This window comes from Myodes glareolus, chromosome 2, assembly GCF_982192425.1.
Source record: "Myodes glareolus chromosome 2, mMyoGla1.1, whole genome shotgun sequence".
Lineage (NCBI taxonomy): Eukaryota > Metazoa > Chordata > Mammalia > Rodentia > Cricetidae > Myodes > Myodes glareolus.
This window is the reverse complement of record NC_142027.1, coordinates 99,754,076-99,823,138: the sequence shown is the minus strand read 5'-3', so window position 1 is coordinate 99,823,138 and position 69,063 is coordinate 99,754,076. Positions and strand designations below refer to the sequence as shown.

General features: G+C 45.6%; 4 protein-coding genes across 13 annotated transcripts in view; 2 read left to right on the top strand and 2 right to left on the bottom strand.

The window, feature by feature from the left end:
• Znf394 (zinc finger protein 394) overlaps positions 1-7,225 on the top strand; it is a 7,345-nt gene extending 120 nt beyond the window's left edge. Inside the window, exons 1-5 of one of the 2 annotated variants that reach the window (XM_048436742.3) lie at positions 1-148; positions 554-1,244; positions 3,038-3,106; positions 3,333-3,456; positions 6,006-7,225. The exon at positions 1-148 is cut by the window's left edge and continues 120 nt beyond it. In XM_048436742.3, the coding sequence (XP_048292699.3) occupies positions 849-1,244; positions 3,038-3,106; positions 3,333-3,456; positions 6,006-7,030 (1,614 nt within the window). In that variant the 5' untranslated portion in view covers positions 1-148; positions 554-848 and the 3' untranslated portion in view covers positions 7,031-7,225. The remainder of the gene's footprint in view (positions 149-553; positions 1,245-3,037; positions 3,107-3,332; positions 3,457-6,005) is intronic. The other variant, XM_048436743.3, reaches the window with a different exon arrangement.
• Positions 7,226-14,944: 7,719 nt separating this feature from the next.
• Positions 14,945-52,872, top strand: LOC125402169 (ATP synthase F(0) complex subunit f, mitochondrial). 4 transcript variants are annotated; one of them, XM_087903277.1, is made up of 10 exons: positions 14,945-15,085; positions 19,889-19,996; positions 41,189-41,697; positions 42,944-43,084; positions 44,121-44,339; positions 45,076-45,177; positions 45,898-46,602; positions 48,351-48,467; positions 49,235-49,417; positions 51,542-52,872. In XM_087903277.1, exons 1-10 carry the CDS (start codon positions 15,073-15,075, stop codon positions 51,722-51,724), a joined length of 2,280 nt encoding a protein of 759 aa, XP_087759403.1. In that variant the 5' UTR covers positions 14,945-15,072; the 3' UTR covers positions 51,725-52,872. The 4 variants fall into 4 exon arrangements, with proteins under 4 accessions (XP_087759403.1, XP_087759402.1, XP_087759400.1 ...); XM_087903274.1 differs by lacking the exons at positions 14,945-15,085; positions 19,889-19,996 and adding an exon at positions 38,525-38,864; XM_087903275.1 differs by lacking the exons at positions 14,945-15,085; positions 19,889-19,996; positions 48,351-48,467 and adding an exon at positions 38,525-38,864.
• Cpsf4 (cleavage and polyadenylation specific factor 4) lies at positions 24,131-38,419 on the bottom strand. Of its 6 annotated transcripts, none has more exons than XM_087903285.1 (8): positions 38,198-38,417; positions 35,752-35,802; positions 32,787-32,939; positions 30,712-30,807; positions 30,113-30,206; positions 29,334-29,406; positions 27,689-27,859; positions 24,131-25,026 (listed from the first exon to the last, which is right to left on the bottom strand). In XM_087903285.1, the coding sequence occupies exons 1-8, from the start codon at positions 38,298-38,300 to the stop codon at positions 24,958-24,960; spliced, it is 810 nt and encodes a 269-aa protein (XP_087759411.1). In that variant the 5' UTR covers positions 38,301-38,417; the 3' UTR covers positions 24,131-24,957. The 6 variants fall into 6 exon arrangements, with proteins under 6 accessions (XP_087759411.1, XP_087759414.1, XP_087759415.1 ...); XM_087903288.1 differs by having other exon boundaries at positions 27,689-27,784; positions 38,198-38,415; XM_087903289.1 differs by having other exon boundaries at positions 27,689-27,781; positions 38,198-38,415.
• LOC148123090 (protein BUD31 homolog) lies at positions 52,010-58,666 on the bottom strand. Its single transcript, XM_087903292.1, has 5 exons — positions 58,541-58,666; positions 58,319-58,435; positions 55,744-55,854; positions 53,700-53,866; positions 52,010-52,240 (listed from the first exon to the last, which is right to left on the bottom strand). The coding sequence occupies exons 2-5, from the start codon at positions 58,410-58,412 to the stop codon at positions 52,190-52,192; spliced, it is 423 nt and encodes a 140-aa protein (XP_087759418.1). The 5' UTR covers positions 58,413-58,435; positions 58,541-58,666; the 3' UTR covers positions 52,010-52,189.
• Positions 58,667-69,063: the final 10,397 nt, after the last annotated feature.

The following is a 69,063-nucleotide window of genomic DNA, read 5'->3' as shown; positions in this document are numbered from 1 at the left end:
TCACTCCATCCCACCCCACCTGCCACCCCCATAGTGAGATACTCTCACTATGTGACTCTGGCTGTCTTGGAACTCACCATGTACACTAGGCTGAACTTGAATCCACAGAGATCCGCCTGCCTCTGCCTCCGGAGTTCTGGGATTACAGGTTTGTACCACTGCCGCCTGGTAGCAACTATTAAGTCTCTGCACCATGTTGTGGGTTCAGAGATTTGAGCCCAGATCTTCTCTGAACCATCTCTCTAGCCCCCTTTTATTTGTTTGTTTGTTTTGAGACAGGATTTTTCTGTGTAGCCCCCGTTTTACTTTTTTGTTTTTGTTTTGTTTTGTTCTGCTTTTTTGATTTTGTTTGTTTTGAGATGGGGTTTCTCTGTGTAGCTCTGTCTGTCCTGGAGTGCTCTCTGTAGACCAGGATGGCCTCGGCCTCGAGCTCGTAGATTCTCCTGCCTCCAAGTGCTACGGGCATGCGCCGCCACTACCACCTGGCTCCGCCTGCCGCCCGCCACTCTCCAATTTTTCACCTTTTTTTTTTTTTTTTTTTTTTTGGACTTAGCCTCTGGCAGCTCCAGTGCAATGAGGAAGGCGAACCACCGAGATGCCTCTTAGTCCTCCACGGTGCTTAGAGAGACCTTGGGAATACAAGTCCTGTCCGCGGGGGATAATGACGCACTTCCGGCTGGGTTTGTTTTTCTCACTTTCATCAGCTAAAGTGAGACTTAATGGCCATGGTTGCGGGTGTGTTGTGTCGGTAGGGGCCATTTCGGGGCCTCGTTTGTGAAAGAGAGTGGAAGTACGCCCCGTTTTGCCCTTCTAGAAACAAGTTCGAGCTGAACGGTCCAGAGATTCCAATGGCTGCGGGTGTCGGGGTCGCCGCGCCACCGCTCGGTGCCGGGCTTTGTACGGTGAAAGTGGAGGAGGACTCACCCGGAAATCAGAAGCCCTCGGGACCCGAGGATTGGCAGAACCCCGAAACTTCTCGACAACAGTTCAGGCAGTTGCGCTACCAGGAAGTGGCGGGCCCCGAAGAAGCGCTGAGCCGACTCTGGGAGCTCTGTCGGCGGTGGCTGAGGCCAGAGCTGCGCTCCAAGGAGCAGATCCTGGAGCTGCTGGTGCTGGAGCAGTTCCTCACCATCCTGCCGCAGGAGCTCCAGGCCTGCGTGCGGGACCTCTGCCCTGAGAGCGGGGAGGAGGCTGCGGCTTTGGTGCGGACTATACAAAGAGTTCTGGACCGGGCCTCCCCACAGGTGAGATGCGGGTGAGCTCTGGGTGACGCCAGAGAGATGGTTTCAGCGTTTAAGATCCTCTGGGGCTCTTCCAGAGGATGAGTTCAGTTCCCAGCACCCACGTAGGGAGGCTCACCGTCACCTGCAACTCTAGTTTCAGTGGTTCTAAATGCCTTCTGGGCATTTTTAATCGCATGTGTGCGTGACTTCTATAGGCTCATATATCAGAATATGTTAAGTCCGTGGGAAGACACCTTGGAAAAGTAGAGACACTACTGATTGTGAAAATTTTTCTTATTTTTTTAAATTAATTTATTTATTATGTATGCAATGTTCTGTATGCCTGCAGGCCAAAAGAGGAACCAGATCTCATAGATGGTTGTGAGCCACCCCTAGCTCGTTGAAACTAAGCTTGCTCATGCCTTTTGGGATACAATCCACTATCATGGTCGGTGTGAAAAGACTTTTTTATTTTTCGTTTTTTGTGTGAATGTGTACCACGTGTATGGGAGTGCCGAAGAAACACAGAAAAAGGCATTAGGTCCCAGGAACCAGAGTCACAGGCTATTGTGAGCTGCTCAGTGTAGGTCCTGGCAGCTGAACGTAGGTCAGTCGCCCTGGGAGAACAGGAAGCACCCTTCTGATACATCCTGAAAATTTAACCCAATCCCTCCAAAGTTAATACTGAAACATTTTCCAGGTTCTCGCCGCAAAATGTCATTTCATAAGTTAGCCATTTCAGAGGTAGCTTTTCCTCCTTGGCACTAGAGACATTTGGGCTCATATTTCCTTGTGGGTGACAAACACTCAAGCACTTCAGATTTTTGGGACCTCAGATTAGGAAAATGCTGAATCACTGATTTCATCCCTGGCTAAACTGAGATATCTGACAATGTGGATGGTTTTGCTCACAAGCAGTTTGGATACATGGAACTCAGCCTATATAAGCATACATGTGTTAGCCATGTACATGTATACATAGTGTGTTTAGTTTGTCACTATGATAGATACCTAAAACAACTTAAGGAACACAAGATCCATTGGGATTTAATAGTTCAGAAGTTAAAAGTCTGTGGTTGGTTGAATTCATGGTTTCTGGGCTTGGGGTATGGCAGAACACCATCACAGAAGAGTATGCTGGAGCAGGTATGTTTGCTTCCTGGCAGCGAGGAAGCAGAGTAGGGATGCAGAAAAGGGTCAGGATTAAGGAGCTAGAGCTCCCAGGGACATGCCCCTGCATCCACATCCTCCACCTAAGATGTCTCTTCTCTCCCCACCTGAAAATTGAGACATAATCTCATGTAGCCCAGGCTGGCCTGAACAACTCCCTGTGTAGAGAAAAGATGACCCTAACATTTCTGATCCTCCTGCCTCCACCTACGGAGTTCTGGGATTACAAGTGTTTGCAGCCACACCTGGCTTCTGTGGTGTTGGGGCTGGACTCAGCTCTGTGCATGCCAGCCCAGTGCTCTTGAACTGAGCCACATCCCAGCCCCAGTGTCGGTTTTGATAAGTCACAGTGATAGAATTAAAATATTTTGCTTGTGTCTTCCCCAAATTGTCATAGATGATCCACAGAAAATCTTTTTGTGATTATAGAAGGATGTGACCTCTAGTGAGAATGGTGACTCTTCTCACTGCTGTGACAGGATCAGCTTGAGGGGAGGGCTTATTTGGGGGTCAAGGTTTAAGAAGATCACAGTCTGTGAAGTCAGGAAGGTGTAGCAGAGGGTGTAACTGGTAACCAGGCTTCACAGTTAGCAGGCAGAAGGAGGTGAGTGCTGATTTCCCTCGCCACCTTTCTCTTCATTCAGTTCAGTGCGTCAGCTTCTCGAGGGTTGGCCTTCCCTCCACAGTCAAACCTGTCTGGAAATGCTGCACAGGTAAGTCCAGAAGCTTAGTTTTGGGTGATTCTAAAGTCCAGTCAGACTGACAATGAAGGTGACTTCATTGTCACCTTCAGTAGCAGGTCCCTTTGGTACTCCGCATCTGTGGCTGTCCCTTGACTCTCACACTAGCTCCTTACTCCCTAAAGACTGGCTTTTCCTTAGAGTAGTGAAGTGTTCGCAGTGACAGCAAGTGCTGAACGGAGATCTTGTGCTGTTCTAGGGCCTTGTGACTTTCAAGGATGTGGCCGACTCCCTGACCTGGGAAGAGTGGGAGCAGCTGGCCGCAGCTCGGAAGAGTTTCTGCAGAGAGAGCATGAAGGACCCTGATGGCACAGTTCTGCCCGGTACGTGCTGTTCTCTGACCAGTTGTAATCTGTGTGGCTTGTAGGGTGGCTGCTCTAGTTTCCTACCAGTTACTGTGAGAAAATATTCTGACCAAAAGGGTTTATTTGACTTTCAAGACCAGGTCACAGTTCATCACTGAGACATGCCAAGGCAGGAATCTGAAAGCAGACCCCCTTGCTAGTCCCCACAGCCTTCCTCTGACTGAGGAACTCATTTCACAGCCAGTGAAGAACAGCGAGAATGGGGAAGGATGCTGTTTGTAGCTGGCTTAGCCTCAGCTAGCATTCTTTTTTGTTGTTTTTGTTTGTTTGCTTGTTTTTTGTTTTTGTTTTTTGAGACAGGGGTTTGTCTGTAGCATTGGAACCTGTTCTGGAATTCACAGAGATCCACCTATCTCTGCCTGCCAAGTACTGAGTTTAAAGGTGTGCACCATCACTGCCCAGCCATTCCTTCCTTCCTTCCTTTCCTCCCTCCCTCCTTCTCTTCCTTCCTCCTTTTTTTCTTTTTTTTTTTTAGCAGCAGTTAAGTTTTCTTTTAAATCTTTTATTTATGTGTCGTTTGTGTGTGTGTGTGTGTGTGTGTGTGTGTGTGTGTGTGTGTGTGTAGATCAAAAAACAACTTGTCGGAGCAAGTTTTCTCCTTCCACCATGTGTATACTGAGGATCATCAAACTTCAGCTGTCAGGTGCTTCTACCCACTGAGTTGTCTCATCATCCCCATCAAATAGCTTTTTTACACAGTTCAAAACCATCTTGCTTAGGAATGGTACCTCCCACAATGGGTTGGCCCTCTTACATCAATTAAGAATCAAGGTAGTTCCCCACAGAGAGCCCACAGGCCAATCTGATCTGCCTGGTTCCTCAATTGAGGCTTTTCTTTCATAGGCTGTTGTCAGGCTAATAGTTTTTGCTAACCAGGATTAACAGCTGAGTTTTCTATGATCTATGAGTTAGTTTGCCATTCACAAACATGGGTTAACAGCCTTAGGATTTCTTTTGTTACCTACACAAGGTCTGTTTGTATTTTATTTTGTGTGCATATGTTTGTTTTTAATATTTTGTTGTTGTTGGATTTTTGAGTCAGAGTCTCACTATGTAGCTCTGGTTGGCTTGGAACTCACTATGTAGACTAGACTAGTTGAACTCACAGAGATCTGCCTGCTTTGCCTTCCGAGTGCTAGAATTAAGAATGTGTGCCACTCCACCTGGCCTCTAATAATTTTTTTACTTGTTCTTTGATAATTTCATACATACATATAATGTACTTTGATCAGAATCGACTTCCATTCCTGTCTTACCCTTTCCCACTCGCTCTGAAGCCCTTTTTCCCAGAATGCCCCTGTTCCTATCCTTCTACTCTCTCTGGAGCCCTTGTTTTTCCCAGCATGCTTTATTACATTCCTCTCTTCTTCCCACTCTCTTTTTAAATCTTCCCAAAGTGCCCCCTCCTACATTCAAGTTTGTGGTGTTTATTTTAATTTGGGTTTTCATGTGCATGAGTGTGGGTTTATTTATTAGAGCATTGTCAACTTAACAATGCTACATTCTTGCCTGGCAGTGGTGACGCTCGCCTTTAATCCCAGCACTTGGGAGGCATAAGCAGGTGGATCTCTGTGAGTTTGAGGCCAGCCTGGTCTACAAGAGCTAGTTCCAGGACAGGCTCCAAAGCTACACAGAGAAACCCTGTCTCGAAAAGCCACAAACAAACAAACAAAAAACCCAAAACAAAACAAAAAATAATGGCTACATTCTTGAAGAAAAATCGCTCTGGCTTCCCCTAGCAGTGATTAGTTACCAGTAGCTCTTCAGCTAAGGTGAGATCTGATGATCTGATGTGCCCTCCCCATTTTTATGGGTTTGTGAGAGTGAACATCCGTTTAGTATGGGTGTATGTGTAGAGGCCAGAAGACAGGGGTTTTTGTTTTGTTTTGTTTTTTGTTTTTGTTATTGTTTTTGTTTTTTGAGACAGATCTTCTCTGTGGCTTTGGAGCCTGTCCTGAAAACTAGCTCTGTAGATCAGGCTGGCCTCGAACTCACAGAGATCTGCCTGCCTCTGCCTCCCGAGTGCTGGGATTAAAGGTCTGCGCCACTACTACCTGGCCAGAGGACAATTTTTATAGACCTTCAACCAATCCTAGATTGCCTTCCCACTGAGACCTTGCCTTCAAGAGTTGGGAATTACCACCTATGTTCATTATAGCTCACCATGGAGAGCCTTTCTTGTGTTAATCCATCTCACGTTCATGGAATAAAGGCTATACAGTCTGCCCTGACATTTTTTTTTTTCAGTTCGACCTCTCTTAGTATGCAGTCTGTAGCAATGCAATGGGACCAGGGAAGAATGGCTTGGTAGCTGTAGGCGCAAGTACAAAAGGAAGGCTATTTTCCTGTTCAGCCAAAGTGGATGACCCTGATGGGCTCATTCAGTTTCACCCAAGGAGTTGGGGGAAGAACACTTAGAAGTGGGCTAGAGGTACTTCCTTTACCAGCATTTCTATTTCCCTGTTACACAGGCGAGAGATAACAGCAGCTATGTTTTCATGTTTCAGGCTTGGAAACCAGAGCTTCAAGCGCAGACTGGATTCCAAAGCAAGAAACTTTAAAGGAAGCAGAATCCCAGGCATGGGTACAAGAAGTGTCCCAGGGAAAGGTCCCACTATTTACCAAGTGTGATGATACTGTTGAGGACTGGGAAGAAAAGCTGCCAAAAGACACTGTATTGTTGCAGCTCCAGCGTTCTCCTGAAGAGCAAGGATGCGCTGCCATCCCTCATCTAATCGGTGTGTCCAAGGAAGGAGTTTCTGAGAGTAATGAATTTGGGAACAGTGCCAGCTTTGGCCTTGGTCAGCACATCCAGACAGCAAAGAATCTCAGTGCCACTGGTGCATATGGGAATGACCACAAACAAGGTTTCCATGTGAAATGCCATACAGCGAAACCTCACAACTCTGTTGACAGTAGTTTGGGGCTCCATGAGGACAAACCCTACAAATGTGACAGCTGTGAGAAGAGGTTCAGACAGCGCTCAGACCTCTTTAAACACCAGAGGACCCACACAGGTGAGAAGCCCTATCAGTGCCAAGCATGTGGGAAAAGCTTCAGCCAGAGTGCTGCCCTTGTTAAACACCAGCGGACACACACAGGTGAGAGGCCGTATGCGTGCCCAGAGTGTGGGGAATGCTTCAGGCAGAGCTCGCACCTCAGTCGGCATCAGAGGACCCATGCCAGCGAGAAGTACTGTAAATGTGAGGAGTGCGGGGAGGTCTTTCATATCTCTAGCCTTTGTAGACATCAGAGACTCCATAAAGGGGAGAGACCATACAAATGTCAGGACTGCCAGAAGAGCTTCAAACAGCGCTCAGACCTCTTTAAACATCAGAGAATCCACACGGGAGAGAAGCCCTATGTGTGTTTTGTCTGTGGGAAAAGCTTCAGTCAGAGTGCAACCCTCATTAAACACCAGAGAACTCACACAGGAGAAAAACCTTATACATGTCTTCAGTGTGGTGAAAGATTTAGACAGAGTACACACCTTGTCCGACACCAGAGAATCCACCGAACCATAGTCTCCTAGCTTTCATGTGTTCCTGTGTGACTTGTGGGTGTTTTTGCTGTTGCTGCTATTTTTGAGAAAAGGTCTCACTGTGCAGCCCTGACTGACCTGGAAGAAGCTATATAAAGCAGGCTGGCCTCAAATGTGGAGCCCAACCTGCCTCCGCCTTCATCTCCTGAGTGCTGAGATTAAAGGTGTGTACCACCATGCCCAGCATGACTTGTGTTTTGATTCTTCAGTTGTTTCTTTGTCCAGAAACTACATTCTTTGTCATTTGGAACATTTTAGTCACTCATAGATTTCCTTAGGCCTCTCACACAATAGACATTGGGTCTGATTTGAACAATTTTGTCCGTTGTTGTTTTTTTTTTTAAATATTTATTTATTTATTATGTATACAATATTCTGTCTGTGTGTGTATGCCTTCATACCAGAAGAGGGCACCAGACCTCATTACAGATGGTTGTGAGCCACCATGTGGTTGCTGGGAATTGAACTCAGGACCTTTGGAAGAGCAGGCATTGCTCTTAACCTCTGAGCCATCTCTCCAGCCCCCTTTTGTCCGTTTTTTGAGATAGGATTTCATTGTGTAGCTCTGGCCGTCCAGGAACACACTATGTAGACCTGGCTGGCCTAGAACTCAAAGATTCTCCTCCCTCTGCCTTCCAGCTGCTGGGATTAAAGACATGTACCACCAAGCTTGGCTTGATTTGAACCTTAATACATGCTTTTACAGACAAAAAATAAACAGAGAAACATCATAAACTGGGTGGTGGTGGCACACGCCTTTAATCCAGCACTCAGGAGGCAGAGGCAGGTTGATATCTGATTTCGAGGCCAGCCTGGTTTACAGAGTGAGTGCCAGGGCAGGCTCTAAAGCTACGTAGAAAAACCCTGTCTCAAAAAACTAAAATAAATAAATAAATAAATAAATAACATTATAAATCAAACCTAACAATATCTACAGAACATTCCGCTCAAATACTAAAGAATAAACTTTGTTTTATAAAGAATTTCATGGGCTGGGTGGTGGTGATGCACACCTTTAATCCCAGCACTGGGTAGAGGGAAAGAGGCAGGTAGATCTCTGAGTTTGAGGCTAGCCTACTCTACAGAGGGAGTTCTGGGACAACCAAAGCTACACAGAGAAACCCTGTCTCAAAAAATAAAAAAATTTCATGGAGTTAGGCATTGTGGCACAGGCTTTCATCACCACTCTGGAGGCAGAGGCAAGCAGATCTTTGAGTTTGAGGACAGCCTGGTCTACAGAGGGAGTTCTAGGACAGCCAGGGCTACACAGAGAAGCCCTGTTATTTGTTTTTATTTTTATTTATTTTGGTTTGGTTTTTCAAGACAGGGTTTCTTCGTGTCCTAGACCAGGTTGGTAGACCAGGTTGGTCTCGAAATCACAGAGATCTGCCTGCCTCTGTCTTCTTAATGCTGGGATTAAAGGCGTGTGCTACCATTGCCCAACAAGAGAAGCCCTGTTTTGAAAAGAAAATAAAGGAATTTCATGAGCCAGCAAGATGGCACAACAGGTAAAGGTACTTTCTGTGCAAACCTGGCAACCCGAGTTTGATCTCTGGAACCAAGTAAAGGTGTAAAGAAACTGTCTCCACAAAGTTGTTCTCTGGCCACTACACATGTACAGTTACATACACTTCAAGCACATACACACTAATACATTTTTTTTACATTTATTTATTCAATAGACACAATACAGTGTGTATATGGAAGTCATAGGGCAACTTGCAGGAATCGGGTCTCCCAACCTGTAGATTCCAAGGGTGATCTCAGGTCATCAGGCTTGGCAGCAAGTGTCATTACCCACTGACACATCTCACAGGCCCAATAATTTTTTTTGAATTTTATAAAAAATATTGCAGGGGAGAGGAATGTAAGGGAACTTTCCAAAAGATGAAATGGTACCATGTTTGAGAGGTTTAATGATAAGAATAAGGGCTAAAGGCAGGAACAATGGCTCAGTAGTTAGGATGACAGATATCACTCTTACAGAGGACCTAGATGCGATTCCCAGCACATCATCTGCACCTAAAACTAGAATCTTTTTTCTGTGGTTTCTCATGAAACACAAGGAAGTGGTCCAGGAGGACATCCTTAGGATCTTCAAAAAGAGAAGGCTGAGGACAGAAGCTTTGACTCCTATGGCCTCAGGGTTAACGAGATGGTTCTGCAAGTAAAGGTGCTTGCCACCAAGCCAGGTGAGACCAACATGGTGGAAGGAAAGAACTAGAACCCAAAGATGTGTCTGGCCTCACACATACTGTGCCAAAAATATGCCTCACCCACACACTAATTTTTTAAAAAAATGCCCCAGGGCCTGGGACATGATTCTACATTGCCTTGAAGTTGCTCCCCTACCCCCATTTTAAACAAGTTCATTTAAATAAGATGAAGGGAAAACTAGAATCATTTTGCTCAAGAGTAAATTTACCCCTATTTAAAGACAGAGAGTTTTCTACATGTAACAACTACATACAAAAAGTTAAAAGATTGGGAGCTGGAGAGATGGCTCAGTAGTTAAGAGCATTGCCTGCTCTTCCAAAGGTCCTGAGTTCAATTCCCAGCAACCACATGGTGGCTCACAACCATCTGTAATGAGGTCTGGTGCCCTCTTCTGGCCTGCAGACATACACACAGACAGAATATTGTATGCATAATAAATAAATAATTTAATTAAAAAAAAAGTTAAAAGATTAAGCCAGGCAGTGGTGGTGCACATCTTTAATCTCAGCACTCGGGAGACAGAGGCAGGAGGATCTCTGTGAGTTCAAGGCCAGCTCCGTCTACAAGAGCTAGTTCCAGAGCAGACAACAAAGCAACACAGAAAAACCCTGTCTTGGGCTGGAGAGATGGCTCAAAGGTTAAGAGCATTGCCTGCTCTTCCAAAGGTCCTGAGTTCAATTCTCAGCAACCACATGGTGGCTCACAACCATCTGTAATGGGGTCTGGTGCCCTCTTCTGGCCTGTAGGCATACACACAGACAGAATATTGTATACATAATAAATAAATAAATATAAAAAAACCCCTGTCTCAAACAACAACAACAAAAAACCAAAACCAAAAAAAAGTTAAAAAATTGTCCTTGGTTTTACAATGATAAAAACATTAAAATTCTCCAGTCAAACAAGGTATGCAAGAATTTTATGTTTTAGGGGTCTTTCATTAAAACAAAGGAAAACAACTTACTGGATTGTAAAGAACTGATGAGCATGCCACTAATGGAGAAGGGGATATTTTCACAGAACTAGTACTTTCCCCTAGACCATCTTCATCTGATGGCAACCAAAACAGAACATTGGTCCTTTAGTCTAAAAAAGAACAAAATGCAATATGTTTGTGCACATACACCAGTTACTTTATGTACAATAAAGAAATGGGGGACAGGGAAATGAAAGACTAGAGAAACTATAGTAGTCAGGATATGGTGGAACCAAACTGCGGCTTTCTAATTGAGAGTATATTCTTGGCCTATAACAACATTCTGGAGTAGGGTAGCAGGTTCTCTTTTGTAGACACCTATCTGCTGCTGGAACACATCAATCGCATCTCCATCCTCCATTTACAGCTAGCTGTGCAGCTGTGTCTGTTTCACTGATTTTCTTTTTTCTCTTTTTTTATATTGATTTTTATTGAGCTGTTTTTCTCTGCTACCCTCCCTGCCTCTCCCCTCCCCCTTTCAACTCTCCCCCAACGTCCCCATGCCCTCAATTTACTAAGATCTTGTCTTTTTCTACTTCCCATGTAGATTATATCTATGTAAGTGTCTCTTAGTGCCCTCACTGTTGTCTAAGTTCTCGGGATTGTGGTTTATAGGCTGGTTTTCTTTGCTTTATGTTTAAAAAAACCACCTATGAGTGAGTACACGTGATAATTGTCTTTCTGTGTCTGGGTCACCTCACTCAAAATAATGTTTTCTAGCTCCATCCATTTACCTGCAATGAACATAGTTGAGCACATGTCCTTGTGGCACGATTGAGCATCCTTTGGATATATACCCAAAAGTGGTCTTGAGGAAGGTTGTTTCTGAGAAATTGCCACACTGACTTCCAAAGAAGTTGTACCAGCTTGCATTCCCACCAGCAATGCAGAAGTGTTCCCTTTTCCCCACAACCTCTCCAGCATAAGTTGTCATCAGTGTTTTTGATCTTGGCCATTCTTTCAGGTGTAAGATGGAATCTCAGAATTGTTTTGATTTGCATTTCTCTGATGACTAAGGATGTTGAACATTTCCTTAAGTGTCTTATAGCCATTTTAGATTCTTCTTTTGAGAGTTCTCTGTTTAGGTCTGTACTCCATTTTTTATTTTTTTTATTTATTATTTTTTAAAGTTTTTTTTAAACTTTATTTATTTACTTATTATGTATATAATATTCTGTCTGCAGACCAGAAGAGGGCACCAGACCTCATTACAGATGGTTGTGAGCCACCATGTGGTTGCTGGGAATTGAACTCAGGACCTTTGGAAGAGCAGGCAATGCTCTTAACCGCTGAGCCATCTCTCCAGCCCCTGTACTCCATTTTTTAAAAATTGGATTATGTGTTCTTTTGGTGACCAATTTCTTGAGTTCTTTGTATATTTTGGAGATCAGCCCTCTGTCTGATGTGGGGTTAGTGAAGATCTTTTCCCATTCTGTGGGCTGTTGTTTTTGTCTTGTTGACTGTGTTCTTTGCTTTACAGAGCTTTTCAATTTCAGGAGCTCCCATTTATTGTTTCTCTCAGTGTCTGTGCTGCTGGGGTTATATTTAGGAAGTGGTCTCCTGTTCCAATGCCTTCAAGTGTACTTCCCACTTTCTCTTTTATGAGATTCAGTGTGGCTGGCTTTATGTTGAGGTCTTTGATCCATATGGACTTGAGTTTTGTGCATGGTGATAGATATGGGTCTATTTTCATTCTTCTGCATGTTGATATCCAGTTATGCCAGCACCACTTGTTAAATATGCTTTCTTTTTTCCATTTGATATTTTTTGCTTTTTTTTGTCAAAAATCAGGTCTTCGAAGATGTGTGTATTTATATTTGGGTCTTCTATTCAGTTCCATTGGTCCTCCTGTCTGTTCTTATGCCAATACCAGGCTGTTTTCAGTATTGTAGCTCTGTAGTAGAGTTTGAAGTCAGGGATTGTGATGCCTCCAGAAGTTCTTTTATTGTTTTGGTTATCCTGTTTTTTTTTTTTTTTTTTTTTTTTTTTACTTTTCCATATGAAGTTGAGTACCATTCTTTTGAGGTCTGTGAAAAATTTTGCTGGGATTTTGATGGGCATTGCGTTGAATCTGTAGATTGCTTTTCACTGGTTTTCAAACTGCAATGTGATCTGCCTCATTGACAAAACTTTGTCAGTCACAATAGGCTTTTGTTAGTTCACTAAGTCATGTCTGCCTCTTAATCTTAAACCATGCTGCCTTGCCACCTTCAAATTAGTATGATTGCTGTTCCCAGTCTTGACTCCTTCTTTGGATTTCTCCAAGCGCCAGATCTCCTCAGCTGCTACCTCACAAAAGAGGCACCAGGTCCCCACTGAAGGCTTACACAAGCAGTACCAGGAGTGGCAGAAGGAGGAGGCCGCTTTGAAGCTTTATTGTTAGAGTAATCACACCCCTCGCCCCCAGGCATCTCAACAAAACAAAAAGAAATGTCATGTAATTTTTCTTTTCTTTCAGGCAAGATCTCTCCCGCTCCTTAGCCCAGGCTGATTTCTAACTCACTTTGTAGCCCAGGTTAGTTTCAGACTCACAATGACCCTCCTGTTTAAGGCTCTCAAATCCTGGGATTATTGCAGTGCGTCACTATATAGTCATAAACAAAGCAGTAGATAAATTGGGCCCTTGAAGATGGCTCCTCTCTTGCTTTTTGCTTGTTTGTGTTTTTCTTTAGAGACAATTTATCTGTGTAGCCCTGCCCTAGAACTCATTCTGTAGACCAGGCTGGCCTTGAACTCAGAGATCCCTCTGCCTCTGCCTCCAAGTGCTAGGATTAAAAGCGTGCCACTGCCGACAGCTTTCTCTTGCTCCTTAAGATTCTGAAAAGTCAAAAAACATTCAAAGTTGAACCCCTGTTACTGGTGCTACACTCTAAATACAGGCAGACTCAAAAGTTTGATAGTACATACCTGTAATGCCAGCACTTGGGAAAGTTGACACAAGAGGTGTTGGGTTGGTGCCTATCTTTGGCCCAAGATGAAGTCACTTAAGACACCAAGATGGATGATCAGTGTGGGATCCAGCCTCTTCAGGGAGATGGTAACTGAACAGTCTATACTTTTCAGAAGTCTGCTGACTCCTTGTCTCAGTAGGAACAGCCTCGTGCTATCCTAACAACCCCCATTAAATCTTGCTTAGTGCAGTACATTTTGCCTGAAACAGTTCTTTTTTCCCTAATGGTTTCCCCACTAAACTCCAAAAGGTAGTCCAAATATCCAGAAATGAACTCAACCTGGACAATAGAATTTTTGGCAGTTAGATAAACCAACATTCCTAAGGAACTTGTGAAGCCGGTTTCCCTCTGCTAAAAGGAGTCAATTCCCTTGTCTCTGGCAAAAGAGAAGTCTGGTCACCTATGATGTCTATCAACACACCAAAGTGCATGCTGGCCTCCAGGCTCCCTCAGTATCACAAGTACTTGTTACACATTTCAAAGTCTGTGCTATAGTATCCTGACTCTTTTCACCTTCTCTATACTAAACTCCCTTCAGTTCTCTGGCTTCCCTTCCCCCAGCTATTTATTCATTGTTTATAACCCCACTCTTCTCCATGTTTTCTCTCTAGCCTCTGTTCCTGTTTTTCTCTCTTTTTGAAACTGGGTTTCTCTGTGTTAGCCCTGGCTGTTCTCACTCTGTAGATCAGGCTGGCCTCAGACTCAGAGATCCGCCTCTGCCTCTTGAGGAATTAAAAGAGTGTACTACTATTTTCTCTAGTTTCTATCCCCCACCTTTCCCCCCTCTCTCACAAAGAGCCCTGGTCATGTTCAGTCTATTTCTCTCTCCACTCTAGACTCTTCAGATGCCTCTGGCTGTTCCCTCTTTCTCATATCTACAATAAAAGCCTTCCCTCTATAGGGGCTGGGAAGATGGCTCAGTGGTTAAGAGCCCTTGCTGCTCTTCCAGAGGACCCAGGTATGCTTCCGATTCCCACCACCTACAAAAGAGCTCACAATTCCAGCTCCACGGGATCCAATGCCTTCTTTTGACCTCAATAGCCCTGCATGCATGTGGTATACAGAATACATGCAATACCCATACACATAAAAAATAATTTAAAAAAATCTTCACTTTAATCATACCATGGAGCAGTCATGTCAGTTTATACAGGCAGTGTACACCTGTAATCCTGACACTTGAGATGCTGAGGAACTGTATGGAAAAAAGTTCGAGGCCAGCCTAGAACACAGAACTGATTTCCAGGCCAGACGGACTGTTATTTCATACAGTTTTGCTGTAGCCAAGGCTGTTAAAGAGAATGTCCAGAGTTGGGAATTATTGGTAAGATAATTGCCTGTGGGTATATGGTAGACTGACCTCAGCCCCAACACTTGAACCTGTTGGTCAGATAAACTACCTTTAGGAGCTCTAAAAGGTCAGTCTCTGCAATCCTCATGGCAACCCTTTAACCATCTTGAGTAGAACTGCAGAGGAGTTTGGGGTCCGAGACCAGTGAATAGCGGGTAAAAAGAATTAGGTAGGGCAAGAAATGTACCTGCCTTCAAGACTTCTCTGCTTTTCTTTTTTCATTTTGGCGTGGAATGAAACCAGGGCCTTGCACTCGGGATTGAGCCACAGTTCTAACCTTTATACCACTCATTTCTCATAATAGCTCCAAAAGCAGAGGACAAAAAGCCAGAATGTCCCCTTTCCCTTTTGTCCTTTTTTTCTTCCGTTTGATCGCAAGATGCGGGGTCCGCGGGGACTTTACTCTCCAAGAGCTGCCCTCCCTTTCCAAGTACCCTCGGGTTCTACGCTCTACCCAAGGAGCGACCTACTTCCGGTGAGCCTGTACTCCCAGCAGCCCTCGCGAACGGCTGGGCTTTGCGGACACCGGGACTGCAAGATGGCGTCGCTCGGTGAGTGAGTCCTCTGACTCTTGCCAGGCCGCGGGATTGGAAGCCTGAGTTGGGCTCAGGATCCAGGGCCACAGTGGGGTGAGAAGGAACTGCGGGGCCATTTGCCCTGCTCCCGGGGACTTCTCCGAGGCTTCCCCTGGGGCGCGCTGGACATTAGCTCTGAGGTCCTGCGTTGCCGGCCCTCCTCCGTGCACTCTGTGGCGGATTACGGCCGTGCACCGCCTGGCGTGGCGGTGGAAGACCGAGGCAGCCCGGAGATGCTTCTCCGGGCCTGCACAGGCGCTGCCGGGAATCATTTGTTTGGCTCCCGGCTGAGGACTAAGCTACTGCTTTTTTCTCCCGCGACACAGACGGACCGGGGGTACTTGAACTTTTACGCACCGCAGCGCCGGGCCTTCCCAGAGCTGAGGTTCAAATTAAGGTTCAGCACTAGCAGTTGCCTGGGATGGTTCCCGACACCGCAGTTCCTTCCACACCTTCCACACCTTCCACACGCGTCGATTGAACACACCTACTGAAGTCAAAGTGACCTGTTCAAGGTCATAAATCCTGAGAGCCCAGTTGGGATTCAGACCTAGGTTGGCGGGGCCTCTTGGTAAATGAGATTAATTCCCAAAGATGTCCTTGTGACAGGCAAGCGGTCGTTCCCTTAACACGCGCGTGTAAACCTTTACACTCATTGTGCACTGATGGGATTACATATCACGTATACGATATCTGCCTAGGTATGGTCAAGGGAGTGATGGAGCTTGCGTGCATGACAGAGGACAGCTTTGAGGAGTGGCATCTTCCTGGGATGAAACTCCAGGTAGTCAGCTAGCCATTTCACGGTAGTCTACCCACTTCGTTTTGAGACCGGGCTTCTCCGTGAGCCCAGGTTGGTCCTGATCCTGCAGCCTCTGTGTCTGAGAGCTAGCATTACAGGCCTCTGCCTCCATACTCGGCTTGTTTCTGTGTTCTTTATCTTAGCCTGGGAAAATGAAGTAATGGGGTGTCTGAAATGGAGTGTGAAGAAGCTGGGCTTTTTTTTTTTTAATTTTTTTGTTTTGTTTTGTTTTTGGGCTTTTCAAGACAGGGTTTCTTTGTATAGGCCTGGCTATCATGGAACTTCCTATGTAGACCAGGCTGACCTCGATCTCAGAGATCTACCTGCTTCTGCCTCCCAAGCCCTGGGATCAACGGCGTGCGCCACCACCACCTGAGGCTTTAGAGGGCATTTTATCTGTAGAATGCCAGGAGAGACGATTAGTGCACAGTTTTCAGAAGAGACAGTGTGAAGAGCATCGGCGACACTTTTCAAGAGCTGGAAGAAGGATGAGTCACCAAGTTAAGGCCAGCCTGGGCTACATAAGTAGACACCCCTCAAAAAACAGTTGAAAAAAAAAGGCTTTTTTTTTTTTTTAAAGGACAAGTTCTCTTTAGCCCTGTTTGTCTTGAAACTCACTGTGTAGACCACCAGGCTGGCCTTGAACTCACAGAAATTTCCCTGTTTGCGTGTGCCACCATGCCCATCTTGAAGTTTTCAATCTTATTTAAGTAGACAGTGTGAAGAGCCCTTTGGACTAAGGACTAAGCAGTTGGGTACACTTAGCTAGCTGGAATGTATATGGTAATGTATGTTATGCCAGCTCTTTGGAAGCTGAAGCAGGGGGATTGCTGAGTTCAAGGCCAGCCAGTACTACATAGCAATACCCTGTTTCAATGCCCCCCCCCCGCAAAAAAATTAATTCAAGAAAGATATTTGGGGTGGGTAGTAGAGGTTAGCTGGTAAAGTGCCTGCCCATCGTGCACAGAGACCTGGGTTCTACCCCCAGCACCACATAAAACCTGTAATTCCAGCACTTGGAAGGTGGCAGGATCATGTCTCTGACAATATTCGTGGCCCTGCAGCCAGTTTAGTTCTAGCCTGGGCTACATAAGACCCTGTTTCAAAAAAGAACAGAAGGAAAGAAGGAAAGAAAAATAATTAAAATCAGGGCCTGTGGCACATGAATGTGTGTGTGAGCGCGCATGAACACACAAGCCCACACACAGAAGAACCATAAGGATACTACAAGGGTCAGAAAACAACTTTGCAGGTTTGTACAACTGCTCACATCCTCAGGCAGGTCTCTGAGTTCAAGGTCAGTCTAATCTGCACATCAAGTTCCTGGACTGCCTTGGCTGTGGCGAGACCCTGTTTCTAGAAACAAAGATTAGTGGAACAAAATGACTAGCCTACAATCCGGGACTATGTTGGTGTGCCCTGGACATCTGGTTTTCCTCTGGGGCATTTGAATAAGATCAGTTCACATAACCTAACCTATTCACTGTACTCTGGTGAAGGAATTAGAGTTTGTGACTCCTAAGTATTGATTTTTTAAAAAAGTGTATCAGTACCACATAAGATTTGGGAGTGGAGGTGTTTGGGCTGGAAGGATGTCTCCATGGTTAAGAGTGCTTGTTGCTCTTAAAGATGACCAGAGTCCCACATGGTGGTTTATCTCTAACTCCAGTTCCAGGGCATCTGATGCCTTCTTACCTGTTTGAATAGCAGGCATGAGTATGGTATACATACATGCATGCAGGCAAAATACTCATGCACATATTATAAAAATAAGTATTTGGTGCCTGGAGGTGGTAGTGCATGCCTTTAATCTCAGCACTTGGGAGGCAGGCAGGTGGATCACTGTCAGTTTGAGGTTAACCTGGTCTACAGAGTGAGTTCTGGGACAGCCAAGGCTGTTACACAGAGAAATCCTATCTCGAAAAACAAAAAACAAAAAACAAACAAAAAGGTATTCTGTAAAATCCCCTTGAATGGAGTTACAGACAGTTGTGAGCTGCCTTGTGGGTGCTGGGAATTGAACCTCCTGTACCCTCTGGAAGAGCAGCCAGTATCCTTAACCACTTAGGCTTCTCTCCAACTTCATAAAAATAAATCTTATTTTTATTTATTTTTGAGACAGGGTTCTGTATATAGCCCTGTCTGTCCTGGAACTCACTAGGTAGACCAGTCTGACCTTGAACTCACAAAGATCTCTGCCTGCCTGTCTCCAGAGTGCTAGGATGATACAAGGCATGCACTATCATGCTCAGCTTTTTTTTTTTTTTTTTTTTTTTTGGTTTTTTTTTGAGACAGGGTTTCTCTGTAGCTTTGTAACCTGTCCTGGAACTAGCTCTTGTAGACCAGGCTGGCCGCGAACTCACTGAGATCCACCTGCCTCTGCCCATGCTCAGCTTTTTGAAATTAATTTTGTTGATGGGCGGTGGTGGCACACAACTTTAATCCCGGTACTTGAAAGGCAGAGAGAGTTCAGGACAGGCTCCAAAGCTACAGGGAAACTCTGTCTCCCAAAACTTAAAAAAAACCAAAAAACAACTATTATTGGCCAGGCGGTGGTGGCGCATGCCTTTTATCCCAGCACTTGGGAGGCGGAGACAGGTGGATCTCTGTGAGTTCGAGGCCAGCCTAGTCTATAGAGCATGTTCAAGGACAGACTCCAAACTACAGACAAACCCTATCTCACACCCCACCTCCCCCAAATAATTATTTTTGTTAACAATATTTTGTGTGTGCAAGCATATGTATGCCAGAGCATGCATGTGGAAGTCAGAACAACTGTGGGAGTTGGTTTTCCTTACACACACCCTAAGGCGTTCTCATGCACAGATCCCAAGGGGTTGGATAGACCTCTCCTGAGATTGGCTTCCAGAGCATGGAGACAGGTTGTGAGGTTTGATTTGCTTCCTACTGGTGTATAGATTCCTCTCACAGTGGGGTAATTGTTAACTCTGTGTGATGACTAAATAAGGTAAAGTGGGATTGGCAGGCTGGTGGTAAAGAGCACTTGATACTCTTATAGAGGACCCACATCACGTGGCTCACAAACCACCTGTGACTCCAGCTCCATGGGATCTGACACATTTCTTGAGGCACTGGTACTTATGTGTACATACCTACTCACAGACACATTATTAAAAATAAATCTTTAAATGAATAAAGCAAATGTTAGGAATTTTTTTTTAAGATTTGCTTGTTATGTATACTGTATTTTGTCTGCATGTATGCCTACCCACCAGAAGAGGGCACCAGATCTTATTATAGATGGTTGTGAGCTACTATGTGGTTGCTGGGAATTCAGGACCTGGAAAAGTATTCTTATTAACCTCTGAGCCATCTCTCCAGCGGGATTTTTATTTTTTGAGATAGTTTTGTTTGTAGTTCATGCCTCTTGTCCACACTTCCTGAGAACTGTGGGAATTCTTGGGATTACAGGTGTGTGCTACTGTGCTTGACTTACATGTTAGCTTTATAGTGCTCTAAGCTGTTCTCCATTTTATTCTTTCTTGTGGCCTTTAGCTCTCTTCCTTACAGTCATTCTCAGTAAGCTGTCAGGCATATTGTTGGTTGATAAAGCTTTTTTAATTTTACTTTTTGTGTGTAGGGGTGCTTTTGTCTGTGTGCATGTTTGTACCCCACATATTTGCTTGGTACCAGGGGGGACCAGAAGGCAATTGGATTACAGACTGTTATGGGCTGTCATGCAGATGTTGGGAATTGAATCCAGGTTCTCAGAGTTCTTGTCTGCTAAGCCATCTCTCCAGCCTTGGTGTTTAAAGCTTTTGCTTTTGCTAAATAGCCCTATTACATAGGCTTAGGCCTACCTTAGTAGTTTTGTTGTGATACATTTATTCAGAAAATGACTCGTGCAGCATCTGTATACTTGGTATACCTGCATGAACAGTTGAAATGGTACATAGAAGAGTGCTATCTGTGTTGCTGAAGGATTACTGAGTGTTTTTGTTTTGTTTTTCTTTCAGTGCCACTGAAGGAGAAGAAGCTTATGGAGGTTAAACTTGGAGAACTGCCAAGCTGGATACTGATGCGGAATTTCACCCCCAGTGGCATTGTGGGAGCCTTTCAGAGAGGTCAGTATCTTAATGGGTGTGAAGACAAAAGCAATACTCTTGTCTGCTGGTTTGTTTTTGTACGTGAGTTAATCTGGGTGATAAAGGCTTTGGTGTCTTGAAATTTATTGGTTTTGTAGAGGGGGTGATGATGGTGGTTAACTCCTGAATTTCTGTATTTGTATGAGCCTTTAGGCTGACTAAAGCTGGGCATGGTGGTGCATGTCTGGATCTCTGTGAGTCTTGAGGACAACCAGGACTGTACATAGAGAAACTCTCAAAACAAAACAAAGACTGACTGTGTGGGCCAGGAAAGAGGCTCAGTGAGTAATGAACTTGCTGTGCAAGCATGAGGTCCTGAGTTGGGTTCCCAGTACTCATGTTAAAAACAGTGTGTGCCTGTGCTTCCAGCACTGAGGCAGAGATGGGAGGATCCCTCCTTGGAGTGCACTGAATGCTAGTTAGTCTAGCTAATTGGTCAGCTCCAAGTTCACCTGTCTCAAGACATGGTGGGGAGAGATACTGTCTGATGCCAACCTCTGCCTCCACACACTGTCTCACATCTGTGAACGTGAGCGTGCACATACCATCTGCACACATACACATCAAAGCAACAACAAAGGCAAGCTTTGAGATGTTTCAGCCTGGGAAATGTTTCATATTTTTTTGAGGCTATTAGGCTCAAGCTAGCCTCAAATTTTCCTTAAACCTGCCTCAGTCTCCCAGGTAATGGTGCCACCATACCCAGCTAAAAATAATTTTATTGCTTTGGATCAATGTCTCTTTCTTAGCGGAAACTGAAAATCCAGGTGTGTTTACACACACCTGTACTTCTAGCAGTAGGAAGCTGGAGGTAGGAGGATCTAGAGTTGAGTGTCCACCTTTAACCAAATTTGTTGGCCTGTGAAACATGAGACTCTAGTCTCAAAAAAAAAAATTACAAGCATACAAATAAACAAAGACTTCTTTGAGAAAAGAATGAGTTTAAATCCTGGTGGTCGCCAGCCTGTATCATGCTCATCCTTCTTCAAGCCTTCCTAAAACATTTTAAAGGGTCCATCTTGTGCACGTAGTAAGTTCAGGATTGGTCAGATCTTTGATGGAGTTATGCATGGCCTCTGGCCTCCTCAGAGATACCCATTTTGCTAATCTTTCCACCCCATGCTATCTTTCCTGTGAGTTGGTCTGGCTTGAGGTTTCCTTCCAGTTCTGCTCTCAGAATAGTATGTCTTTTGCCCCCATGTCCATTTACAACTGTCCAGGAAACTAATGTGGCCTATTGCTCATACCTTCTCCTGGGCAGTCATTGCTATATATTTTTTTTTTCTTCTTCTGGTTTTTGGAGGCAGTGTTTCTCTGTATAACTTTGGTGCCTGTTCAGGAACTCTCTCTCTAGGCCAGGTTGGCCTTGATCTCACAGAGATCTGCCTATTTCTGTCTTCTGAGTGCTGGGATTAAAGGCATGCACCATTACTGCCCAGCGCTGTTTTAAATTTTTAATGATGCCTAGCCAAGGCCTCCATTTTGTTGTTGTTTTGTTGTTGTTTGGCTCACATTATATAGCCATGACTGGGATAAAACTTGTAGACCAGGCTGCCCTAAACTCAAGAGATCCTCTTGCCTTCACCTCAGAAGTGCCTTTTTTATTGAAAGACAGGATCTCAGGTAGGCAGGCCTCAAATTCGGTTTGTAACTGAGGATACCCTTGAACTTGTGATCCTTCTTGTCTTGCCTGACTCATTTCATCCTTTTTTACTAACTTAGAGTATGTTTATACCCTCTCTGGTGAATGCACCTGGCTGCTTATATTTAAGGCACTCAGTGCTGTCATGAAGGGCTTGCTTAGTCAACCTAGCTGGCTATGGTGATGTGGCCCTTATTGGGGGTCGGAATCTGGGGTAGAATTAGAATAAGAGTCCCAGGCTGGAGTTGGGGATGACGTAGGAGCAAAAAATAACAAGCTGAGCCAAACCTACAAAGATAAAGCCAAAGAAAGAATAGCTGCCCTGTTAAGTGGGCTCTGGGGCTAGTCTTGGGTCATGGAGACAGAATCCCACTGTCCACTGTCATTAGTAAGTGTAGGGTGGGTTGCTGAGAGCCCAGGGATCCCACTGTACACTGTCTCAGAAGCACTGTTGGCAGTAAGCACGTCTTCTGTTGCAGGTTATGACCGGTATTACAACAAGTACATCAATGTGCGGAAAGGCAGCATCTCGGGGATTAACATGGTGCTGGCAGCCTATGTGGTTTTCAGCTACTGCATTTCTTACAAGGAACTCAGTAAGTGCTCTGGTATGACCCAGCTTCCTGTTAGCCGGGAGGCTGGAGTTGACTGGCTTTGTTAGACATGGCAGTTCACCTCATCAGCAGTGGAGCTTTGGGTGCTCCTTACCTGTCTGTCCACCTGAGGAAGTATTACAGGAATTATAGTAGTGTGGCATGTATAACACGGTTTTAAGTGAGCCTATGAAAAAGAACACAGGAAAAATAAGGTGGAATTAGGCTGAAGTATAAGTTTAGTGCTTGGGAAGCATACTATACAATGCCGAAAGGTAGCTTACCCTCCCAGCAGCCAATGTGAAGATGGTAGCAGGTTGGGTAGTATGATCCCGTGTCTGTACAGTGCTCTGGCAGAGCGCAGCTACTCCTCAGTCTCAGCTACTCTTAGACTGATAAAGCCTGATGGCAGAATGGGGACATCAGCCTCTGACTGGGATTCACGGCTGCTCCTTATTGGACCTGGGCAACACTTCTAGTTGGGGGCCTATTAAAGATACTATTGTAGCTGTCTAATATATGGGAAATTAGCCAGATGGCAAGTGGAAGAAATGTACAGGAAGGGTTGGCATGACTGTGGCCTGTTGCTATCACTGGAACACGTGGTAGGAGACTGTTTTTCCTAACTTTAGAACATGAGCGGCGACGCAAGTACCACTGAAGAAGGTCACTATGAGGGGACGGCACACCTGAGCATAAGCACCTCTCCTATCCATGAAGAACTCAACTCTGGCTGGATCTTCATGTCTTAAGAACTAGTGTCCAATAAAAGGTGACTGACTGGTTCATGTACTGCTTGCCTGGTGTGGTCATTGTTCTGTGCTCCTGTACCCTTGTCACACAGCCCAGGACTTTGGCTCTGCACACTGCTGTGTGCTTGGGATTGTGTCCCAGCTCATTGTGGGGCAGCATGTCACCTGGGGTTTCAACTGCCCAGAGGCCTGTTCTTTGCCATAAGCACTGTGGCTGTTTAGAGGTGCTGTGGCCTTTGGTTGGCAGATGCAACATAAAGCATGAACCCTGACTCATGACAATTTTGCGGGGGGTGGGGATCTCTTAGTTCTGGATGTCCTGAAATTTACTATGTAGACCAGGATGGGCTCAGTGTCTGCCTCTGCCTTCATAGTGCTGGGATCAAAGATGTGGCCTACCACACCTGGCTTTTTAAAGAAATTATATGTGCACATATGTATCTGATACCCACAAAGATCAGAAGTTATTGAATCTCTTGGAACTGGAGTTACAGTTATGAGTTGCCATATGGGCGTTGGGAATAGAACCCAGGTACTCTATTAAGGTGAGGTTATTATGAGTATGGGTATTTTCCTCTCGTGTGTGTGAGTATACATGCACCATTTGTGTTCCTGGTACTACAGAGGAAGGTTTGAGATCCCCTGGAATTGGAATTGTAGATGGTTGTGGGTGCTAGGAATCAAACAAGGGGCCTCTGAAGAACAGCCAGTACTTGTAATTACTAAGCCGTCTCTCCAGCCTACTCCTGGTCATCTTAACAATGCAGGGGATTTGGGGATAACCCGAGTGCCCACCAACACACTGGTAAAATGGCCAGAACTGAAACTTTGGGGATGGGTGATGAGATGTGCTGGCCTGCATGAAGCAAGCTCACCACTCTACTGGCAGCACTCCCCATTCCAGTCTCTTCAAGATTTAAGGCCAACTACTAATTCCTTATGGGAGTGGAGGAGAGGAAGGGAGAATACTCACTGCATAGAGCCTACATAGAGCTAGGACTGGCTTGACAACTAGGTCATCATCAAAGTAATGTGAGGTACCATGCAAAGTCCCTTTCCAGCAGCAGTCACTTCTCTTTGTGAAATCGACATCTGCTAAAAGGAGTCCCTAAAGTAATGAAACAGGTTAAAAACCAAGCTTTTTAATCAACTTCATAAAAAGTATTGTTGTAACTGAACTTAGATAGGCCCACTTGCCCAGCAGGTTGCAGGTGATGGATTCACATTTTCTAGGCTCAAGGATGGGTGGCCTCTGCATGCCACAGGGGTCTGAGTGACAACACAGAGCTTGCTTGGCAGGAGGTAGGCGCAGATCAACTGGGTCAGCTATGTAAAGGTGGTTTACAGCACTGGCTGAAGGTGGACCTGAAGCACTGTCAGGTAGGTGCTCCACAAGAAAGCAAGCCCAGAAAAGTAGCTCAGCGTGGGAGCCTGACACCTCTCAAAGAGCCAAGGCCAAGCCAGGCAGTGAATGCTCCAAGTTTGTCAGGAAGGGCTCCCTTGTTCAAGTCACATTCATTCATAGGCACAGCTTGAGGTTTCAGCTGGACATGGAGAAAGCAGGCTGACCTGGCCACAACCTCACATGAGCTACCCATCCTCTCCAGGTGCTGGTGTTTAATGAGGCCCTCTGATGGGAAATGCTGGCCATCTTCCACACAGGACCAAGAAGTACAGCTTCTCTCTCCCCAAGAGGGCAGTATGCAGGGAGTCCAATAAATGAGGCACTGATGTCCAAGCCAACTCTGGCTCAGGGGACCCCAACTGAAGCATATGTTCCTTCTTAAAAAAAAAAAAATCACTGCAAAATGACAGGACAGACAGGGCCCCTCAAAATGAGCCCTGGCAGGTGTGCCTGTGGCTCTAGCCAAAGTCCTGCCAGCACTACATTCAGCAGCTAAGTGCTTGTTCCCAACAGCATGGCTCTCAGGCTGCTCCGGATTCCAGCTGCTGTCACTGTCCACTGAGAAAGGCCAAATGCCCTTTGGTGCATCTGTTGGCATAGTGTCCTTTTTCACCACACTGGGAACATGGGGGAAGGAAAGAGAAAAGCATGAGAGTTGGGACACTATCTAACACAGTGCCCACCAAGTTACAGCCTGTGAAGAACTCAGAAGAGGCAATGAAGCTGGCATGGGGAGCAGCTCCCCAGTCCCACCACACCTGCCCAACAGGGGCTCCCACAGCAAAGAGCTCCCCCACAGGCCCTCCACAGGGCAGGCCAATCACCTTACCTCTGAGCTGGTAAGGTCTGGGGTTCCTAGAAAAGATAGGAGGGACCAACCCGACAGAAGCCACCAGGCTCCTGCCCCAATTCAGGGAGCCATTGCTGAGAACACTGAGGTGGCCTATGTCTGAAGCTTTCCCTCCTGAATCTTGTCTACATTTCTAAGCTATCTGAGGACAGGCTTTGATCACAGGGCCAGAGCAATCTGACAGTCCTTCAACCTGGAGAAGGTATCATGTCACCTGACAGAGCTATCACTAACCCTAACTTAGCCCTTCTATAGTGCCTGTTCTTGTACCACCTCAAAAGAGAATTATCTAGAAGTGAACAGCAGTGTTGGCCTAGCACTGAACAAATGGGCAAGAGATGGCAATGGACCACAACTCTGTGTTGATTCCCATCAGGTTTGCATGCCCATGTAGCTCAGTCCTGGCTTCCTTAGTGGCAGTCTGTCGGTATCCAGTACTTTTTCTTTTCTATTCTAACCCTGCCCCCCTCCCCCTTTTGAAACAAGGTCTCACATGTATAGCCCTGGCTAGCCTTGAACTCACAGAGATTTGCCTGCCTCTGGCTTCCAAGTGCTTGGTTTAAAGGCATGTGCTACCATACCACCACTCAGATGTGGCTTCTGTGTGGATGAGTAGTCTAGATAGCATCCAGTTAGCCCTTGGACTGATGTGACTACCAGGAAGCCCCACTTCCTGGACCTGGCACATACACTCGTCTCCATAGCTGGTCCTAGGGAATGCAGACTCTTTTAAGACATTTAATATGGACAGTATACCACACCTGTGGTAGGGAGCCCTGTTCTGTCAGAGTCTCAGGACCTGAGTGTCTGCTTCATAGAGGAGACACTGCTGCACAGTGATCAATGGGAGCAAAATGATAGCTAAGCTGATATCGGATGCTGTCTTTGAGAAATTACCAGAAAAGCTCTTCCTCCCCAGCTCCACACGATCCCTTATCTTAGTGCTGAAGAACCAGCTCCAGCACATCAGAGAAAGTGGAGAGGAGATGTGGAGTCAGCGAGCTTAGGGCACTTGAATCCACACACAACTTTCCTTTGAGTTTTCTGTAAGCGCTTGCCTCCTGCCACCTCTACCCCAGGGATACAAACGTCTCTGGTATAGAGCAGGGTATCAAACAATGCCTGGTTGTGTGGCACTGCCCTAGGCCATGGTCTTGCCTAAAGCCATGTATATGAGCATCCTGTGATTTAGAACTTCCAGCAAAAAGCAGATGCCAGTAGATATCAGACAAGAATTAACTAATACTCAAGTATTCGAATCAGTGCTATTGTTAGGAACAAAAGTCATCAATAATTTGTCTTTTAACAGACCTGTTGAGTATTCAAATCAGTGCTATTATTAGGAACAAAAGCCATCAATAATTTTTCTTTTAACAGACCTGGTGAAGTAAGTTGTGATTATGTAGCCTTTGAAAAAGATCAGAATTCCATGTGTAGCCATGGAATGAGCCTAAGACAAAAAGAAGAGGATAGAATGTTATGTAGGCTTGCTCTAGGAATGTATGTGTGCACATGTAGATACAACCTCTAGTATTTTTTATGCATTTGTGTTTGTGTGTGCAGGCTCACATATACAAGCCCACGTGTGACATAACATTCCTTCTCTCTACTTTACTGAGGCAGGGTCTCAAATGAACCTAGAGCTCACCTAGCTCTGGGACCTTGTATTCACTAGTGAGCTGGACAGGCAAGCTGCCATGCCCACCTGAGATGTACAGGTGCTAGGAATCCAAACTCTGGTCCCCATGATTACAAAACAAATGTCTTACCCACTGAGCCACCTCCCACACCTGAAGTCCTCATACATCTATTTCTGTGGGTGTCACTCACTGCTGACTCACCATGCGGGACATTTCCCAGCATATTTTCTGATTTTTTTAATCACAAGTTTATCCTTCAGAACTCTAGCTGTGGGCACATCACTCAGAGCAGGAGGGGGCTTGTTTCTGCCAGAGGGCAATGGTAGACCCTCAAGTTTTTACACTCTCAGCTCTCACCCAAAGATACAAACACAAGTCCACACTCATGTAAGGTCTAACTCTCATGAGACTCTCTGCCTATCTATCACTCAGAGTTCATTTCTTGTATAGACTGGTGAGTGTTCCTAATCTGATTCCTACCAGTGTAGGCCTAATGCTTTGTCCTGTTCCTTTGGCATGCACATATAGGCTGCTTTGAGCATCATTTTACCCTGAAGCATTTCCATTTTCTTCCTCTACCTTTTTTGGAAATTCTCACTTCAAAGCACAGTGTACTCATTCAACAGCACGTGTATCTTCTTTTACCCCCTCTTGGCACTACAGAAAGTAGGATGGTGATTAGCCCACCGCAGTGGCCCACTTTCACTCTTCAACAGCGAGGGAATGACCACTAACTGAAGACTCTACCCCCGTACCCCAGTGATCCCCACCCCTATCCTTGAGACTCACCTTGTAGCAAGTGACTTGCTCCAACGGCCGGGGTCCCCGGTTGCCTGCACTGCTGTTTTGACTCTGCATGACCCCAATGACCTGAGGGGCTCTCTGCTGATTGGGAGAAGAGTTCTGACTCGTTAACTGGATCAAGGAGGACGACCTTTGTAATGGCGGATTGTTACTTTGCTGGAAAGAGTTACACAACACGGTTTTACTGCGGAAAACACGTGCACGCGGACTACCAGTGGGGACGGAAAAAAAGAGGACGGGACCTCTCCTGCATGACCAGCAGGAAGAGGGCTTCTGCAATGGCCTGCCCCAGGAAAGTGGGCCGGAAAGAAAGTTCTGGTGATGATGGCAGGAGCTGCTGTCCGAAAAACACCATGCAGACACACAAAAACGAGAACTAAAAGTAGAAAAGAAAACATGGAAGAGACAAGAGGAAGTCTCTGGGCAGTGGGGTGAGGGCATGATCAGGCCTTACTTTTGTTTCTGAGGTTCTAGCTTCAGGTCAGGATGAACGCTTGGTTCAGCCAGATGTTTAGCAGCCTACACGGCGAGCAACAGTCACAGAAAAACAGTTGGAGCCTGACACGCTGGCCTGCAGTCTAGGGGCTGAGAGGGCCCTCCTCTAGGGAGTCACATGGGAAAGGGGAGTGGGGCTTTTAAGTAGGGATTCCAGAGCAAAGCACCTCCAACCAGATGGCGTCTTGGCTCTGACCCAGGAAATGTCAGGCTAGAGCTATGAACCCCCAGGCTATCAGTTGCACCAGGGACTGTCTGGCTTTCCTCAGGAAGTCTGATTTCCTTGGTGCCACCATCTCCTGACAGTGGGGGTCTGTGCAGGCCTCTTCAGGCTCTGGCACTGGAAGAACTAAAACGGGACGTAGTAGCTGACTTAAAAGCCAACCAGCCAAAGTCAGGCTTCAGGAGGGCAGTTAACTGATGTAGAGACTTGCTTAAGGTCCTGCCTGTTGTGCAGGCCAGCCCTTTCCCTGGGCCTAATGCCCCACTCCTGTCAGCAAGCCCAGGGTACCCTGGTTTGAGTGTTACTATACATCCCCATTTATCCATGGCATTTCCCTCTTTCCTTATGCTTAGGGATAAACACTGATTGGATTGGGCTGGCTTTCTTATAAATGTCTGTGACCATAATCCCCACAGGAGCCATGCTAGCACTGGCCAGTTATCAGACAAGCCTGGTTGTGCTCCTACTTCTGCCATTGCTTGGCAGTAGCCCATCAGGTAAATCACTCCCTCCAGGAGGCCAAGTTTCCTCCTTTGTAAAGAGAAGGTTCTGGCTCAGAAGCAAGAACAGCCAAATGTGGACCCAGCCCCTGAGCCCTTGCAGACACCACCCAGTTCCCAAGGCAGACACCACTGAGCCACAATTGCACAGTCCCATGTTTACGGTGACTCTGCTACATGAACCTATCTCCCACCTACTCTGGGGCTTGCTGTCCTCCATTTCTGAAACAAGCAAACTGCTTTGCTCTTGATTTTTCTGTCGCAATGAGAGGGTACATCGCCTCTCTCCTGCCTTCCCCTTTGCCCTCCTCACAAGGCCCCCCAGTGGGGTTTATAGCAGACCTCACACTGAGTGGATAATGAGACCATCTCTGCAGGCCAATGTGGCCAGGGAGGAACCAGGGTACAATACCTTTGTTGGAGGCTGCGTCTGCTGTGGTAGTGGGGGCTGCTCAGTGGTTCCCATGGGCAGTTCAAATCGAGGGCTGGTTCGAGAAGACAACGCGAGAGGAGACAGATCAGGTGGTGTTTGGAAAGCTACACTCACCCTCTCAGCAAACAACCCAGAGTTTAAGAGACAGGGTAAGACTGGCACAAAAGAACTGATGGTGGAGCCCTTGGGCAAGCGCTGCTCTAAAAGAAGGCATGGCCATCCTGGTATACACGGAAGCTCCTTTCCCTCCTGACAATGCAGAAACACTCGGTGACAAGCAGGCATCCCTGGACCAGATGCAAGCTCCAGGGCTTTCATCTAGGAGCAGGACCCACCGTAGCAGCACTGGCCACTTGCCTTCAGTAAGGCAGGGACCACAGGACAAACCAGGCAACTATACAACTGCTGCAGGTTGGGTAATGTGGACCAAAGCAGCAGTGGAAGGGAAGGCTTTCGTCAGTCCCTTAGACAGAAAGTCTAAGGCTTTCTGTCCTTCAGACAGAAGCTCAGTTCCACAACTATCAAGTAACACAGTGCCTTAGACTCTCAAGGTCACGGCTCAGGGAAGGTTAAATGCTGGGCTACACAAAGCTGCCTTTGGGCTCTCCAAGTAGAAGCGGCAGCAGACATAGCAGTGGCTCTTCTGCACCTCTCAGGTCTACCCAGACCCTAGGGTGGACACCTCCCAGAAACCAAAGCCCAGGTGCACCTAGGATGTACTCAGAGGGCAGCAGCAGAGCTCGTACCAGGATACTCACTGCATGAATTTACATGAGGGTCCCTCAGGGCAGAATCCCACGAGGTAATTCACACAAATGACTCTCCGAGTGTGCCGATGCCTACACAGGGGACCTGCAAAACCCAGCATTCAGGTCATTCAGACTTCTTTTCAGTGAGACAATGCTTAGTGTTCCACTACCAGTGAGACTTCTGCTCAGAGAGCCACGGTGTAGCTTCAAATGCTGGCTTCCTTTCTTATTCACAGGGGACAGTGTGCAGCACCTCAGCCTCTCCATGCTGAGCTTATCAAAAGTGCAAGCGGGAACACCATGCTCACAGCTTCCTTGGGAGGCTTGAGGGAAATGAAGGGTACTAAAGTGCTCCACAGCCAGGTGTGATAGCACCCACCTGAATGAAATCCCAGCACTTGGGAGAACAACCAAAAAGAACTGAGTTTAAAACCAGCATGGGCTATAAGTAAACACCTGCCACAAGGCAAACAAACAAACAAACAGCCTCAATGGCCCCAGTAGGTCAGGTTTGCTGAACCAAGTAGGGCTGAGGAAGTGATGTCCCAAGAGGATCATCTGGTAGTCTTGGGGATTAGGTGGGCCCGAGGAGGCCTCCTGTCACCTACCATGTTTACAGAAGCCGCGGTCATACCAAGGGCAGTCCTTGATCTTGGACTCAGGGTCGATGTGCAGGAAGGGGCACTCCTTGTTGCTGCATTCCCCTGCAGGAAATGTGGACACATAGCCTCATGGAACTGTGCTGGGACTGGCTCTCAAAGCAATGGGATCAGGTGGTTCTAGTGTCCAGGACCAGCCTGCTCATGTACTAGCTGAGCGCAAAGTCTGTGGGGCTGTGACAAGTCCTGCCTGCACACACATCATTGCTGCTGAGAGGGTACTAGAGCAGGTGAATCTGGGGCACCCCTAGGTGGCAGGAGACTAGATATTCAAGTGTATCCACTGAGACCAGGACTGTTGATTCTTCACATCTATGAGCTGTCACAGAGAAGGTTTGAGGAACTCTGACCTTCAGGAGAAACATTAGGAGAACTTCTTGGGAGTTAAAGCTGGGTCTTTGTGGTGTCATGGGTAAGCCTTACTGAAGATAGCATGTGTGGACCAGCACCTCAGGAGCTCCAGGTGCTGGACCCCTAGCATGAGGATACATCTCCACACTGCCCTCTGCAATCAACGTTAACACATTCTGCTTACAGTGCAGAGGAATGCCCCAGTCCACTTGCCTGCTTATAGACCCAGTGCCCTTCACCTAGCCACAATTGCTTCCCTGTTGCCCAAGATGAATCCACAGCCACTACTAGACCTTTCTTAGCCTTTAGCTCAGGATTTCCCTTTGGGATCTTCCCAGTTCACTCTGTTGAAGCCAATTCATATCTTATGCAGAATTTCCCATGACTAATTAATTCTCTATTATTCCCCTTGTTTACCAATTAATTAGCTAACTCTGGGCCACTGGAGCAAACCTCTAGCAGGCAAGGAAACACCTAGAGGTAGAGGATTCTCAACACAAGTGTTGCCCATCTGCCAGCAGCTGCAGCTGGGCCCTGCTGCTGTGGGTGACAGGGTGGGAGATGGTAATGATGTGGTTGTGGCAAATGAGACAAACTTGAGAAGGCAGGGAGCTAGGAAGCCTGTATTCTATTTCTGTCCATTTTGATCTCTTAGCTTATGCTGCTTCAAAAAACAAAGCAAAACAGGCAAGAGTTATCACCAATGATAAATAAATGTCATTAAGAAAAAAAAAAAAAAGAAAAAAGACTAAGGCACCAGCATCCAAAGCCAGGCATGGTGAGTCTCACCTGTTAGCCCAGCACTTGGGAGACTGAGTGAGGTACGGGGGTTCACTGAAGAGTGAAAACAAACCAGGTGTGCATAGTAAATTACAGACCAATATAGAGCAAAACCCAGTCTCAAAAAAAAAACCCCAAAATCTACAATAATAACAAACCCCAAGCCTGTTGGGACGCTGGGATAACCAATACCTCCTCTAGTAACAGTGCACTGAAAGCTCAACACATGCCCAATACTCAGCTTATCTGGAGCCTCCTGACTTTCTTCTTGGCAGTACAGGACCTGGGGCCAAGGAAGCCCTTGGGCTACCACCAGAATTTCCTGAGACACCACTAACAGCAGACCAGAGCAGAGATCCTGGGGACTAAGTTCTGTACCAGCTCTACCACTTCCACTCCGTCCCTGCATCTTTATCCAGCTCACCCCAAACAGTAGGCACCTCATGATCTCTAATCAGAGCTCAAAACAATCTTAGTTTTACGGGAAGAGTCGGTTCATTTTCACCACAAGACAGCCCCAGACTTGCTATTACGAGGAATGCTGGGATAGCCACGCTATTGCCTAGGATCACACTCCCAGAGAGAAGGAAGAAACTCAGGCTGGGGGTGATTGGTGACCATGCCAGGAGATGTGGATTTCAAGGGCAAGGCTGCCATGAGCAGAGACAAAGTCTCCAGCCAGCTTCCTTGCTTATTCACTGGGGACCCCTGTTAGTCTCAATATCCCAAAGTGCTCCAAAACCAGAAGTGCCACAAGGACATGAAGCTATTACACAATGGCCTTGAAGCTATGACACAGCACAGAGAACAATATCATTCCTTTACTGAAGAACTAGCTCAGGCTGCCAGGCTCTGCCCCAGAGCCGAGCCTCCCAGGATTCTGTGTGCCTTACCGAACTTGGAGTAAAAGTAGCACTCAGGCATCTTGGTCATGTCGTACTCATGCAAGAACTCGCACTGGTCCCCTTTCTTGCACAGTCCTCTCAGCCAGTGTTTGCACACAACTGTCTTCTCACCACTGATGTGCCGGAATGGACACATGCCCCCTGCCAAGGAAGAGTGAAGAGATATATAGGTTCAGGTAGAAATGAACCTAGCGTGAGCTGGAGAGCGGTCACCCTATACTTTGAACCCACCAGCAGAGGTATCTCTGGAGAAAGCAATGTGGATTTAGGTGGCAAACCAGCAAACACTGCACTTTATGGGTATGTAAGTGTCTGCAGGGGCCAGAAAGCGGGGGAAGGTGTCAGATCCCCTGGAAATGGAGTTACAGAGGGTTGTGAGAGTCATGTGGGTGCTGGGAATTGGACTGGGTCTTCTGGAAGAGCAGTCAGTAATCCTAACTCTGAAGCTATTGCTCTAGCCCACTTTATATTTTAATAGCCATGTATTTGAGTTTAGTATTTTAGAAAAACCCAACTTAAATATGGCTGTGATATGGGCTATCCTTCTGTACACCATGAATGTGTTGCTCTTACTGGTTGAAAAATAAAGCTGATATGGTCTATAGCCAGGCAGAATAAGGTTGGGCAGGAAAGTCAAACTGAATACAGGGGAAAAGGAGGGCAGACACCAATCAGCAACTCAGCCAGCCGCCAAAGAAGCAAGACCTGTAAAAAATGAGGTAACAAGCCAAGAACCACGTGTCAAAGCATAGATTTAAAAATGGGTTGGTTTAAATGTAAGAGCTAGCTAATAAGCCTGAGCCTTTGGCCAAACATTTTTAAGTAATATTAAGTCTGAGCGGTTATTCAGGAACTGGCAGGCGGGAGAGAAACTTTCGATTAAATAAAACCACGTGGGTGGAAAAGCATAGATAAGAAATACACGGGTTAGCCAGGCAGTGGTGCACAGCCTTTAATCTTAGCACTGGGGAGGCAGAGGCAGGTGGATCTCTGAGTTTGAGACCAGTCTGGTCTAGAGTGAGTTCCAGGACAGGCTCCAAAGCTATACAGAGAAACAGACTCTGTCTTGAAAAACCAAACCAAACAACAACAACAAAAAAAAAAAAAAAAGAAAAAAAGAAAGATGAGTTGATTTGAATGTAAGAGCTAGCTAGCAATAAGCCTGAGCCATCATCGACCAACCATTTATAATTAATATTAAGCCTCAAAATGGTTATTTGGGAACTGGAGGGCGTGAGAGAAACCTCCAGTCACACTGAAGGGTGTTACGGCACACACCTTTAAGCCCAGTACCCACGAAATAAAGGCAGATGGATCTCTGTGAGTTTAAGGCCACCCTGGTCCACATAGGGAGTTTCAGGCCTAACAGCCCTACACATTGAAACCATGTCTCAAAACAAAAACAACAAAACACTAAAATATCCATCTCATAATTTCACAGACACTAGCATAAGACAGATACATAACACAGATACATAAACAAGTCTGAGGTGGGTCAGCTGGTTTCTTAAACAAACAGAAAACAGTTCTGGTGGTACACAGGTAAAAAAAGTACGCCTTACAGGATAAAGAGGGCCATTAGCAGAATCCAGGACTCCAGGGAGGCCATGTCCTATGAAAAATGCCTCGAAGTTAAGATCAGCTTTATAAGCGAAGGGATGTGACATGCATAAAAAGGAGCAGTGTCCTTCTGCAGCAGGATAGGTAGTGTCCTACCCCGATGGGACAGACCCATCGTCTGGGGATGTCACACTTGCAACAACTGATGGCTTGCCAGAACTGCTGGCAGGTCTGCTGAGACCAAGGCTGTGACCGAGAAAGATGAGAGCAGCCCTGCCCAGAAGAACTTTTGGTCACAACGGAAAGAAATGCTCTACATCTTTACTATCCAGAAGAGCAGCCACTGGCCTCATGTGAATGGTGAGCATTCGGGTTCACAGCAGTGTGACTGAAGAACTAAGCCTAAAGATTTTAATTGGTCAGCACATGTATGTTGCTAGCAGCTACGGGACAACTACAGTACCATGAATTAAGAATGGCTTTATAGCAAAAGAAGGGTGGTCAAATTCCTAGGAAATTTCAGGACACATTATCTGGGGAACCAGGAATCCCTCTTGGGAATACTTAATCTAATTAATAAAGGAATTTAAAAATGGACTCAAAAGGAAGTCAAGGACAGTTTTATTGAAGTTTAAGAAAAAACAACAGCCCGCCAACATCTGTCAAGCTACCTAAGAGTCAGAGGGCACAGTAACTGAACAAACATTTGGGGATGAGATCAGGATGCAATGAAGAAATGATGCCTGACCAGAAACCATGAAGTCAAGCTATCTGGTCTACCTCCAAGGCCTTCTGCTTCAGCAGCAATTAACTGCATTGTGGAGTCCAAACTCGCTGGACCAATTTACCCATTCAAACCATCCCTTTGCTCTGGGTTTGTGCTCCCTATTCAAGTTTATGATTAAAATTTAGTTTCCTAAATACATTTCCAGAGGTAGGAAAATGCCCAGTTGTATGCATGACACATAAGGTTCTGCCCACCATTACCTATGAATCAATGGATAACCAGGCTCCCAGAGCCTCTGTGGAGGTCTGGTTAGTGTCAACAAGACCCCAGAAGAAAGAAGCCATTGAGGAACAGCGTGTACACACTGGAATTATGAAAAAAAAAAGTCTGTATTCAAACACTGGGTGCCGCTACATGTAATTCTAATGCCCACAATGTCCATGTCTGGGAAGGTTGTGACACAAGAAAGCAGCCTCTAAGTTAGGCAGGCTCAGTCTGTGTTTAAGATTTGGGTAGAATCATCCTCCTGGCCTATCCAAGCAATAGCTTCATTTAGGGACAGCTGTCTACAAAAAGCAACACAAGCAAACCTGGTGACCTGTAAATCTGCTAGCAGACAAAGTAGGGTACCTCAGGAAGGATGTGAGGAAGTCAAGATTTTCTTACCTTTGCCACAGGCAGCTTTCAGAAAGAATTCACAGACAGCAGCCCCCGACTCTGTAAAAGGAAAGAGCTAGTTATCAACCAAAGCCAGGTGCCAATGGGAGGCTCTTAGGATTTCTAATCCAGGGTGTAGTGAGCTGGCAAAAACTACAAAGCCCGTAACTGGCATGATGGCATATGCCTATAATCCTAGCATTAAGAGGCAGAGGCTGGCTGGGCGGTGGTGGCACACACCTTTAATCCCAGCACTCGGGAGGCGGAGGCAGAGGCAGAGGCAGAGGCAGGTGAATCCCTGTGAGTTTGAGGCCAGCCTGGTCTACAAGAGCTAGTTCCAGGACAGCTAGGACTGTTACACAGGAAAACCCTGTCTCGAAAGAAAAAAAAAGGCAGAGACAGGTGAATCTCTGAGTTCTAGGCCAGCCTGGTCTCCATACTGAGTTCTAGACCAGCTAGGGCTACAGAGTTAGACTGTCTCAAAGCAAACACCACTTGTTTAGGTCAAACCTGTGAAATGTGACCTGTATGGTGAGACCAAACATGATGTTCTTTCTGAGAACTTCTTGAAAGCCCATAGCTTCCAAGACATTTAAGAGTGGGTGGAAAAGGCAAGAAGGAACACAAGATCACAGAAATGTTAATTACCCCCAGCTCATACCTTCCAGGAGAGTTAATTTACAGGTACATTAGGAGGGAATGAATGGTCTCACAGGAAATAACAATGAGTATATGACGCTTCTGAGCAGGGACAGATTCCAGAACAGGCAGGTGCCTCGGAGATACTAGCTTAGTAGAATGCAAGTGAAGACTAAGAAGCAGGCCAGCCCTTAATATGCAAGGTCCACATGGAATCACAAAGGAGCACAGCCTTTCATCCTCACTGGCGCAGGCAGCTCTGGGAGGGTAGTAAAACTACAGAGTCAGGATGTAGTGGCAGTCAATTGGGCCAGGGCCATCTATTCTGTTGAGTTTGGAAATTCATCAGCCACGATTGCCGAACAAATAATTCTTGGCTTCATAAACAGTTTTCACTGATCTATCAGTATGCATTTCTAGAAAACAAACTTAAAAAAACAGAAACCAGAGATGGTGTTCCTTAAGCCACAGAGATTCAGAGGCCTCCCAGAAGCAGGCAGGTTCTGCTAGGTCAGAGTTAAAATGGCAGAATGTAAAGACGCTGCTGGGCATGATGGTATACACTGGTGATCCCAGTACCTGGGAGATGGAAACCAAGGCAGGAAGATCTCGGCCAGCCTTGATTATATTGCCAGACTGCCTCAAAATACAAAAACAAACAAAATAAATAAGGAAAAACAAAGGCTGGAGATGTAGCTCAGTTGGCAGAGTGCCTGAGAAGCACACACAAAGATCTGGGTTCAGTCTAGCACTACAGAAATTGGGAGTGAGGGTGTGAGGAGGATCAGGACTTCAAGGGCATCCTGGGCTACACAAGGAATTCCAGGCCAGATCAGACTACCTGAAATGGTCTCAACAGAAACAAAAATATCATCTAAGAGTATTTGTGATCCTTCTTTCTATATTGTAGTTGGTCTCGCCTCCTTCTTTAAGGTCAGAGAAATCCAGTCATGGGGATTGAGAGGATGGCTAAGAACACATCTTCGGGGCAGAATTTATATTTCTCAAAGAGCATCGTCACAGAACCAGCAAGGAGGGTCTGCAGCCTTGCTGCGTTTTGGCATACACAACCACAAGACAAAGTGAACTGAGCTGGAGAAGTACCCAAGTTATGCACATCCCTGGCTCTCCAAGGAAGGAGGCATAAGAAGGGCTTACTACTGCGCACCTGCCTCCACAGGCTTGTGGATCTGTGGTGTTGGATGGAGAAGAGCTGCCCCACACCTGGTCTCAAGGTAGTGCCATTAAGTCAAGCAAACGCCTACTGTTTAAGAGTGGACATGTCTATGCAGGAACGACCTGGCCGAAGACCGGTTATGTCTGAATTGGAGAGGCACCCCCAAACAAAAGATATCCCACCAGCATGGGAAAACCGTCATGATTTAAAGAGGGACAGTAGAGAGAAGGGTTCCCCCAGGGGGTCTGTGTTGGGGCAGGAGACCCTGAGGTGGACTGCCTGGAATGGAGGTCTACTAAACAGCTACTTCTGACCGAAGTTAAGAAAGGAGCGCTCAAAGAGGTGGAAGTGGGAGACGTTCTAGGGTTTTGCTCTAGCTGGAGCAGGATGCGAGAAGGGAGTCCCACTTCAGGATAACACGCTTTCACTCGAACAACCGACACGGTCCTGCTGTCCCGAGGGCTGCCCCCGGGGAATCAAGGATCCAAGCAAAGGATTCCCGAGTTCCAGTGACAATGGGACGTCCGAGGACGGAAGAGGAGGAGCTGAGCGAAGGTGAGATTTCCGGGACTCAGGGCTGGGGGAGCCTCCGGTCAGAATCGGTGTCGCCCACCCCCCCCTCCCGGGCCCCATACTCACTGTCCATGCCAGGAAAGGGCAGCGGCTGCGCCCCGAGCTGCTGCTCCACGGCGATCTCCAAGTCGAACTTGATGTGGTCCACGCTGGCGATGATTTCCTGCATGGTGGCGGCGGCGGCCTCCGGCCCGGCTCCCCGTCAGGTCTCTCAGCCGCCCTCCCCACTTCACCCTGCACTCCGCCGTGCCCTCCTTCTCGCCCGCCGCCGCCACCGCCCCGCAAGGGATGCCGGGACCGCCCGAGCCCGCGTGCCGGCCCCCATCCAGACTCAACCAATAGAGAGCGGAGTCCTACTGCTCCTTCAGGCCTGCCTAGCCGCTGGCCGAACGCTCTTCTCTTTGGGTCAGTAATCCGCAAGAACGTGTGAGGGCGGGACCTTAGGCGCGTGTGGCTAAGGGAAGAATGTTGACTGGGGCCGAAACCCTGCGACCCCGAGGACGCCTTATGGCGCCTTGTTGCGCAGGACTCTCCGAGTGACTTCTTGTTTAACCCTCGTAAGAATCCCGGAATTGGAGCGAAGGGACTGTGTCCAAGCCCACGCCGTCGGTCACGTGAGAAAATCCACGCTCTGAAGGCCTGGGGAGAGGAGGCAGGGGCGGCCCGAGGGTCCCAGGCCCCCCTACGGGTATACAGCCTCCACGTATCTCTCATTCAAAGGTTTAAAACTCAGGTAAGAAGACTGGACATGTGGCTCAGTTGGCAAAGTATTTGCCCTGGGTTCGAGCCTCAGGACCACATAACATAAACCGGGACTGTTGGAGCATACTTTTAATGCCAGTAAATGGCAAGTGAAGGCAGGAAATCAAAAGTTCGAGGAGAACCTGGAGGGAGAGTCAACCTTCTAAGAGAGCTCGGATTTAAAATGTTTATCGTCAGCCGGGCGGCGGTGGCGCACGCCTTTAATTCCAGGACTAGGGAGGCAGAGGTAGGAGGATCTCTGTGAGTTAAAGGCCATCCTGGTCTACAGAGTTCCAACCAGAGAGGGAGCCTGTCTCGAGAAACAAAACAAAAGTTTATCCTGATTTTTGTGTGTATATACGTTTGTATGTATGTACGTATGTATACGGCAGGCTGGCTCTGAACTCACAGAGACCCTCCTGCCTGTGGCTCCCTAGTACTGGGATTAAAAATATGAGCCACCACCACCCAGCTATCCTGATTTTTTTTTTTTTTGGTTTTGTTTTTGAGACAGGGTTTCTTTGTGTAGCTTTGGAGCCGGTCCCATCTGTAGGCAAGGCTGGCTACCTCACAGAGATCCACCTGCCTCTGCCTCACGAGTGCTGGGATTAAAGGCTTGCGCCACCACCACCCGGCTGATTTTTTTTTTTTTATTAAAGGGTTTAAATTATGCAGGCTGAACTCTAAAGCCCACCTAATAAAACTTAAATGCTAGGCCGGTATAGGAGGATGCAGCTCATTGAGAGAGCTTAGATTCACAAGTCCCTGGGTTTGAAGCCCAGTGTTACCAGATTCATAAACAAGCCAATAAACACAAAATCCCAGACACGGTGGTCCTTGCTTGTAATGCTAGCACTGAGGTAAAAAGTTGAGGCAGGAAAATAAGATGAGTTTGAGGCTAACCAAGGCTACTCAGTGGGACCCTGTCTCAAAAACTATAAAGATCGCTAGGCACTGGTGGTAGACAACTTTAATAATCCCTGCACTGTAGAGGTGGAGGCAGTTGGATCTCTGTGTGTTTAAGATCAGCCTGTTATACAGAGTGAATTCTAGGATAGCAAAGGCTACACAAAGAGACCCTGTCTGGAAAAAAGGAAAAAAAATATAAAGAGCTAGTGATATAGCTCAGTGATAGACCTCTAAATTCAACCTTTAGTACCACAAAAGGGAAAAAATAAGTAAGCACATATATAATTTTCTGGTATTTGTTTTGTTTTGAGACAGTGTGTGTCTTGTAGCCCTGGCTGACCTGGAACTCACTATGTGGACCAGGATGGTCTCTAACTTAGAGAAATCTGCCTGTGATGACCTCTGAGTGCTTGTACTAAAGGAGTGCACCACCACACCCTATATGGTTGGTTTTTTTGTTTGATTTTGTTTTTGTTTTTTGAGACAGGGTTTCTCTGTAGCTTTTGGAGCCTGTCTTGGAACTCACTCTGAAGACCAGGCTGGCCTCAACCTCACAGAGATCCACCTGCCTCTGCCTCCCAAGTGCTGGAATTTTATGTGTATTTTTTTTTCAATACCGAGGATTGAACCTAGGACCTCATGAATGCTAGATAGGAGTTCTACCATGGAGCTACACACACTCTCACGCCACTTTATTTGTAGTCCTTCTGCCCGAGGCTGCTGAATATCAAGAATCTCAGGCTTGCCTAAGACTTTCTTTTTTTTTTTTGTTTGGTTCTGGTTTTTTGAGACTCTGTCTCATATAGCCTGGTCTTATTTATAGCAGAGGCTACCCTGCACTCCTGTGCATTTTTGAAGCACATTTGTTTATGTGTGCATTTACATGGGTGCATTGCACAGTGTATGTGCTCAGGTCAGAGAACAGCTTGCACCACAGCTTCTACCAAGTAGATTCAGGGACCTAACCCAGGTCATCGAGCATGGCAGAAAGCACCTTTACCTGCTGAGACAGGCTCCGGCCCTCTTTGTTGTTGTTGTGTTTTCTTTGGGACAAGGGATCTATGTAGTCCTGATTAGCTTGGAACTCTGCCTCCTAAGTGCTTGGATTAACTGTGTGGTCTACCATACCTGGCTCTCTCTCTCTCTCTCTCTCTCTGTTACTCTTTTGAGACAATCCCAAGAAGCCCAGGCTGGCCTTGAAGTTGATATGTAGCCGAGGACGACCTTGTTCTGACTGTTTTCTACCCCGCAAATGCTGAGAGTGTAAATACCACCCATCTCCTACTCCCCATCCCCAGCCTGAGCCCAGGCTTCCTACCTCAGAGCCACCCTTGTATCTGTACTTCTCTCTTCTTTCCAGCTTCCACACAGAGGCTGATGGGACTTCCTTCTTTTTCTTCATTTCAGGCTGTGGTGGCACAAGAAGGCCAGCGATAGACCTCATGAGACTTTCCCGGCTCTTTTCCGGGCCCCACCCTATAGGACTGTCTGTCCTCCAGCACTGGGATCTTCTTGGATCTACCCGATGGACAGGGGTGAAGGAGGGACTGGCACAGCTGAGGTCGGCATGGCCACATTGGCAGGTGTCGGCAGCCTTCTGCAGCTCTTCTTCCCATCTGCCCCTGGGCCAGGGGAGCCAGAAGAACACAAACAGCTTCTGCTCTGACTCCAATAAGCTCAACTCTGTGGCCCCTCAGGAGGAGGAGGAGGAGAAGGATGAAGAGAGCTTTGGGACCCTCTCTGACAAATACTCCTCCCGGAGACTATTCCACAAGTCAACAGCCCAGCTGTATAACCTACAGCTGAAGGAGCAGGGTGTCGAGGAGGAAGAATTGGAGCCCAAACTGTGGCAGGGCCGGAGGAACACGCCATACTGGTACTTCTTTCAGTGTAAACGGCTGATCAAGGAAGGAAAGGTCCGAGAATCTTGGGGTCTTCCTTTCTGCCGGGTTGACATTATATGTGGGGCAGTACAGCCTTCCCAGCTGTTGAAATTCGAATGTTCATTGCTCAGTCCTTGGATCTCTATTGTTTTTGTGCACAGATGAGTGTTTGTGCCTTGGTGCACATGTAGGAGTCGGAAGAAAACGTGGTAGAGCTGCTTCTTCCCTCCCACCTTTATGTGGGACCCAGGGATCGAATTCTGGTCACAATATTTACACTGCAAGTGCCTTTATCTGCTGAGCCATATTGCTAGCCCCCTAGCTATCTTTAACCCACTACATGGCAATCCCACTAATCTTTTTGTCCATACCACATTTCTTTGGGTCATGATTTGGTCTTTTAGCAGCTTGACCTCTAAACTGTTTCCAGGTCTAGCTCGTTTTAGTATTTCCACCATTCTTTCCAGGCTGTCTTGCTGTGTAGCCCTGGCTCACTGGCACTCACCATGTAGTTCAGGTTAGCCTTCCACTCATAGTTTCCTGCCTCAGCAGGAGTGCTGGGATTACCTAGCATATGCCTCTACACCCAGATTATGTTGTGTGCCACCATGCCTGGTGGTAGCTATGATTTGAATGAACAAATAAGAAAAGGGAGTGAGAGCCGGGCATAGTGGCACACACCTTTAACTCCAGCACAGAGACAGACACATCTCGGAATTTGAAACCAGCCTAATATACATAGTTATACCCTGTCTCAAAAAAAAGAAGGAAAGAAAGAAAGAAAAGGAGAAAGAAAGAAAGGGAAAGGAAGGGGAGGGGAGAAAAGAAAAGAAAAAGAGAGAAAGTGGAAATTGGGCTAGGAATTCAGTTTAGGGGTAAAGTGTTTACCAAGGATGTGTAGGCATTGCGTATGATCTTCAGAACAACAACAACATCAAAAACAATAAGGAGTGAAAGTATGTACTTAAGGGACAGGACAGTGTAGAAAATTAGAGATGGGGCCAAGGCCACTTTGGGCAGAAGTTTGCAGTGAGAAGGAGGTGTTGTCCTGTATCATGTCAGAAAGGTCCCTTTACCTCCCACCCTCTGCTGGCAGCCTTTTATTTTGGGGGGGTTTTGTTTTGAGATAATACTGTATGAGTCCCAGGCTGTTCTGAAACATGCTGTGTAGCCTCAAATGGCTTTGATCCCCCTGCCAAATGTATGTCCCACCCTCCCTGGCTTGCTAACGGTCTCTGAAACCATCCTGAGCTCTCTCTCATATTGACTTTTTGCCTAGCTGGTGGAGGCCCTAGATCTGTTTGAGAGGCAGATGCTGAAGGAAGAGCGCCTGCAGCCTTTGGAGTGCAACTACACGGTGCTGATTGGGGGCTGCGGGCGCGCCGGCTACCTGAAGAAGGCCTTCAGCCTCTATAACGATGTGAGTGTGGGTCACACTAACAGGACCAAGGCTCTGAAGTGCATGCTGGGTGCAGATCCTGAGCATAATGCCACTATGGGCAGATGACATGGTTTGTTGACATTGAATCCAAATTGAGTTCTTGGAGAACTGAGTAGGTGACAAGAGACATGCTTAATTGTGTGCCTGGGCTGCCAGGAGCCCACGTGTCCCCTTATTTCTCTGCTAAACATGCCCAGTTAGTCTGTATTCCTCTCCACAGTCATCCACAGTTGCTCACACACAAACCCTGTTTCTGTTCCTTCATGAATCAGAAAACAACCTTACACTGTAACTTACAACTTATAACTATACACTCAAACAAGATACAACCCATCTTCTGGGGTCAGAAGCCACGGGAGTCCTTATTTTAGCGGATTCTTGCTAATCCTATTCCTCTTATTTGGTACACTATTCCAGTCCTCATAGTCTGTGGCTAGAGCAAACAGAAAGAAACTGCACTTCTTTTTTGTTTTGTTTTGTATTTTTGAGACGGTTTTACTATGTAACCTTGGCTTACCTGGAACTCGCTATGTCGACCAAGCTGGCCTTGAACTCATGCCTGCCTCTGCCTTCTGAGTGCTAAGATGCCAACATACCTGACAAAACTGCACTTCTCAAAGGACATTGTAGGTATATGAGTCATTGTAATGATCTTTCTGAATGATCTCATCCTTGGTTTCTTAGGAGAGTTGACTAGCTCATGAGCTCTCCACTGGTGAGTACTGATCCCCCCTTTCCCAGAACAGACATGCTCTGTGCATCCTGGACAGTCAGGATAAGCTGCTCAGGCCTCAGAATATAAGCACACCAGCTCTAGAATATTCTTTCAAGTGCCCCAGGAGGATGATTTCCTGTTGCCATTTCCAAGAGTGCATGCTCAATTTTCATAGTCCCTCTGGTGAAGTAAGGAATTTGGATACTGTGTATGAGGTGCCACTTGGAACCTTCAAAGTGGCTATGACCTCTGTATCCAAATTCTCCGAGAATCTCCTTGAGTGTTCTCCCTTTTCAACAGATGAAGAAGCGAGACCTGGAGCCTTCAGATGCCACCTACACAGCCCTGTTCAATGTCTGTGCGGAGTCCCCATGGAAGGACTCTGCCCTGCAGAGTGCACTGAAGCTCCGACAGCAGCTCCAGGCCAAAAACTTCCAACTCAACCTGAAAACATATCATGCCCTGATGAAGGTGACCGCCAAGTGTGCAGACCTCAGGATGTGCCTGGATGTCTTTAAGGTGGGGACTCTCCTTGCTCTTCCAAGTCAGACCCAGTTCTGTGGGACAAGTGTGAGAGACAGATTACTTGTCTCCCTTCACCTGGAACGTTCAGGAAAGCTGAGACAGCTCATGCTTTGTGCTGGGATTCACACGTGTATCCAACATGACCTAGCTTTCCGTGGCCTCAGTCTGACAGTGTGGGCTGTAGGCAGGCAAGCAAGAGGATGGTGGTGGAGAGGGGGATCCTATGCTGAGTGGGAGGACAGGAGTCTCTGAGAGGTGGGAGTGTCTTTTAGGAGGTCTAGCCCAGCTTGACACTGAAAAGACTGGTGGGGACCGTGTTCTTGCCCTGTACAGTTCTACATGGTTGAAGCCTTGTTCAGACATCCTAGAAGGTGTGTCCTTTTACAGATGAGGAAACTGAGGCTGAGTAGCTCAGGGCCCTGTCCTTATCCATGCCCATAGATGGCTGCTATTGTTATTGGGTCTTGAAACCAGTCCTTTTATTCTAGGGCTCAAGTATAGTGGTTGCAAGGGTCGGCTTTGCAGGTGCTGCTGATTCTAGGAGCAGAGCTGGGGAGACGGGTCTGGAGGGAGGTGCTTCATTTGGGGGCTGGTTCTAACTGGTTCCAGTGCTGCGTCCAGGCACCTGTTCCCTAGAGATGCATGGACCTGGTACTGAACTAGGTCAGACACCACCTGGTATGGGCCTTGCTATAGATTCTGAGTGAGACTGCTTTCTTCTCTTGCCCAGGAAATCATCCACAAGGGGCATAAAGTCACAGAGGAAACCTTCTCTTTCCTGCTCATGGGCTGCATCCAGGACAAGAAGGCAGGCTTCCTGAAAGCTGTGCAGGTCAGTCTTGCCCTTGCCCTGCCTGGGCACTTCTTTAAATGTATGTATTTATTTTCTGTGCATTGTGTTTGGCCTGCATGTATGTCTGTGTGAAGGTGTTGAATCCTCTGGAACTGGAGTAGCAGACAGGTGTGAGCTGCCATGTGGGTGCTGGGAACTGAACTCAGGTCCTCTGGAAGAGCAGCCAGAGCTCTTAACCGTTGAGCCATCTCACCACCTCTTAAACCTATTTTGATTATATGTATTTTGGCGGGGAAGGCATTTGCATTCCCCAGCACAAATGTAGAGGCCAGAGGACAACGTCCCAGGTTGGTTCTCTCCTTTGATCATGTAGAGTATAGGGATTGAACTCAGGTCATCAGGTTTGGTGGTCAGGTCTCCATGTCCCCACCCCCTACCCCTGCCGTTTTTTGTTTTTGTATTTTTTGAGGTTTCTTGATCCTTTCACTTGGGGTTATAGGCTGGCTTCACAGGGACTGAACCTGGTTGCTCCATACCCTGAGTCACATCCCCAGCACTTTTTTTTCTCTTTTTTTTTTTTTTTTTGCTAGGGTTTTATTCCAGGGCTTCACACACACTCGGCTATTGCTGCACTGCAGAGCTACTCCAGCTTTCCTGTGCCTTAGGAGTTTGCCGGTCTGATTGTTACTGCTCAGCACCTCCTTCCACAGGAGCCTGTAAGAGGCGGGGACATGTAGCTAACATTAGTTTCTCCTGCAGGTATGGCGGCAGATGCTGAGGCTGGGCATCAAACCAACTAGTCATGGCTATAACCTCCTGTTGGGCGCAGCTCGAGACTGTGGTCTGGGGGACCCAGAGGTTGCCTCCAGGCTGCTCCTGAAGCCGCAGGAAGAGACCATCCTGTTCCAGCTACCAGCAGGCAGGCCTGAGGCCCGGAGGAAAGTCCAGGCCAAGGCAGTGGTTGATGTGTCAGTTAGACATGTGGAGACACTAGAGAGGCAGTTGTTTCTGGAACCTTCTCAGGAACTTGAGAGACCTTCAGAGTTCCCCGAGACTGGAGTAACAAGCAAAATCCAACCTGAGATAGAAACAAAGGCAGAACCTGGCCATCTACCAGCCCATACCCCACTGGCCCTGATGCCTGCCCCTTTGAATCTGGAAGTTAATGTCCTGAGTCTTGGGACTCTCTCCCCAACTGTAGTCTCCTTTGGGACAGTGGCCACACCTGCTGATAGGCTGGCCTTGATGGGAGGTCTGGAGGGCTTCCTGGGCAAGATGGCAGAACACGGGCTCCAGCCAGACATCAAAACCCTCACTCTACTGGCTGAGATGGTGGAACCTGGTAGCCCTGCAGAGTCCTCGCTGCTGACCGTCCTGGACAGGCATGAGGTGGAGGCCGACGTTACCTTCTTCAACACGCTGATAAGGAAGAAGAGCAAGCTGGGAGACCTGGAGGGAGCAAAGGTCAGGCACTATCTACTGGGGTCTTCATTCTCTGACCTTAGATTGTAGAATGTAGCTTATTAGTCAGCAGATATATCTGGAGCCCTGCTCTAGGCTTGGCATTTTATGAAGCTAGGAATTGAGACACGAACCAGCCAGCTGCACCACAGCCCTACCACATAGAAGAAGGGCATGAAGGGCATTTATGAAGAAGGGACATCCTGATATGCTGGGGATACTGGGTTCCAAGAGGCCAAATGTGTCACTACACTGAGGAGGGTACATGAGATAAGCAGCTGCTTCAGGAACAGGACCGTAGAGTTGTTTAGCTAGTTGAATCACCATCAACTGGGGTTGGAGAGATGCCTCAGTGCCTAAGAACACTGGCTGTTCTTGAGGCCCTGGGTTTGGTTCTTAGCACTTATATGGCAGCTCATAACCATCTGTAACTCCAGTTTCAGGGGATCTGATGCCCTCTTCTGGCTTCCATGGGCACTAAGCATTCAAGTAGTACATAGACGTCAATGCAGGCACACCTATACACATTCAAAACAAAAAATGCCACTGTGGGGCTGAGGGTCGCTCAACTGGTAGAGTTGCCTGGCACACATGTGATCCTGGGATTCATTCCTAGCACTGCATAACCTGATTCACACCTATAATCCTAGGAGCTGGGGATTGGAGGATGGAGGATCAAAGATTTAAGATCATCCTTGGCCACTGTCTTAGCTTTGGTTCCTATTTACTGTGATGAAACACCATGACCAACAGTGATTTGAGATGGATTTGTTTGACTTATGCATTTGTACATTTGTAGTCCATCACTGAGGAAGTCAGAACAGGAACTCTAACAAGGGAACCTGGAGGCAAGAGCTGATGCAGAAGCCATGGAGGGGTGCTGCTTACTGGTTTTGCTTCATGCTTTGCTTAGCCTGTTTTCTTATAGAACCCAAGACCACCAGCCTTGGGCTGGCACCACCTACTTTGACTGGGCCCTCCCCCATGAATCACTAATTAAGAGAATGCCCTACAGCCCCATTTTATGTATATATTTTCTCAGTTGAGTGTCCCTCCTTTCAGCTCTCTCTAGCATATGTCAAGTTGACATAAAACAATCTAGCATAGCCAGATTGAGAGTTCAGTGCCAGCCTAAAGTCCTTGAGACCTTTTCTTTTGAGAGTAAACAGATCTCTAAGTTTTAGTCCAGTTTACATAGTGAATCCCAGACTAGCCAAGGCAGTATATTGAGACCCTGGCTCAGCATCCTCCCTCAAAAAGATAGGTTCATCGTGAGGCACCCCAGTAGGTCTCTGGAGTGTTCTCGCCACCCCATCCTAACACTGCACGTACTCTGTGCTGTCATCAGCTTCAGGTCTCTCTGCTTCTCTTCTGCAGGCCAGGAGACGCAGTCTGTGTACAGCTTTCCCCAGCTCACAGAGGTGACAGCCAGGCTCCAGACAGGGTTTTGTCACTTGCACAGTCAGTTTTTATGAGATGCGCTTTGACAGAAGCAGTGCCCTGGGCATCTGTGGGGGTCAAAGGTGACAGAGAAATGGCCACAGTGCAGAGCGCACCTTCCTCTGGACAAGCTAAAAAGACAGTCCTCTGGGGCTGAGCAGAGACCAGCAGTGCCATGTAGTCAGCTGAGGGAGTCAAGAGGCCTCTGAGCAATGGTGTCCCTGGGTTTCTAGCGTCTAGCGAAAGAATTCATCAGGACATCTGGCCAGGGCTTGTAGGTCTCAGGTAGCAGCTGCATGTCTGTCTCACAGGCGCTGTTGCCAGTCCTGGCAAAGAAGGGAATTGTCCCCAATCTGCGGACTTTCTGCAATCTGGCCATTGGGTGCCGTAGACCCAAGGATGGTATGCAGCTGCTTGCGGACATGAAGGTGAGAGGCCCAAGCCCAAGCAGGATGCCCCCAGTTCTGGGAGAAAATCCAGGGAGTTCTCGAGAAGTTATGGGGAAAATAGGACCCAGCAGGATCAGATGAGTCTGGAGCAGGAATGGCCGTAACCCCCTGAGGGAATGAACAGAATCTGTGAGGTATTGCGGAATAGAATGTGTTTCCATCTTGAAGGGACTGTTGGTTCCAGTGGAGAGATGTGAATGAGGCTGAGCCCTAACACGCCGGAGGGATGGGAGCTCTGGGCAGAGGAGAGATGGACTAGAAGCTTGGAGAGCACAGGGTAGTTTTCAGCTCTGGCCGCTCTGATGCTCATTCTCAGGCCCTCACAAGGTCTTGCACATTCAATTCCAGCCGACCCCAGCAGCGACCACTTCTATAAGGACCAAGTTGTGTTCCCACATTCTACCCCTCTACTAATGCTTGCTGTTAGAGACTGACCCCCACCTTGTGGTGAAGACCCTTTGAGCAGTAAGCTGCAGCCAAGAGTGAGAGTGTGGAGGTATTTACACCTCGTTTCCTGTCTGTTGACGCCCGAGCAGTCTTTCTCTCCAGATTCTTCAGGGTTGAAGTGACAGGGCAAACTTGCTTTAGTATGGGATTTGACAGCCGAGGTGTTGCTGTACGGTTCCACCCGTCTTGTTTCTGGTGCCTAGTCTGTGAAGCAGACCTGTCTGTGGATCGGGCCTAGCAGACTCCCTTGTCCTAGCAGCCACCATCATCCTGCTGACCATGTGATGTCCACGTTCTAGAAATCCCAGATGGCCCCTAACACCCACATCTACAGCACTCTCATCAACGCGGCCCTCAAGAAGCTGGACTATGCCTATCTCATTGATATCCTGAAGGACATGAGGCAGAACAGCGTCCCAGTGAATGAAGTGATCATCCGTCAGCTAGAGTTTGCTGCAGAGTACCCTCCCACCTTTGACCGGGTATGTGTGCCACCCTACACTGCTCACCATTGTCTTAGCCGCTGCCATCTCTGGTTTTGGCCTTTGGGGTTTGACGTTCATTTCCTTTCTGAAAGTTGTTCAGTAGCTTCCCTTAAGAGAACCCCAAGGCCCTGAGCTGCATTGAGTACCCTGGAGCTGACAAGTGGCTGTGAGCTACCTGGTGTGGATGCTTGCTGCGGGAGTATCTTCCGCTGCTTCAGCCAATAGTCGCTGAAGCATGAGCCCACGGTGCTGTGGGAGGGCCTTCCGCTCCGTCAGCCAATAGCCGCTGAAGATGCTAGGACCTGAACTTGGGTCCTCTGGGAGAACAGTATTTTTACCCACTAAGCCATCTCTCCAGCCCACTTTTCATTTTGAGACAGTCTCAGGTAACTCAGGCTGGCATGAACTACTAATTCTCCTTTCTCCATCTCTCAGATGCTGGGATTACAGGTGTGCACTGTCACGTCCAGCTTAAGTAGCCCTTCTCAGATATGCTTCCTCTTCCCCTACAGATAGTCTTGTAGATAGCCATGGTTTACTAGTTCACATGCGGTTATCCTCACTGAACCATCTAGGCTTAGAGGGGTGGAGACTGTGCCTGGCTCACCTGGTTCCCAATGCTTGTGTGTTGTTTAGTGCTCAGTACTTATTGTTTAGTGGATTGGCAGATGGCCTGCAAAAGATACACTTTGATAAAGGCTGCTGCACATGCTCCCCCTTCAAGGACATCGGGCTCTGTTGAGCCAGGCCCTGTGCTCTTTCCAGAGCATTGAATGGCAACTATGGTCTAGGACACAAACCAGATGGGGAGGGAGGCAGTGATTGGGTGAGAGCGCACACGTCAGGCAGTGCTCAGGGACGGCTCCATGTGTGGCACTTACATGTGTGGCATTTTGAAGGCTATATAAAAACGAGTGTGTCAACGGGCAGACTGTGTAAAGCATTAGGCATAGCTAAACATCTATGAGCCACCTATTTAAAAAAATGTGTATGGGTGTTTTCTTGCATCTGTGCACCATGTATGTGCAGTGCTCAAGAAGGCCGGATCCCTTGGAACTGGAGTTATGCTTGTCTACCATTTTGTGAGTGCATGGAACAGAATCCAGGCAGCCAATGCTCTTAACTGCCAAGCTATCTCTCCAGCTCCTAGACTTTTTTCAGTTCCATGTTGTAAATATCTTATCAGGAGATGGTCTCTTTGCTTAGTGCGTAGAGAGGGGCGTTAGGTGCATCTGAAGTCTTCTGTCACTCTCGGAGTTAATTTCTGAGAGGTCCTCACTGACACTGGAGCCCATGTTGGCTAGACTTGCTGTCTTGTCACCTGTCTCAGCTCCCTAGCACGGGGGCTATCACACAAGGCATGGGTACTAGAGTGAATTTGTCCTGTTTGCATACCAGCACTTTACCATTGAACCATTTCCTCAGCACACTTAATCTATTGCTTATTACTGAGACAGGGTTTCTGTGTAGCCTTGGATGTCCTGGAACTTGTTTTGTAGACTTGACTAGCCTCAAACTTAAGATATCTACCTTCCTCTCCCTCCCAAGTACTGACTTGAACTTAATCTTTTAAAATCAAACTTTTAATCTCATAATTAACAGGGTTTTTCCTCTCTTTTTTGGTTTGGCCTATTTTTCCTATGTAATCCCTGCCAGCTGTTTCAGGCTCTTCATAGCTCTCTTCCCTACAAGTGGATGCTGCAGTGGTCCAAGGTTATAGTCAGGATGGGAGCAGCTCAGCAAAGCAGGCAGAATTGATGGGGTGCCTCAGTTCTAGCTGTGGGGCTGAGGTGACCTCCACAGGGTTAGAAGCGCTACAGTACCCGTAGAATCGATGGCTGTTAGGCAAAGGGCAGCTCGTCCTGCCCCACAATACAGTAGTGAATTGAATGTCCATTTTTCTATCCTGTCCACTGTAGTCTCCTTGAAAGAAGAGCAGAGGTCAGCTGCTGTTAGCTTTGGGTGACGTGCAGTGGCTTGGATTGCCTGAGAACATTTCTGAGCTCCCTGCTTTTCTTAGTGTGTTCCGTATTCATTGTACAGCGTGATGGGTCTCATGGTGAAGCTTCTGTCCCTGTACGTCCCTCACCTTGACGTAGTTCTGTTCACTTCTAATTACAGTACAAAGGGAATAACACCTACCTGAAGAAGATTGATGGCTTTCGAGCTTATTACAAGCAGTGGCTGAAAGTGATGCCAGCAGAGGAAGCCCCCCACCCCTGGCAGGAGTTCCGGACCAAGCCTAAGAGGAACCAAGACACCACTGGCAATGTTAGTGTCCGGGGAGGCCTTAGGGACAAGTGATGGAGCATGCTGCTGCGACAAGTTCCCATCTTTCACAGTGCTGGCGGAGCCCAAGAGCTCCTTCCATTTAAAAGCAGAGAATGTGCTGGTGTCGCCTTTCTAGAGGCACCGCAGCGTTTTACAGACGTAGGCACGAGGACAAAATACTGGGCCCAGGTTGCCCTCCCCGTCACTGCTGAGAAAGGTGTGAGCTTCTGCTCACACACTGGCTATGACACCGAGCCACAACTGTGCCCATCCCCTGCATCCCACGGCCTGCTGCTCTGAAAGAATGAATACAGCCAAGAGGTCTAATGGTTTTATTTTTACAGATTTCAGCAACTGGAAAGCCTTCACCGCTAGAGCCCATGTTCCCTCTGGGTTTCTTCTCTGGGTACCACTCTGAGAAGAGCTGCTCTGGAAGGGGGTGGCCCAATAGGTAGGAACCAACAAAGTCCAAAGTCCAGAGTACCGCAGTCACGGGTGTCAGCCAGAGCAACCTCTGCAGCCACAGTGCGTGCACTCGATGATGCGACCCTGTAACAGAAGACGGGGACATTGAATACACTGCTACAACCCTGCACATACCTACTGAAACGTGCTGTACAAGGTGCTGGTGGGACAGTCCCTGTCCCTAGACACTTCCATTTGGATAGTTTAGCTCCTTTGGGAAAATGGAAATAGCTACCACTAGCTGAAAGTTACATGTCTGTGTGTGATTAAGGCAAGACAAACCTACTAGCGCCACAAAGAATACTCTGTAAGCCAGTGCCTCCCCCGTCCGTTTTTTTTTTTTTTTTCGTTTTTTGAGACAGGGTTTCTCTCTGTAGCAATCCTGGATGGCCTAGAATTTGCTCTGTAGAGCAGGCTGACCTTGAACTCAGAGATTCAGCTGTCTCTGCTAAAAGGAGTAAAGGTGTGTGACCACCTGATTTAAGCCAGCCTTTTTATTCCTCTGGTGAACTTGCTACTGCCTAGAGGGCTTAGGCCAGAGTTCCTGAGGACACTGGGGCAAAAGGTATGCACTCAAGTTCCTGTGGCCAGAACAGTATTGTCCCAGCGGCATAGTTGCTGGCTGGGGGACTGGAGCAATGCTGTCTTGACCTTCTTTTCTGGAGTCCAAGAGCCCATTTTAAACAAATAAAGTTTTCTGGTAAAGTTTTGCTAAATCTTTGAGACAGGTCTCATAATGAATAACTCTAAATTTCACAGCTTAGTCTACAGATGTGCACTACCACATCTGGTTCTATGGGGTGCTGGAGATGGAACCAGGGCCTCATGCATACAAGGCTGCCCTCTACCAACTGAGCAACAATCCAGAGGCTGGGACACCAAGAGCCTCCTCTTGGGAAACAGCCATCAACCACTAGCCATGGCTTGGTACATCCATACCAGAACCCCACCCTTGGCACAGAGGACAGAAGGAGTTGCCTTCTGAGCTGAGGCCATCTGCACTGAATGAAAGGTGAGTGGATGGCCTCTCTGGCCTGATGTCCTGGTATTCCATTTCAAGGGTCTGGAAACGAGTTCAGCCACTATACCCCAGCACCACTGCCTGGTGCCTGGCCTAGCCCTAAAACCATTATTTTGAAACACGATCTCAGTGCTAGTCCAGGCTGGTCTCAACCTCCCAAATGCTGGGATTAAAGGCATGAGTCACCACTCCTTGCTTTGGAACAAAGTTATGACAGAAGACATACAGAGATTGTCACCATGAGGCCAGAGAGAAAGGGATAGGTTGCCTAGTAGCCACGCCAATGTAGCCCTTCCATCACCTCAGAGCTACTGCCTAAAAAAAGGCTTGATCCAGTTATTTGACCACAGGTAGTGTTGAGACCAGTCTTACATCTCACTAGGAAGGATCCTGATTAGAAGGACTCACTCTTGGGAGGGATGGCAGACAGATTTCCAATGACAAAATTCCTTCCCAATATACCCATTATGACCAACTAAGGCAGAGCTTTAAACAGAAAGTAATTCCCCGTCCAGCCATTACCACTTCCAGCTTGCTTTTCGGAACCTGGCAAATGCAGTTCGTCCCAAAGTTGGTGTCCCTGGTCTGAATGCAGCGTAGGCAGCACAAGTTCTCGTAGCCCTGCTTTTTCCACTTGGCAATTAGGTTTTTGTCTGCATAGCCTTCTTTAATGCAGTATTCATAGAGCTCTGTCAGAAAGGTAGGGACAAGGCATCAGAACATGGCACAATAAACCTGCCTTCATCCTAGACTAAAAAGGAAAATTAAGCTGGGTATGGTGGCCTAAGCCTTTGATTCCAGCACTTGGGAGGTGCTGCAGGAGTACCTTCTGCTGCTTCAGCCAATAGCACGAGCCCACAGTGCTGCGGGAGTACTTTTCGCTCCGTCAGCCAATAGCCGCTGAAATACCAGCCCACTGGGGTGTGGTATATTTCTCTTTAAAAGAAGAACAGCAAGCCTCGGCTCAGCCTCTTGGTTCTGGCGCTTGGTTCCGGCTCCTGCTCCCTTCCTGACGATTTATGTGTATGTAAGTTTTACCCCCCAAAATAAATACCCCTTTAAAACATAACTGGTGTGGAATTGATTTGCCATTAGGGAGGCAGAGACACAAAGATTTCTCTGAGTTTGAGGCCAGCCTGGTCTACAAATCAAATTCCAGGAGAGTTATGACAACACAGCAGGCCCTGCCTCAAAATCAAACAGAAAAAAAAAAACCCATTTAAGTGGGGGGTCTTTAATCCCAGAATTTGACAGAGGTAGGTAGAGCATTGTTAGTTTGAGGTCAGTATGGTCTATGTAAGCTCCAGACCAGCCAGGGCTACACTGGTGTAACCTTGTTTCAAAAAAGAAAACACACAAATTTCTTCATCAATAAACTGATGCTTGCTGGGTTTGCAAAGATAACCATTGTTTTTTTATTTTTATTTTTTCCATGATATTTATTGAGCTCTACATTTTTCTCTGCTCCCCCTCCTCCCTCTCCCCTTCCCCCTTCAATCCTCCCCCAAAGTCCCCATGCTCCCAATTTACTCAGGAGATCTTATCTTTTTATACTTTCTACTTCCCATATAGATTAGATATATGTAAGTCTCTCTTTGTGTCCTCATTGTTGTCTAAGTTCTCTGGGATTGTGGTTTGTAGGCTGGATTTCTTTGCTTTATGTTTAAAAACCACCTATGAGTGAGTCCATGTGATAACTCTTCCTGTGTCTGGGTTATCTTACTCAAAATAATGTTTTCTAGCTCCATCCATTTTCCTGCAAAATTCAAGCTGTCGTTATTTTTTTCTGCTATGTAGTACTCCATTGTGTAAATGTACCACATTTTTTTTTTTTTAATCTATTTTTCAATCGAGGAGCATTTAGGTTGTTTCCAGGTTCTGGCTGTGACAAACAAAGCTGCTATGAACATAATTGAGCACATGCTCTTGTGGCACGATTGAACATCCTTTGGATATATATCCAAAGGTGGTATTATTGGGTCTTGAGGAAGGTTGTTTCCTGATTTTCTGAGAAGAATCATTGTTTTTAGTTTTTTTTTGGAGTCAGGATATCACACAACAGTCAAGGCTTGCCTGGAGTCCCACCAGTTTTCCTGTTTCTGCTTTCCAAGTTCTGAAACTATAGGTCTCAACACTCAGCTTTTTCACCTGTTTTGAGATAGGGTTTCTCTGTGCAGCCCCTCACTGTCCTACAATTTGCTATGTAGATCTAGCTAGCCTTGAATTCAGACAACTGCCTGCCTCTGCCTCCCAAACTGCTGGGATTAAATGTGTGTGCCACCAGACCTGGTGACAGCCAGCTTTTTATAAACCACTATATATATCTTAAAACTATTCAAATACAAAAGTTCAGTAAGTTTCCTCAGAGGCCAAGAATGCTTTCCATACAGGCCTAATGACCTGAGTTCAACCCCCCAGGCTCACATGGCAAAAGGAGAGAACCAATTCCTGAAGATTGTCCCACATCCTTCACACTGAAGCCTTGGAATTCACTTGCCCCCACATGTATATGAACAGAGTAACAATAACTTTTTAAAGGCCAAGGTATTTAGCCAGTCACATTTACCTCTACTAATGGCTTTCCGCTTATAAAACAGGTCAAATATGTATCGCGTTTTCTGGTGATGGATTCTGAAAATGGGCCACAGAGATTCCACCTCATGGGGTTCGGTTTCAGCTGGAGAGAAAAAAGCATGCATGTATTTTATTAGGCAGTCTGCATAGCATGCAGCATGTTTGCTTCCTTAACTATAGCTATGATTATTTTATACCCGTGGGGATAGTAATGAAAACAACGGACAATGACAAGAGTGCACATAACTGGAATCCTCAAGCCCTGCTAGCAGAATGCAGAACGGGGTAGGAAATGTCTAGAGTTACCATGAGTTTAGGAACACACTGAAGCAGGATGAATACAGACTTTTCACCCACTGTATTCTTTTACTGTCAGAGTTGTGCCAAGAGATCTCTTGACCCATACATAGCAAGCTTGACTACTACAAGTTCTGAGTACTGAACAGAAACTGGCACAAATTGTGAAAAGGGAAAGCAACGTTAACAGTGGCTTAGTAATTATTGCTATAGGTATGACCTCAATAGCAATGATCAGATCAGCTGTAAACATGCATTTTAAAGATTGTTTTAAATAGCAATTCGAAGGGGGCTGGAAAGATGGCTCAGTGGATAACAGCACTGGCTGCTTTTGCAGAGAACCCAGGTTCAATTCCTAGAACCTAGGTGGCAGCTTATGTTGTAACTCCAGTTCCAGGGATCCAAAGTCCCTCTTTCAGCCTTTGCGAACACTAGGCACAAACATGGTACACATGAAGCAAAACACTCATATATAAAAATAACTTGGAAAAAAATAGAGAAATTCAGAGTGGTGGTGGGATTAAAAACTACTATGAGACTGATCCCTGGAATCCTCAGGGTGAAGAGAACTGACTTTGGTAAGTTCCTCTATCCATGCTTTGTAGTACACGTTTGTGCAAAAGCCACTCTCACACCACACAGATAACAAGCAAGTAGTCATACAGCAAGATGTCTTCTGTTTATCTTGGCAGACTTAGAATCACCTAAGGGGGCCTCATGTGAGTAATGAGCTAGATCAAGCTGGCCTGAGATAGAAGATCTACTCTGAGTAGAGGCACCATTCTCGGTGTGTGTGTGTGTGTGTGTGTGTGTGTGTGTGTGTGTGTGTATCTTGAACTGTCTAAGAGTGAAGAAAGCTAGTTGAACTTCTGTGTGAGCAAGCACCATGTGTGCATTTACCACTTTTTTTTTAAGGTTTCTTAGATCATTTACATATGAGTGTTTGGTCTACATGTATGTAGGTACCCAGTGCCCATAGATGTCAGAAGAGGTACTGGATCCCCTGGAACTGGAGTTATAAACAGATGTGCGTAGACATGTGGGTGTTAAGAAATGAGCCTTGGTTCTCAGCAAGAGCCGCATGTGCTTAATCACTGAGTTATTTCTGTAGCCCTGATCTCTGCTCTTTGACTGTGGGTGTGTGTTGTTTTAGTTCCAGTCTGACATCCCCTCAATGATAGACTCTAACCTGGAATTGTAAACCAAATAAACCCTTTCCTTCCCTATGTTGCTTTTGATCAGGGTGTTTTTATCATAGTGACAGCAACCAAACTAGGAGAAGCTGTGCTCACCAAAGGCTAGCATATACTTGGGGCTTCAGATAAAATGTCCAGAGACAAGCTAACTGCCAGGATTCCACAGTGGGGTTGTGATGCAGAAACTGCTACATGGTGCAAAAACCCAGGGATAAAGATTTTCTAAGACCCAGGGCACTACAAAGAATCTCAAAGGGGGGGCATATAAATGCTTCACAATGGGTCTGTTTCCAACCCCCATGTCAGGGTAGCTACAAATGCTTGTAACACCAGTTTTAGGGGATCTGACACTCTTCTGGCCTCCTGTACTTCCAAGCATATACCCCTTTCTCCCCCAATGTAAAATAAATCTATTTATCTATTATTTATTTATTAATTAAAAATTTCCACCTCCTCCCCGTCTCCCTTTTCCCCCCTCCCCCCTCCCCCCCCCTCTCTAGTCCTAAGAGCAGTCAGGGTTCCCTGCCCTATGGGAAGTCCAAGGTCCTCACCCCTCCATCCAGGTCTATAAAGGTGAGCATTCAAACAAACCAGGCTCCCACAAAGTCAGTCCATGCAGTAGAATTAAAACCCAGTAAAATAAATCTTTAAAAGAGAAAAAAAGAAAGAAAGAGAAAGAAAGAAAAAGAAAGAGCAAGCTGGGCATTATGGTATACCTTTGATTTCTGTGCTAAGGAGACACAGGCAGACAGCTCTCTCGGGGCCAGCCTGATCTACACAGATACAGGATGGCTAGAGGTATGTAGAAACACTATGCCAAAAGTAATGAAAAAAAATTTATACAGTGAGACCCTGTCTCCAACACAACACTTAAAGCAAAAAAGAGACCTGATCTTTCTCTCAGAAATATGCACGCTAATAATCCCATTTCAGAACTTTCGAGCATTCTGAATTGATAGGTAAACAAAACTTGACCAGCTGGCAATGTGCCTCTTCTCACAGTTGTCTGTCTATTGTTGGAGGCACCTGAGCCTCCTTCATCCAACCTACCCAGTTAGGAACATCACCACTTACCTTCTCTCATCTTTTGATCTAGTTCATCCATTGTTGGTTCGATCAATTCCCAGCCATGTGGAGGAGCTTTCCGGCTTCTTTTGACTTTGGGCATTTTCCAGCAAGATTTGTAAAGATCTAGAAGAAATTAAAGAGCTTTCTGAGTCTGGGACTGTCAGAGGCCTTTGGCAGACATTCCTGGTGCACATTCATTTATTCAAAGCAGCAAGAGCAGTTAAGTACCTCCATGAAGGGACGAACTCCTATCCAGACTCTTGAATTCACACTGCAGCTCTGTCTGCTTTTCACGTCTGTAAAGCCCAGGAAGTGTAATGTATGTTATGTTGATAAGTTATGTGTACGCGTTTCTGAGCTCCTCTAGAAGTTGGCTTTCCACCCCCTATTTCAGAGCCTAGCACTTGTATCTCAGTATCCTCCCCAGTCATTCATCTTGGCATGGGCTTCCTCCCAAAAGCCCCCTAACTCTACATAGGGAAGAATGACAACAGCGAAACAGACTAAGAGTGAAAAGACCATGGTCCTGGAATCTGTTGGAAGGTACTCTATTTCCAACAGTTAGTATTGTTTATCTCACCATTTAAGAGTGTCTACCATAGAAATGAGAACCTGGAACTTCAACCATGGGACCTTCAGCTGACTGCCTCAATTTCCCCAGTCCGTTTCTATTGGATTTTGTGAGCAGCAGATCTGATGACATTATTTCAGCATTTTTTTTTTTTTTGGCTTGGAATCTCATATGATGGACACTATGGCCAGAACTCTACTGGGCACTCACTTCAGTTGAATGCCTTAAAACAGCTTCCCCAGTAGATTTTTGCTAGACACTTTGCTATCTACTTTCTCCTCTTCTCTCTAGTTATTTGTTACTTTGGCTTGCATCCAAACCCAGAAGTATGCCCACAGTAGATTAGTCTTCAGAAAGCCCCAAATGACTACTTAAGATATAACTGCCTTGTCAAATAAGGTACCAAGCTACATGGCTAACATAGACAAGAATAATGGGCTAATATACATTGTAAGAGTTAATAAGATGTCAGAGCTACTAGGCCAATCAGTTTATAACGAATGTAGACCTCTGTGTGATTTGTTTGGGACTTAACGATTACAGGAACCAGGCAGGACAGAAACCTCAGTCAACAGAATGGCGCCCACGTGGGCAACTGCATCCACATAAAGCCTGAGAGAGCTTGGGAAGTTATTCTAAAGACAAAAGAACAGAGTTAAACATGGCTCATTGATAGCAGCATTTTCTCAGATGGACTCTGCTTGCTAGAGGCAAACGATTTCATTTAAGAGAGGCTTCATGACTCAGCATTAGCTGCAAAACCCTGCAGCTTTTTTAAGAGGTCCTGCCACTAAACACTTAAATGGTGTTGATGAAAAGCTGACCACATGCTTTTTGGTGGTGGCAGGGACCTTGAAACGCCATAGAGTTGTGGCAATAAACATGGCTCTGGCCGGTAACTCTGTCACGAGGCTGGAATCTCAGAGAGCTAAAAAATGGGCTGCATCCAGTTGTCAAAGTCACAGCTTTAATTCTACCCATATTGCTTAGCAAATTAAAGACTCATGTGGTCAGAAAAAGAGAGAGATAAACAGTAAAGATAGAGTCAAAGACGAAAAAAACCTCTAAATGGTTTACTGTGTATTTAAAAATATATGTAGGCTTGGGAGAAAAATAAAGCATAAAGTCCTTTAAAAAAAGAGATGGGGCTGGAGAGATGGCTCAGAGGTTAAGAGCACTGTCTGCTCTTCCAAAGGTCCTGAGTTCAATTCCCAGCAACCACATGATGGCTCACAACCATCCAAATGAGATCTGGTGCCCTCTTCTGGCCTGAAAGCATACAGAACACTGTACACAGAATAAATAAATCTAAAAACAAAAAAGATTAGTTGGGTGTGGAGGCACACACCTTTAATCCCAAGGTTTGGGAGGCAGAGGAAGACAGATCTCTTGTGAGTTCAAGGTGTGGTGGCTCACACCTTTAATCCCAGCACTTGGGAGACAGAGGCAGGCCATCTCTTTAAATTCAAGGACAGCTTGGTCTATAGAGGGAATTCCAGGACAGCCAAAGATACAAAGAGAACCTGTCTCAAAAAGCCAAAAATTAAAAATAAAAGAAATAGAGTTTAAAATAAAGTCATGTAAAGACAAAAAATACACAGAAAGTCTCGATACTATATGTTATTATGTTCTCTTTGAATTGTTTGAATGCTGAGGAAGGAGTGACAGCTGCCAAAAGGTATTTGTTTATAAATGCTGCTGAATTAAACCAAGATAGGTATTTTGAAAATACTTTGGCTTCAAAACTGAAGTCAAAAGGTATGTTACTTTGGAGAAGAGGTTTTGCTTTTGCTTCCACAGGAAATGAGAGGCTGTGGATTCATTCTGAGTTAAGAAAAATCAGGTTTGATCAAGGAAAACCACCTGAGAAATCTCCCGTAGGAACAGATGTCCCGGATGCCTGAGTTCTACATCCAGAACAGATTCAAGACTGCTACCTGAGAGAAGCCTCACAGGACACTCCAGTCATAACTTGATCATAATTCTAAATTTTCTTTAGGTCCCCATAAGATCATCAGCACCACCAACCAGCAGGAAGTAGCCTGGAAAACTATGCCCACATTCCTAAAAAATGGACTATGGATATTTTCCTTTGTTTAGAATGTGGGTTACAAGTTGTTATGAATAATGAACATGAGAAAATCTAAACAAAGGATATTAAAAAAAAGCTATGCTGGGTGGTGGTGGTGCACGCCTTTAATCCCAGAACTTGGGATGCAGAGGCAGGTAGATCTCTGTGAGTTTGAGGCCAGCCTAGTCTACAAGAGCTAGTATAGGACAGGTTCCAAAGCTACAGAGACATCCTGTCTTGAAAAACCAAAAAAAAAAAAAAAAGCACAATACCTTTGATCTCTTTCCTATGAGAATATATAAAAATCCATCCCTGGTGTTTGCAGTTACAAGCTTGTGTTCTTTTTTTTTAGTTTTTTAATTACTTTATAAATAATAACAATCAAAATTCCCACTTCCTCCCCTCTTCCTACTTCCCTTCTGTTCCCCCCACACCCTCCCCCACCTCCAGTCCTTAGAGAGGGCAAGGCACCCTGTCCTGTAGGAAGTCCAAGGCCCTCCCCCCTACATCCAGGGTTAGGAAGGTATGCAACCAAAGAGAATAGGATCCCCCAAAGCCAGTACATGCAGTAGAGACAAATTCCAGTGTCATTATCATTGGCCCCTCAGTCTGCCCCCATTGTCAGTCACATTCAGAGGGTCCAGTTTGATCCCATGCTCGTTCAGTCCCAGTCCAGCTGGAGTTGGTGAGCTCCCATTAGCTCAGGCACACTGTCTCAGTGGGTGAACCAACCCCTTGTGGTCCTGACTTCCTTGCTCATATTCTCCCTCTTTCTGCTCTTCAACTGGACCTTGTGAGCTCAGTCCAGTGCTCCGATGTGGGTCTCTGTCTTTGTTTCCATTCATCGCCAGACGAAGGTTCTGTGGTGATATTCAAGATAGACATCAGTCTGACTACAGGACAAGGCCAGTTCAGGCATGCTCTCCTCCAATGCCCAGGGTCATCCCCATGGACTCCTGGGAACCCCTCCAGAGCCAAGCCTCTTGCCAATCCCAAAATGGCTCCCTCAATTAAGATATCTTCTTCCCCGCTCCCATATCTGTCCTTCCTCTATCTCAACCATCCCATTCCCCCAAGCTCTCCCCAATCCTCCCCTTAATATAGTTTCTGACTCTCAATATGCAAGAAGAGTAGTTTTGCATATTGAAACCACTGAACTCATTCCGGATGATTAAGAATTAACTTTTTATTTGTACAGTTACAGGAAACAGTAATAGGAACCATCTCACATATATATGTAGCAGATCCCATATGGGTCTGCCAGGCCCTCTAGCACAAGGTGATGATAAAATTGATCAATTATTAGTAGAAAATATGCTGCAGGCCTCAAAATTTTATAAAAAGCACCATGTCAGTAACAAGCCTTTGAAAAGTTTTTTTTCCATCACTTAGTAACAAGCCAAGGAAATGTTCTACTTTTTCCTTGTATAACCAAACTCCACTGCTTGCAGGAAGTAACCCAAAGGGTACTCAGAGAAATAAAATTTGGCAAATGGATGTGTTTCATTTTGCAGAATTTGGAAAATTAAAATATGTGCACCAAATCATAGATACATATACAGAATTTTTTTTTAAATGTACCAATTCCAGTTTCCCCTCCCTCCTCTCCTCCTGTCTCTTCTTCCCTCCACCCCACTTCCACCCACTCCTCAGATAGGGTAAAGCCTTCCCTGAAAAGTCAACTAAGACCCATCACCTCACTGAAGCAGGAACAAGGTCCCCTCCCCTGTGCCTAGGTTGAGCAAGGTATCTTTCCATAGAGAATGGGCTCCACAAAGTCAGTTTATGCATTAGAGTTATGATGTAGGTGGGCCTTCTGTCTATGTGTCATTTTCATTGGTTAATAAAGAGACTGCCTTGGCCCTTTGATAGGACAGAAAATTAGGTAGGCGGAGTAAACAGAACAGAATGCTGGGAAAAGGGCAATGAGGCAGACGCCATGGAGCCAGCCATCAGGTCAGACATACTGAATCTTTCCCAGGAAGCCACCACCTCATGGTACTACACAGATTATTAGAAATGGGTTAATCAAGATGTGAGAGTTAGCCAGTAACTAACTCTCTAGAGATAATGGGCCAGGCAATGTTTAAATGAATACAATTTGTGTGTTGTTATTTCCGGGGCTAAGCTAGCTGTGTGGGAGCCGGGTGGGACGAAAAGCAGGCCTGCCCGCAGCTCCTCACTACAGAGTTAGATCCTTCTCCACTGCCAGGGGTCCCACATATTGACCAAGCCACACCATTGTCACCTGTATTCAGGGGCCCTAGTTCAGTTCTATGCAGGTTTCTCATTTGTCAGTCCGAAGTCAGTGATATCCCACTAACTTGGGTCAACTGAGTCTGTGAATTTCCCCATCATGGTCTTGACCCCTTTGTTCATATTATCCCTCCTCCCTCACTTCCTTTGTACTCTGGGATCTCAGCCACATGGTTAGTTGTGGATCTCTGCATTTGCTTCCATCTGTTTCTGGAAGAGGATTCAAGCTTCTCTGGGGTTGTGGGCTGCAGGCTGGTTATTCTTTGTTTTATGTCTGGTATCCACTTATGAGTGAGTACATACTATATTAGTCTTTCTGGGTGTGGGGAATATTTTTTCCCTAGTTTTGTCCATTTGCCTGAAAAATTAAAAGATCTCACTTTATAAAATATTTATTTATTTATTTATTATGTATACAATATTCTGTCTGTGTGTATGCCTGTAGGCCAGAAGAGGGCACCAGACCCCCACTACAGATGGTTGTGAGCCACCATGTGGTTGCTGGGAATTGAACTTCAGGACCTTTGGAAGAGCAGGCAATGCTCTTAACCTCTGAGCCATCTCTCCAGCCCCCAAGATCTTACTTTTTTAAACCACTGAGTAGTACTCCATTATGTAAATGTACCACATTTTCTTTATCTATTCTTTGGTTGAGGGGCATCTCGGTTGTTTCCAGGTTCTGGTTACTATGAATAATGTTGTTATGAACATAGTTGTGAAAATTTCCTTGTGGTGTGAGTGTGATTGAGCATCTTTTGGATATATACCCAAAAGTGGTATTACTGGGTCTTGAGGAAGGTTGTTTCCTAATTTTCTGAGAAATCACCACACTGACATCCAAAGGGATTTACCAGCTTACATTCTCACCAGCAATGCAGAAGTGTTCCCTTTTCTTCACAACCTCTCCAGCATAAGTTGTCATCAGTGTTTTGTGTTTTTGATCTTGGCCATTCTTACAGGTGTAAGATGGAATCTCAGAGTTGTTTTGATTTGCATTTCTCTGATGATTAAAGATGTAGAACATTTCCTTAAGTGTCTTTCAGCCATTTTAGATTCCTCCATTGAGAGTTCTCTGTTTAGGTCTGTACTCCATTTTTTTTATTGGATTATGTGATATTTTGGTGTTCCATTTCTTGAGTTCTTTCTATATTTTGGAGATCAGCCCTCTGTCTGATGTGTGGTTAGTGAAGATCTTTTCCAATTCTGTAGGCTGTTGTTTTGTCTTATGATCACTTTACAGATGCTTTTCAGTTTCAGGAGGTCCCATTTATTAATTGTTTCACTCAGTGTCTGTGCTGCTGGGATCATATTTAGGAAAGGGTTCCCTGTGCCAATGCGTTCAAGTGTACTTCCTATTTTCTCTTCTTTAAGTTTCAGTGTGGCTGACTTTATGTTGAAGTCTTTGATCCATTTGGATTTGAGTTTTGTGCATGGTGACAGATATGGGTCTATTTTCTTTGTTTCTATTTTGTTGATTTCAGCTCTCAATTTGATTATTTCCTGCCGTCAAGTCTAGTTCTCTTAGGTGAGTTTGCTTCTTTTTGTTCTAAAGTTTTTAAATGTTCTGTTAACATTTGTGGGATTTTTCTAGCTTCTTTATGTAGGCATTTAGTGCTATGAACTTGCCTCCTAACACTGCTTTCATTGTGTTCCATAAATTTGGGTATGTTGTGTGGTCATTTTCATTGAATTTTAGGAAGGCTTTAATTTCCCCTTCATTTCTTCCTTGACCCATTGATGATTCAGGTGAGCATTAATTGATTTCCATGTATTTGTTAGTTTTCTGGATTTAGTATTGCTATTGACTTCTAGTTTTAAAGCATGGTGATCTGATATGGTACATTGGGTTATTCCAATTTTTTTGTATTTGTTGAGGTTTGTTTTGTTACCGAGTATGTGGTTAATATATGAGAAGGTTCCATGAAGTGCTGAGAAGAAGGTATATTCTTTTCTATTTGGATGAAATATTCTATAGATGTCTGTTAAGTCCATTTGAATCATAACATCTGTTCTCTTATTTCTCTGTTCATTTTTTGTCTGATTGACCTGTCCAGTGGTGATAGTGGAGTGTTGAAGTCTCCCACTATTAGTGTGTGAGGTTTAAAATATGATTTAAGCTTTAGAAGTGTTTCTTTGACATATGAGGGTGCACTTGTATTTGGGGGCATTGATGTTGAGTATTGAAATTTCCTCATGATGGATTTTTCCTGTGATTAATATGAAATGTCCTTCTTTGTCTCTTTTGACTGATTTTAGCTTGAAGTCTATTTTGTTAAATATTAGGATAGCTACACCCGCTTGTTTCTTAGGTCCATTTGATTGATATATTTTTCCCCAAACTTTTACTCTGAGTTGATGTCTGTCTTTGAGGTTGAGTTGCGTTTCTTATAGGCAGAAGATGGATGGATTCTGTTTTCATATCCAATCTGTTAGCCTGTGCCTTTTTATAGGTGAGTTGAGTCCATTTGCATTAAGGGATATTAATGATCAGTGGTTGCTATCTCCTGTTAATTTAGTTTTCATCGTTGGTGTTGTTAATTTGTGCATTTTATTTCCTTCTTCAGGATTTGCTGTAATGAGATCATCAATTGTCTATGTTTTTGTTGGTGTAGCCACCTTCTTTGGGTTGGAGTTTTCCTTCTAGTATTTTGTGTAGGACTGGGTTTGTGGCTAGGTATTGGTGAAATCTAGATTTGTCATGGACTATCTTGTTTTGTCCTTCTATGGTGATCGACAATTTTTCTGGATATAGTAGTCTGGGCTGGCATCTGTGGTCTCTTAATGTCTGCATAATGCTTGGCCATGACCGTCTGGCTTTCATTATCTCCACTGAGAAGTCAGTGTAATTCTTATAGGTTTACCTTTATATGTTACTTCCTTTGCAGCTCTTAATATTCTTTCTTCACTCTCTATGTTTAGTGTTTTTATTATTATGTGGCGAGAGCACTTTTTTTTGAATCCAGTCTATTTGGTGTTCTGTAAGCTTCTTATATCTTCATAGCTATATCTTTGTTTAGGTAGGGGAAGTTTTCTTCTATTATTTTGTTAAATAAATTTTCTGTGCCTTTAAGTTGAACTTCTTCTTCTATACCTATTATTCTAAGATTTGGCCTTTTTATGATGTCCCAATTTCTTTCTTCAAAGACTTAAAGTTCTGTCATACAGGTCTTTCACTTGTTTGGTTAGAGTTACCCCAAGATATTTTATGTTGTTGTGGCTATTGTGAAGGGTGATGTTTCTCTGATTTCTTTTTTAGCCCGTTTATTATCTGTATGTAAGAGGGCTACTGAGTTTTTTGAGTTAATCTTGTATCTTGTCACATTACTGAAGGTGTTTGTCAGCTATCGGAGTTCCTTTGTAGAAATTGTGGGGTCACTTATGTATACTATTATGTCGTCAGCATATAACAAAGTTTGCTTTCTTCCTTTCCAATTTGTATCCATTGATCTTTTGTTTGTTGTCTTATAGCTCTAGCTAGACTTCCAGTTCTATAGAGAATAGATATGGAAAGAGTAGACAGCCTTGTATTTTTCCTCATTTTAGTGAAATAGCTTTGAGATTCTCTTCATTTAGTTTGATATTGACTGTTGGATTCCTGCATATTGCCTTTATTATGTTTTGGAGTGTTCCTTGTATCCCTGATCGCTCCAAGACCTTTATCATAAAGGGGTGTTGGATTTTGTCAAAGGCTATTTCAGCATCTAATGGGATGATCGTGTGTTTTTTCTTTCAGTTTTTTTTAATATTGTGGGTTTCATTGACAAATTTTCATTTGCTGAACCATTTCTACATCTATGAGATGAAGCCTACTTGATCATGGTGGATGTGTTCTTGAATTCAGTTTGCTAGCATTTTATTGAGTATTTTTGCATCTATGTTCAAGAGGGAGACTGGTCTGTAATTCTCTTTCTTAGTTGCATCTTTGTGTGGTTTGGGTATCAGGGCAACTATAGCCTCATAAAAAGAGTTTGGCAATGTTCCTTCTATTTCTATTGTGTGGAACAAGTTTTAGGAGTATTGTTTGAAATTCTGGTAGAATTCTGTGCTGAAACCATCTGGTCTTGAGCTTTTCTTTTTGGTTGGGAAGCTTTTGGTTACTGTTTATCTTTCTTTATGGGTTATAGGTCTATTTAGTTTGATTATTTAGTCTTGATTTAATTTTGGTATGTGGTACTCATTCAGAAAATTGTCCATTTATTTTAAATTTTCCAATTTTGTGGAGTATAGGTTTTTTAAAAATTTTAATATTTATTTATTATGTATATAAGGTTCTGCCTGCATGTATGCCTGCGCACCAGAAGAGGGCACCAGATCTCATCACAGATGGTTGTGAGCCATCATGTGGTTGCTGGGAATTGAACTCAGGACCTCTGGAAGAGCAGCCAGTGCTCTTAACCTCTGAGCCATCTCTTCAGCCCGAGTACAGGTTTTTGAAGTATGACCTGATGATTTTCTCTGGACTTCCTTAGTGTCTGTTGTTATGTCCCCTTTTTCATTTCTGATTTTGTTAGTTTATATATTCTCTCTCTCCTTTGGTTAGTTTGGATAAAGGTTTTTCAATCATTTTGATTTTCTCAAAGAACCAACTAAATCATTGACTCTTTGTATTGTATTTTTTTTGTTTCAATTTTATTGATTTAAGCCCTCAGTTTGGTTATTTCCCAACATCTACTTCTTCTGGGTGAGTTTGTTTCTTTTTGTTCTAGAACATTCAGGTGTTCTGTTAATTCGCTAGTGTGGGATTATTCTAGCTTCTTTATGTAGGCATTTAGAGCTATGAACTTTCCTATTTGCACTGCTTTAGTTATTTCACATAAATTTGACATATGCTGTGTGGTCATTTTCATTGAATTTTAGGAACTCTTTAATTTCTTTATTTTTTTTCCCTGACCCAGGTGTGATTCAGATGAGTATTGTTCAATTGCCATGTGTTTGTAGGGTTTCTGAAATTAGTGTTGCTGTTGAATTCTAACTTTAAGACATGGTGATTTGATAAGATACATGGGATTATTTCAATCTTTTGTATCTATTGAGGTTTGCTTTGTTACTCAGTTTGTGGTCAGTTTTTGAGAAGGTTCCATGAGGTGCTGAGAAGAAGATAATTCTTTGTGTTTGGGTGGAATGTCTGTTAAATCCATTTGAGTCATAACATCTGTTAAATCCTTTATTTTTCTGTTAAGTTTCTGTCTAGTAGTCCTTTCCAATCATGAGAGTGGGATGTTAAGTCTCCCACTATTAATGTGTGGGGCTTAATGTATGAATTAAGCTTTAGTAATGTTTCTTTTACAAATGTGGGTGCCCTTGCATTTGGGAAATAGATGTTCAGAATTGAGACTTCATCTTGAGGGATTTTTCCTGTGACGAATATGAAATGTCCTTCTTCATCTCTTTTGATTGATTTTTAATTTGAAGTGTACTTTGGTAGATACTTGGATAGTTACACCAGCTTGTTTCTTAGGTGCATTTGATTGGAGAATTTTTTTTCCTAACCCTTTACTGTGAGGTCCTGTGTATCTTTGATGTTGAGGTGTGCTTTTTGTATGCAGATTCTGTTTTTGTATCCAATCTGTTAGTCTGTGTCTTTTTACAGGTGATGAATTGAATCCATTTATATTTTTTCTTTAGTTGATTTTTATTGTGCTCTACATTTTTCTACATTTCCCCTCCCTACCTCTCCTCTCCCCTCCAACCCTCTCCCAAGGTCCCCAAATTCCCAATTTATTCAGGAGATCTTGTCTTTTTCTACTTCCCATATAGATTTGATCTATATGTGTCTCTCTTAGGGTCCTCATTATTGTCTAGGTTCTCTGGGAGAGTCCATTTATATGAAGAGATATGAATAACCCTTAATTA

Excerpts from the sequence above, each read along its gene's own strand:
- LOC125402169 (XM_087903277.1), top strand. Across the intron at positions 19,997-41,188 it reads TGTGGGAGCCTTTCAGAGAG|GCTGTGGTGGCACAAGAAGG; the intron begins GTCAGTATCTTA and ends TCTTCATTTCAG. Across the intron at positions 45,178-45,897 it reads GCTTCCTGAAAGCTGTGCAG|GTATGGCGGCAGATGCTGAG; the intron begins GTCAGTCTTGCC and ends TTTCTCCTGCAG.
- LOC148123090 (XM_087903292.1), bottom strand. The coding sequence starts at position 58,412 with ATGCCCAAAGTCAAAAGAAGCCGGAAAGCTCCTCCACATGGCTGGGAA. Across the intron at positions 55,855-58,318 it reads AGATCAAAAGATGAGAGAAG|CTGAAACCGAACCCCATGAG; the intron begins GTAAGTGGTGAT and ends TTTTCTCTCCAG. Across the intron at positions 52,241-53,699 it reads CGAAAAGCAAGCTGGAAGTG|GGTCGCATCATCGAGTGCAC; the intron begins GTAATGGCTGGA and ends CTTCTGTTACAG.
- Cpsf4 (XM_087903284.1), bottom strand. The coding sequence starts at position 38,300 with ATGCAGGAAATCATCGCCAGCGTGGACCACATCAAGTTCGACTTGGAG. Across the intron at positions 32,940-35,751 it reads GAAAGCTGCCTGTGGCAAAG|GGGGCATGTGTCCATTCCGG; the intron begins GTAAGAAAATCT and ends CTTCCTTGGCAG. Across the intron at positions 29,407-30,112 it reads CCCTCATGTAAATTCATGCA|CCCTCGATTTGAACTGCCCA; the intron begins GTGAGTATCCTG and ends TTCTCGAACCAG.